We start from the raw sequence: 61599 nt of genomic DNA, 5'->3' as shown, positions 1-61599 counted from the left end.
GATTAGAGGATGTTTAATTGTATATTGTGGTGAAAGCAGAAATGATTAAGTTGTAGTTTGGAGGAACATATGGGGAAAACTATTTGGTTTATTATTATTTAAACATAATTGATTTGTAAGAAGCTGGATTGTATGAAAATGGAATTAATTGGAATATCTGTGTTCATATTTTTGGAACTTATATAAAGAAACATAGGGAAAATTATTTGGTTTACGATTAATATACAAAGAAAAAAGATAGTTATATAACTAACTGATTTATACTAAAATGTTGGATTGTATTATCAAAGGAAATGTATGTTATAAAATAAGTGGCTGCAGTATTCCTATAAGAATTGAACAATTGTAACACTATATAATTAATTAATTTGAGGATCGATATAAAAACAGATGACAATGGGAAGGGGTGCAACATAGAATAGAAGGGAAAAATTGAATTTGGTTAAGATTAGAGATGAGAATGAAGGGGGTAATATTGGTTTAAAAAAATAGATGAGAATAAATATGATGGCAAAAAGGAAGTATAGAAATTGTAAATTTAGTTAAAATGACTAAACACAGTTTAAATTTGTGAATCGGCCAAATACTCTGTTCAGAGATAATACATTGTATGTTTGTATATGTGTTTGTGTAAAAAATAAAAAAAAACCCTTTTTGTTTTTTAAAAAAGATGAAGTCGGAGACACTGACACAGACTTGTAGCTTTTATATAAATATAAATATATTTAACCTACAAATTTACAGCAGTCTTTGTCATCATCCAGAAAAGTAAAAACAGTCAGGAACATCAATGAAGTAAGTCTTAACACCGTGATGGCGAACGTATAGCATGGGTGCCACAGGTGGCACGTGTAGCCATATCAGTGGGCACGCGAGTTCAGCTCCGGCGCAAAACAGGCTGTTTCCTATCTCCGGAGGGCCTCGGGGAGGGGCGTTGGGGGGGGAGGGCCCGTTTTTTGCTGCCCCAGCCTCCAGAGCCTCTCTAGGAAGTTTGCAAATGGGCCTGGCCTCCGGAGAACACAAAGAAGGAAAAAAGGGGAAACTCCCCCTTTATACGTACAGCAACCAATCATAGCGTAGATTGCATCCTGCATGAATCAGCACTCTCTAACTAATCCGTTATAATTGGGTTGTCGTTTATTGTAGACTTTACTGTTCCAGCTACCAAATTCAATATCCTAAGATGCTTATTTGCCCTACTTGGAAGCTGTGGAGGTTTTTCATTAAAAGAAGACGACTAACATGTAATTCATTGAAGTGCTCATTGTTAGGAATGATCATGGAATATGTTGTCTTTTTTTCCCTCCCTGTGTCAGAATTTGGGATCATTTGAGGATGTAGCTGTGTTTTTCTCCGTGGAGGAGTGGGCCCTGCTGGATTTTAAGCAAAAAGCCCTGTACCAAGAGGTCATGCTGGAAAAGAAGAGGAACATGGCCTCCTTAAGTGTTAAGATACCGTAGTTTAGTTTAGTTTAGTTTAGTTTATTTGGTTTGTATACTGCCCTACTCCCAAAGGACTCAGGGCGGTGAACAGCCAAACAATAAAATACATAAATACAAAAAATTTAAAAAACCAGTTAAAATCAAATCATTTTGGCCCAGACAAATTAAAACATCCCAATAATTTAAGAACAGATTAAAATTTACATATTAAAAGAGGGAGGAGATTAGGCCAAGCCTGCTTGATGGAATAAAAGAGTCTTCACAGCGCGGCGGAAGTTGCGCAGATCCGGGATCCTCCGAATCTCTGGGGGGAGCTCATTCCAGACGGTAGGTGCCCCCACAGAGAAGGCTCTCCCCCTAGGGGTCGCCAGCCGACATTGTTTGGCTGACGGCACCTGGAGGAGTCCCTCTCTATGAAAGCGTACTGGCCGGTGGGAGGCTATTGGTGGTAGTAGGCGGTCCCGTAGATAAGCAGGTCCTAAGCCATGGAGCACTTTAAAGGTGGTCACCAAAACCTTGAAGCGCACCTGGAAGACCACCGGGAGCCAGTGCATCTCACGCAGGAGAGGTGTCACATGGGAGCGCCATGACGCTCCCATTACCACCCGCACGGCCGCACTCTGCGCCAATTGGAGCCTCCGGGTGCTCCTCAAGGGGAGCCCCATGTAGAGAGCATTACAATAGTCCAGGCGGGAGGTGACGAGGGCATGAGTGACCGTGCGTAACGAGTCCCGATCCAGAAAGGGACGCAACTGGTGAATCAGGCGAACCTGATAAAAAATCCTCCCGGTCACGGCCGTCAAGTGCTCTTCTAAAGACAGCCGTGAATCCAGGAGGACACCCAAGTTGCGAGCCCTCTCCGTGGGGGCCAGTGATTCGCCCCCAATAGTCAGAGATGGCGTCAACTGACTATCGGGACGTCGGAAACCACAGCCACTCGGTCTTGGATGGGTTGAGCCTGAGCCTGTTCCTCCCCATCCAGATCCACACAGCCTCCAGGCACCGGGACATCACTTCAAGAGCATCGTTGGGGTGATCCAGGGTGGAGATGTACAGCTGGGTGTCGTCAGCGTACTGATGGTACTCCACCCCGAAACCACGGATGATCTCACCCAGCGGCTTCACATAAATGTTGAACAGGAGAGGCGAGAGGACCGACCCTTGCGGCACCCCACATATGAGTGGCCTCGGGGTCGACCTCTGTCCCCCTGTCAACACAGACTGCGACCGGTCAGAGAGAAAGGAGGAGAACCACCGCAACACAGTGCCTCCCACCCCTAACTCTTCCAACCGGTGCAGCATGATGCCATGGTCGATGGTATCAAAAGCCGCTGAGAGATCTAACAGGACCAGGACAGAGGAGCACCCCCTGTCCCGAGCCCTACAGAGATCATCAACCAACGCGACCAATCCCGTTTCCGTGCTGTACCCAGGCCTGAAGCCCGACTGGAACGGATCCAGATACATCGTTTCATCCAGGTGCTGGGGGAGCTGTTTCGCGACCACACTCTCAACAACCTTCGCCACAAAACGAAGGTTGGAGACCGGACGATAATTTACCAACATTGCCGGGTCCAGGGATGGCTTCTTGAGGAGAGGCCTCACCACCGCCTCTTTCAAGGCGGCAGGAAAGACACCCTCACCCAACGAAGCATTTATAATCCCCTGGAACCAGCCTAGTGTCACCTCCCAAGAAGCCAGCACTAACCAGGAGGGACACGGGTCCAATAAACAAGTGGTCGCGTTCAGTCTACCCAGAATCCTGTCCATGTCCTCAGGGGTCACAGGATCAAACTCATCCCAGATAACATTCTCAAGACCTGCCCCAGTCCCTCCCCCTGAGACTACCCAGTCGGAGTCCAGATCTTCCCGAATCTGAGTGATTTTGTCATACAGATATTGAACAAAATCCTCGGCTCTACCCTCCAAGGGGTCCTCCCGCGCTTCCTGGTGGAGCAGGGAGCAGGTCACCCTAAACAGGGTGGCCGGGCGATTATCTGATGACGCAATAAGAGCAGCAAAATAGCTACATTTCGCTGCTTTTATCGCCACTAGGTAATTCCTAATATGAGATCTTACCAGTGTCCGGTCAGATTCAGAACGGCTGGCCCTCCAACTACTCTCTAGGCGTCTTTTCCAGTGCTTCAACTCCCTCAGCTCCTCAGTAAACCAAGGAGCTAAATGAGATCGGCGCCAGGTCAGAGGCCGCAAAGGCACGACCCGGTCCAGAGCTCCAGCGGCCGCCCTATCCCAGGCGGCCACTAGGTCTCCAGTCGGGGCGTGTGCCAGAGCCTCAGGGAATGGCCCAAGCTCCATCTGGAACCTGTCAGGTTCCATCAGGCGCCTGGGGCGGAACCATCTTACCGGCTCCGCCTCCCTGCGGCGGGGTGTAGCGGTTCGAAGGTTGAGACGAAGGGGAGAGTGATCAGACCATGACAAGGGCTCGGTGACTATATCCCCTATCTCGAGATCACTCAACCACTGTCCAGAGACAAAAACCAGATCCAGCGTGTTTCCCCCCCGTGTGGGTAGGGCCATGAATTAACTGGGTCAGGTCCATAGCTGTCATGGAAGCCATGAACTCCCGAGCCACCTCAGACGCCTCGCCCACGGACGGTAGGTTGAAATCCGCCATGACCATAAGCCTGGGGGTATCAACCGCCACCGCGGCGATGACGTTGAGTAGCTCGGGCAGGGCTGCTGCCACGTGGCAGGGTGCCAGGTACGTGATCAGCAAACCCATCTGAACCCCATGGCCCCATTTCACAAGGAGGGATTCACAGCCGGTCGTCTGAGGGACAGTGGCCTCCCTCGGTTTCAGACCTTCCTTAATGATAACCGCTACCCCCCCCGCCCCTCCCCTGTGACCTCGGCTGATGGAAGGCGAGGAAACCTGGAGGTTACATTTCAATGAGGGGAACCCCCCCCTCATGGCCCAACCAGGTCTCCGTAACACCTGCCAGGTCCGCACCCCCCTCCTGAATAAGATCACAAATGAGGGGGGCTTTATTTACTACGGACCTGGTATTGCACAGCATCAGCCGAAGGCCCGGGCCCTGAGGGTCTGTGCAACCTGGAAAACGGGTGGAGCTTTGGGGGCCGGAGCACGCATCGCTCGTAAACAGCGAGTGCGCGCTCCCCTAACACGATATGGCCCCCTGCTCCCGCCATATCTACCCCTCCCACCCACAGTATTTATATTCAAAACACTAGTGTACAATAGTTTTTTTTTTTTAATTAATGCACATGAAGTCCTGCAGCATTGGAGAATTTTTTTTGTTTTGGGTGCTGTATTCTTCTCTAAATTGCTGATTTTCAAATATGCAAGCTATTTATCTGAGGTTTTCATCCTTTTCTATGAAGCTTGGCTTTTCTTCACAAATGGACAGTATGGAGAGTGTGGGCTTCACGATCCACGCTCTCCCGTTTGTTAAGAATCTGATCCAATCTTGCACGTGCTGGGCATGAAGGGAAGAAATAAACAAGCGGAGCAGGTTAAGAACAAAGATTTATTTATTTATTAGGAAATTTATATTAGGGCTGTTGGAAGAAAAATTCCTCTGGTTCAGTTCCCAGCTGGGAGAAAGGCGCTGGAAATAAAATGGAGGCTGATGGGAAAAAAGATTCTGTTTATTGATAGGCAGAACCAACCTGTGATTCTGGGGCAGCTGACCAAATGGGCGAATGAGTGGATGGATCTTCATAGGTTTCTGTGACTTTGAAGTTTGAACTGATTGTACAATGAAGAGGGGCTTGTGTCTTTTGCTAAATGGTGGTGGGTTAATGCTATTATGTCCTAAAATGTCCTGTCCTGTCCTGCTTAATCCTGTCACCCGGTAGCTGAAGATGTTTTGTTTATGAATAGATTGGCCTGGATTCCTTAATGGGCCCAAAGTCTCCATCTGTAATCATTTCTGCTGCATTTTACTATGCAGGAAATTGGGGCTGGCGCATGTTTCTCCTTTGGTGAAATATAATAATCTGCCTCTTTTAATCCCCAAAATATTTCATTCTTCCAGGAGGGGGAGGGATGCCTGATTACTTCTTACAGGGCCCAAGGTCTGTCTGGATCTTGAGCCTATCTTCTGGAGAGTTGGCCATTCCCACCACCTTGGTGCTGTGATATTGTTCTCCCCTGGAAAGTTACAATTTTTACCAGCCCTCTGTCAAACTGCCCTACCTTACAGGGTTGTTTTGTGGGGGAGGAAGAAGAATCAGGGACTAATCTTCAGCTCATGGGGAGGGTGGGAGGGGAAAGTCGTGGAATTAATGGATCAATCCGTCAAAGGATGGGTAGCATGTGGCTGCTGCTGCCTCCTCCCCCTAGTAAATACCCACCAGAGATTCTGCTGACCCCTTACTGGAAGGACATCTCTACCCCACCCCATTTTGGATTTTACCCAGAGAGTCTTCTTCTGATCGGGCAGTGTTTTTTTTTTTAAGAGGTTTTAAATTTACCGTATGTTTCAGACTATAAGACGCAATGGAGTATAAGACGCACCAAGATTTCGAAGAGGTAAACAAGTAAAAAAAATGTTTTTGCCCCCATTTTTCACAAAAACAGGGCCTGCAGAGGGTTTGGGAGGTCTGCAGAGTGCGCCTCGAGGGCAAAAACGCGACGAATGGGGGGGTTTGGGAGGCCAAAAATGGGAAGTAAGGGAGGTGCTGGTTCTGAAGGTCTTTCCACAGGTGATGCATTGATGCTTCTTGCTCTCTTCGTGGACCTTCTTATGTGAATTAAGATGGTTTTTCTGCCTGAAGGTCCTTCCACAATCCAGACATTTGTGTGGATCCTCTGCTTTGTGAATTTTTTTATGTGATGCAAGGGAGCGGCTTGTATCGAAGCTTTCTGCACACTCCGTACATTTGTATGATTTCCCTCCTTGTATGCTTTCATGTAAAGCAGGAGGAAGGGTCCCTCTGGAGCGTTGCCTGCTTTCATCTTCTTTCTCTCCAGCAGGGCTTTCGCAACACTCACATAATCCAGATTCATCTCGGAGTGTTTTCCCACACCTTGAACACTCTCCTTTTTCTTGGCAATCATCTCCGTCCAATAAGACATTGGGATCTGGACAAGGGAAACCAGAGCAATTCTCCAGCTCCCCCGTTAACTGGCTTTCCTCAGAACTTTGCTTTCCATATATTTTTTCTGCAACTTCTTTTTTGTCTTTTGGCAAAGGTGCTGCTGCCTCTTGGCCAGAATCCTCCATCTCCCATCCGTCACCTGCTTGCAACACACACAAAAAAGTTAACACAAACATAAGTGCAAAAGGGATCAAGCGCCGTTACTGTGTTTGAACAATATCAAATTTCCTCCCAAATCCCATTTGTTCCAAAGATGGTGCTATGCTTGGTATTAAAGTAAATTATGACTGGTCATCACGCTTTTGACCGTTCCTCAAACTTACGACCATCCTCACATTTATGCCCATTGCAGCATTCTTAATGACTGTGTCACTTGTTTCACAACTTCAGTTCTTCACCACAGTGACAAGATAGGGTACAAAAACGTAAAATGTGAGGACAGTCGTAAGTGCGAGGACCGGTCAAAAATCACTTTTCCAGCCCTCTGAGTAGTTCCTATGCACATATAGGGACACCATTGTGGGTGTGGCTTATTTTGTGGGCGTGGCTTGGAGGTCATGTGACTGGGTGGGCCATGGCTATGTGTATAGGGACTACTCCGAGGGCTGAAAAAATTGATTTCTGACCAGTCCTCACACTTTTGACCGGTCCTCACACTTACGACCAGTCATTTATGCCCGTTGCAGCATTCTGTCACTCATTTCACAACTGCGGTGCTTCATGTGCGCTTCTCCTCGCCTGGCCTCTCGTGATCATGGGGATGCTGCAATAGTCGTAAGTGTGAAAAGCTGTCATAAGTCACTTTTTTCAGTGCCATTGTAACTTTGAATGGTCACTAAATGAACTGTTGTAAATCAAGGATTACCTGTTCAAAAGTACAAAAAGCTTCTTTGCTTGCAAAAAGCTGCCTTAAATACCAATCATTAGATTAGAAATATCTACAAGCTGGAGTTACAAATCAGGCAGGGTGCCAGAGCACCTTGAGGAATTAAAATAGTTAAACTACAATGGTAACTATCAGCAACCAACTCTTGCTCATAAAGTGAAACCTTTTAGCAGAGACAACATTTAAGCTCTCCAGAAAGAGCACACCCAGGAGAAGCAATCCTTAGATCCATTTGCACCACTTAAATATACAGCTGGTCTCACCTCATAAAATATCCTAAGGAAATAATCCAGATTTAAGGAAAGATCACATGCCCCCCAGAAAAGCAGTAAAAAAATCAGTGTCAATCTTGCATCCTCCCTCTTGGAAGTACACCCCAAAAGGACAGTGCCAAGAACCACTAAAGCAGTGAAAGAAGACCCCCTTTACAGACAAAAAAAGATAAGCCTAACTACAAAGAAAGCAATTAAAATGTAGCAAAAGAGCAAATACAGTAGTTGTTTATTAAACCAATTACCAGAACAAATAGATGCAGGAACTAGCCAGATTTCTGAAGCTGCTTTTTTTCAGGAACAGAGATTAACATTTTCCCTTCCAAACAAAGCTGAATAGGGAAAATTATCTCATCAATAAGCACAGGATTAAACATCACCAAAAACCAGTTTTAGATCAAAAGTCAGAAAGGGTATGTAAACTCACGTTTGAATGTCAACCTTTCTAGCTAGTAATAACTAGCAGTCAGCACGGGTTTGTTAAAAACAGATCATGCCAAACCAATCTTATTCCATTCTTGAACATAGTGACTAAATTAGTAGACCAGCGAAATACTGTGGACATAATATACTTAAGACTTCAGCCAGGCATTGGACAAAGTAGACCACAACCAACTTCTTGGCAAGTAAGAAAAAAGTGGGATAGATAGCATCATCACCAGACGGATTTGCAACTGGCTGACAAACCATACTTAACGAGTAGTCCTTAATGGGTCTAAGTATATGAAGGGAAGTAAGCGGTGAGATACCACAAGGTTCCATTTTAGGCAAGTACTAATAGGTAGTTAGGCCAGTAATAGAAGGGGAACTTACCAAATATGCAGATGATACTAAGCTGGCAGGAAGAACTAACACTCTATAGGCTCAAGATCCAGATGGATGCAGACAGACTTGAACACTGGGCCCTATCTAACTGTAGGAAGTTAGCACCCACCCCTTTCCTGGAAGAATGAAATATTTTAGGAAATATTAAAAAGGCAGAATATTAGATTTCCCTGGATGAGAAATGGAGAAACATGTTTTAAAAGACAAGCAGCTTCCTGCCTCCACCCCCCCCCCACAACTTTGTAAATGGGCCAAAATCTGCAACACAATAGGGCCCATCTAGCACAGAAACTAAAACTATAGGGCCCATCTAGCAGCAGAAACTCACCACAAGGCACCTGGTAAGATTACATCAACCAGCAAGGCTAGCTAAGACCCCCACCCCCTGGGAGTCTGACAACCAATCAGGATACTCTTTCTGGGCCCCAGGAAGTTCAAAACCAGGGCATAAACCCGGGGACTCGCTGACTCTCAGCCCCTTTTCTGTTCAGGAACTCAAACCATGTGATCCTGTCCACCATTAAACCATCCTTCCAAGCAGTCTCCATGTTTCCAGTGTCTTTTTCTGTTGCCGTAATTCGAGGATCGGACTCAATAAAGAATTCAGAGTTGTAGTATTCAAACAAAGTATTATTTATTCACAGAAGGCATTCTATATTTACAGAGTGATTGCAGATAGAAGCAAGGAGGAGGAGTGTGCATCTCCTTTTATACCAGGGAGGCGGGATTAGGGAGGAGGAGTGGTTAGTGAGAAATACATTATGAAAAGAAGAATAAATTAACCCTTGGTACTCCATGAGCATATATCTCTTTCATTCGAGAATAAGGCATTTATCCGTGACAAATCCCCCTCTAAATGCCGATTCGACATACAGCAATAATTACATTCAGAGTCAGAACAATATAGAACATATAATTTTGAAGTTAGATATTTATGTTGTTTTGATTGTAAAGGTTTAGTCGATATGTCAGCTATTTGTTCTGTAGTGTCACAATGAATAGCTTTGATGAATCCATTTTGAGACAATTGTCTTACATGTTTGTATTTGATATCTATATGCCTGGATCTTTGACCAATAGCATCTGCTCTAGATATCTCTATTGCAGCTTTGTTATCTTCATGTATAGTGAATGGTTGCAAAGGACTCTTCCAAACATCAGTTAATAAATCATTGAACCAGATGAGATTATTAGAAGCTTTTGACAAGCAAATATATTCTGCTTCAGTGGTTGATGTGGCTACTAAATCCTGTTTTCCAGTATACCAGTAGACTGGGCAGTTGTTAAGAAAGAATACATAGCCGGAAGTGCTCTTCCTGGTCTTAGTGTCGCCTGCCCAGTCAGCATCGGCGTAACAGGTGAGAATAGGCTCTTTGACATCGTTGGGCTCTAATAATAAGCAATAATCTAAGCTGTGTTTCAAGTATCTTAACACTCTTTTAATTGCTTCCCAATGATAAATTAAGGGTTTACTGACATATCTAGAAAGTAAATTAAGGGCAATATCAGGTCTGGTCCAATTGGCAATATATAAGAGGGAACCGATAACTGATCTGTAAAGTGTATTGTCATTAAACTCAGGAGATAATTCATTCATATTCTTTAGAAAATCAACCTGCATTGGAGTATCACGAGGCTTTGCATCATTCATATTGCATCTGTTCAAGAGTTCTATAAATTTATCTTTCTGAGACAATCTAAATCCTTTTTTAGTTTTACTTATCTGTACTCCAAGATATTTATTTACTTTCCCCAATGACTTTAACGAAAAATGTTCTCCTAATTTTGATACAAATATATCTCTCTTATCTTTATGTTTGCCAATATACAAAATATCATCCACATAGATTAACACAAATTCTAATGATTCACCTTCTCTCCTAACAAAAAAACAATTGTCTGCAGTTGTAGCATTGAAATTCATAGTTTTGAGTACATTGACCAAGCATTCATACCAGCGCTTGCCGGATTGCTTCAATCCATACAAACTTTTGTTTAGTAACCATGTTTCATTTCTATTTGTGTTTTGACAATGGGGAGCTCTTACATATATTTCTTTATCGAGTTTTGCATGTAGATATGCAGTTTGTATATCGTATTGAAAGACTTCAAGATTAAGGGCTGAGGCTGTTACTAAAGCTGTCTTAACACTTTCAGTTCTTACAGTGGGAGAATATGTGTCTGTATAATCCTCAGGGTATCTTTGGGCAAAGCCCTGTGCAACTAGTCTTGCTTTATATAATGTGTTACCCCCTTCTAAGTTCTTAATTTTAAATATCCACCTAGTGCCTATAATTGTCTTATCTTTTGGGACTGGTGTTGGAGTGAATACTTTGAGTTCTCGTAAACTGTCCATTTCTTTGGCCATGGCCAATTCCCATTTCTCTTTTTCTTCTGTGGGTAGTTTTAATACATCTTCATATGTATTAGGTGTTGATGTATCATTATTTATATGCATTATGTAATCCTTATATCTTTCTGGTACTTTATTCCTATTGCATCTAATTGTTCTTTCTGGTCTACTGTTGTTATCATGTAAATATCTTGCTTCCTTTTGTGTTAATGAATCTGTTTTGATTTTGGGGCAATTTCCCATCCATATTTTGGTGTCGCTCGTTTGTGTACTGCAGTTTTGTCTTTCCCCTTTTGTTTTATCTTGTGTTTTAATATCTGATCTTGTTATTGGGAGTACCTCATTAAGATGTATCTTAGACCAATTGGCCTGTTCATGAAATACGGCTGTCCTAGAAATTATGAATTTGTTATTATTGTCAATAAATCTATATCCTTTTGTACCTGTTTCATAACCCATGAATCTGAGCCTCCTAGATACATTATCTCCTTTACGTCTCAATTGTTTCGGTATATGTACATCTGCTGTGACTCCAAATACATGCATGTGGGCTATCTTGGGTTTTTTACTGTACATTAATTCGTATGGAGTTTTATTTATGACACTAGACCAAATTCTGTTAAGTGTACAATTGGAATATAATAATGCTTCTGACCAGAAATGTTTGCCTAAACCAGCATCCTCTAATGTACATCTAATCATGGTTTGTAGTGTCGAGTTTTTTTGTTCTGCCACTCCATTTGAAAAGCAGAGAAAGGACTAGAAGTGAAATGTAACATCCCTTTTGCTTTTAACCATTGGGAGAATTCCTTTGACATAAACTCAGATCCTCTGTCTGTCATGATCTGTCTTATTTTTGTGTTGTGTTGTGTTTCTACACGTTTATAAAATTCTTTGAATTTTTGAAATGTTTCATCTTTGTGTCTTAAGGTATAGACAAAGCCATAACGGCTGTAGTCGTCTACAATGGTAAGAAAATATCGTTTTTTGTATGTAATTGATGGAGTTAGTGGGCCAACTAGGTCCATATGTACTAGGTCAAAAATATGATTTGATGATCTTGTTGCCTTTTTTGGTCTGGGCTTGATTCTGAGTTTTGAGGACTTACATACTGAACATTCCAAGTAATTTTTACAGTCTTTTATTTTAACACCTTCAGCATGTTCAATCATTTTTTGTATTACAGGAAAACTGGCATGTCCTAATTTTCTGTGTAATATATGTGCACATTCATCATGAATTGGTTTTCCAATTATTGGTCTTTTGTTAGTGTGTGTATTGCTGACAGATATAGTTCTATCATTATGTTCTGGTTCATGTTCCTCATTGTCACTATCTGTATCATTTTCATTTTCTCTGTTAGTGTCATTTTCAATGTTTGAATCAATGTTGTGTAGCCATCTTTCCTCTGTGATCAAATAAGGTAAATCTCCTTTGGTGATTATATTACCTATGTTTATTTTGTTTTTCTCTAGAGTTACTTTTCCTTTTGAGAATATTATATTTATGTTAGAGTCCCTATGCCTTATTCTCGAATGAAAGAGAGATATGCTCATGGAGTACCAAGGGTTAATTTATTCTTCTTTTCATAATGTATTTCTCACTAACCACTCCTCCTCCCTGGTATAACAGGAGATGCACACTCCTCCTCCTCGCTTCTATCCGCAATCACTCTGTGAATATAGAATGCCTTCTGTGAATAAATAATACTTTGTTTGAATACTACAACTCTGAATTCTTTATTGAGTCCGATCCTCGAATTACGGCAACAAATTTGTAATGTGTAACTTTGCTGCTCCGCATCCCTTTCCCTTCCCTCCTCCCATCCTGGGCTTCCTCCCCTCCCCCTCTCCCCCTTTCTCTCCCTGGGGCAAAGAAGCAATGGACTCGCCCTCCAGCTGACCATCCCACGGGGGAGCGGGGGAGGGGTGGGGGGGGCAAGCAGGGGCACCCCGAGTGGGCGGCGCTCTCAGGCCTTTAGAGAAGGGGAGGAGCTGGACGGAGAGGGGAGGAGCTACAAGGGCTTCCTGTCTGGTTCTGTGCAGACTCCTGGCTGGGGTCGTTCCGGGGAGGGGGATCCAGGTGCGAGTCCGGCGGCGATCCTGGGCGCCTCTCTTGGGGAGCGGAGTCCGGGCGAGGAAGAGAGCCGCCTCTTCCCTATGGAGCGCCAGGTGAGAAGCTCCTCCCTCCCTCCCTTCCTTCCTTCTTCCCACCTGGGGAAATGCTCGGACAGGAGACCCTTCAGTGCAGCTTCTTGGGGCGCTGCTAAGATCCTCCTGCAGTCCCCACTTTCTCCTGGGGGAGATGATGATTATTATTACTATTATTATTCCTGGTCGTTTCCCCTCCTTTTCCTTTTCTCCGGGGCCGCTTCAGATCCGGGAGGCTGGGAGTTCGAGGGCTGCGGAAGCGGCGGGGAGAAAAGGGGGCGATCCCTCCCAGGAGCCCTTGTGTCGAGAGGAGCCGCCTCCGGAGGGAGCATCGGGGAAAGGCTCCTCCTGAGGCCCTTTAATCTCTTCGCCCTCTTTTCTTTCATCCCTTCAGTTCCTTTCCATTCTTCAATTTAACTGGGTTTTTAGAGTCTTGGGTGCATTTATCGGCCTTCTCCTGTGGGCCGCTGTTTCTCAGCCTTGGCAACTTTGTGGCCTGTGGATTTCTGCTCCCAGAATTCTCCATGTGTGTTGAAGTCCACCTATTTTACAGCTCCCAAGATTGGGAAAGGTCGCTGTAGGCCAGGGGTGGGGAAGTAGGGCCCTTTTAGGACTGGTGGACTTCAACTCCCAGAATCCCCGAGCCAGCTGTGTCAGGAATTCTGGGAGTTGAAGTCCACCAGCAATAAAAGGGCCCTAATTTTCCTCTTTTACAGTGGGGTATTCCAAAGGGCAAGTCCCAGCTTTGAAAAGAGTTTCTATCATCTGATAAGGACGGTGGACATTATATAAACATAGAATAACCTACTTGGAGTTGGGAGGGACCTTGGAGGTCTTCTAGTCCAACCCCCTGTTTGAGGAGGAGGAGTCTATACCATTTCAGACAATTGGCTGTCCAGTCTCTTCTTAAAAGCCTCCAGTGATCTTAGTCAGGATTCTGGGGATCAAGATTCGTACCTTGAAATGGCTGAAATAAAGACCTGTGTCCCATATCTGGGAAAGGTGAGAGAGAAACCACAACTGTCTTGCTAAAAATCCTTAACGCTGCAGGATTTGGGCATGGCTTCTTTGGTACCTTCCTTACTGTATCTCCTGTCAATCAAACAACTGTATTTCCTGCTGATGTCACTGAAATACGAAAGCATGAAAGAAATCATTCCAGATCTATCCCAGCCATTGTCCAAATCTGAGTCCTTGATTTAGGACCACAATCGAGCCCAGAATTTCTGTTGCTTGGCGCGATAGTGGCTAAGTGAGTTTTCCCCCTTTTTATGACCTTTCTTGCTACAGTTGTTAAGTGAACCCACTGCCGTTGTTCAGTTAGTAACACGGTGGTTAAGGGAACCTGGCTTCTCTATTGACTTTGCTTGTGGGAAGATTGCAGTGGGATCACGTGACCCTGGGACTCTGTAGCCCTAACAAATAGGAGCCAGTTGCCCAGTGTCCAAATTTTGATCAGGTGACCATGGGGATGCTGCAAAGGTCCTGTGAAAAGCTGCCAGGAGTCACGTTTTTCAGTGTCCTGGTAACTTTGAAGAGTCACTAAATGAATGGCTGTAATTCGAGGACTACCTGTATACGTGAGAGACAATTTGGACTCTGTCTCTTTGTTGGTGCCAGGCCAGATCTAGTACTCCTGACTAACAACTCAGCACAACTCCCTGGAAATGGGAGCGGATCTGCTTGAGGCCTCCAGAGTCCAGCTCTGTGGTCCTTTAATACATACATTCATGGCTGAGATAATCTGCCTCTGAATCCAATCCCTGGTCCTTCCACCCCTTTCAGTTTTCTTCTCACCCAGGGTGAGCTTCTATGTAATGTTGGTGTGGCTGCAAGGGACTCACATAAAGGGGTTCCCTAGTTAGCCTAGAAATACAGGCTGCTCAGGAATATCATTAGGATGTTTGATGGCAAATTATTCCCTTGTTGTTGTTTTTTTCACTCCTAGACACTCTTGTGGCCTCGTCTTCAATTATTTATTTATTATTCAAATTTCTATACCGCCCTTCTCCTTTCGGACTCAGGGCGGTGAACAGCCAAGATAAAAACATCTATACAAACATCACAGTTAAAAATAAAGTTAAAATAATTTATAAATTTGGCCCATAATTTAAAATTTGTCAATTAAAATCAATATTAAAATTTTAAAACTAACCCTAAAATCAAGACAGACCGGCTAACTGAAAAAAATAAGTTTTTAGGGCCCGACGAAAAATCTGGAGGTCGGAGATCACTCGTAACTCTGGGGGTAGATTGTTCCATAGGGTAGGTGCCACCACAGAGAAGGCTCTCCTCCTGGGGGTGGTCAGCCGGCATTGTCTGGCTGACGGCACCCTGAGGAGGCCCTCTCTGTGGGAGCGAACCGGCCGGTGGGAGGCTATTGGTGGCAGAAGGTGGTCCTGTAAGTACCCTGGCCCTAAGCCATGGAGTGCTTTAAAGGTGGTCACCAACACCTTGAAGCGCACCCGGAAGTCCACCGGAAGCCAATGCAGCTCGCGCAGGAGAGGAGTCACATGGGAGCGCCCCGTTGTTCCCATAATCCCCGCGCAGCCGCATTCTGCACCAGTTGGAGCCTCCGGGTGTACCCCAAGGGGAGCCCCATGTAGAGAGCGTTACAATAGTCCAGACGAGAAGTGACGAGTGCTTGAGTGACCGTGCGTAGGGAGTCCCGGTCCAGAAAGGGGCGCAACTGGCGTATCAGGCGAACTTGACAAAAAGCCCCCCTGGCCACGGCTGTCATATGCCCTTCTAAAGACAGCCGCGCATCCAGGAGGACACCCAAGTTGCGGGCCCTCTCCGTGGGGGCCAATGATTCGCCCCCAATAACCAGCGATGGCGTCAGCTGGCTATACCGGGACGCCGGCAGCCAAAGCCACTCGGTCTTGGAAGGGTTCAGTCGAAGCCTGTTTCTCCCCATCCAGATCCGCACGGCCTCCAGGCACTGGGACATCACTTCCAAGGCATCATTGGGATGGTCTGGGGTGGAAATGTACAGCTGAGTATCATCAGCGTACTGATAGAACTCCACCCCAAAACCACGGATGATCTCACCCAGCGGCTTCACATAAATGTTGAACAGGAGGGGCGAGAGGACCGACCCTTGCGGCACCCCACAAACAAGGCACCTTGGGGTCGACCGCTGCCCCCCTGTCAACACGGATTGCGACCGGTCGGAGAGATAGGAGGAGAACCACCGCAAAACGGTGCCCCCCACTCCCAGTCCCTCCAGCCGGCGCAACATGATACCATGGTCGATGGTATCAAAAGCTGCTGAGAGGTCTAATAGGACCAGGATAGAGGAATAACCCCTATCCTGGGCCCTCCAGAGATCATCCACCAATGCGACCAATGCCGTTTCCGTGCTGTACCCAGGTCCGAAGCCGGACTGGAGCGGATCCAGATAGACAGCTTCATCCAGGTACTGGGGAAGCTGTCGCGCCACCACACTCTCAACAACCTTCGCAATAAAGCGAAGGTTGGAGACTGGAGGATAGTTAGCCAAAACAGCCGGATCCAGGGATGGCTTCTTGAGGAGAGGCCTCACCACCGCCTCTTTCAAGGCGGCCGGCAGGACACCCTCGCTCAAAGAAGCGTTAATAATCCCCTGGAGGCAGCCTCGTGTAACCTCCCGGGAAGCCAGCACCAACCAGGAGGGACACGGGTCCAATAAACATGTGGTTGCGTTCAGCCGCCCCAAGATCCTGTCCACGTCCTCGGGAGCCACAGGATCGAACTCCTCCCAGATAACACTCTCAAGGCCTGCCTCAGTCATCTCGTCTGAACTAACCCAGTCGGCGGCCAAGTCTTCCCGAATCTGAGTTATTTTATCATCCAGATACTGTACAAAATACTCAGCTCGGCCCTGCAAGGGGTCCTCCCGCACTCCCAGATGGAGGAGGGAGCGGGTCACCCTAAACAGGGTGGCTGGGCGATTATCTGATGACGCGATAAGAGCGGCAAAATAGCTAGATTTCGCCGCTTTTATCGCCACTAGGTAGGTCTTAATATGAGACCTTACCAGTGTCAAGTCAGACTCGGAACGACTGGCCCTCCAACCGCTCTCTAGGCGTCTTTTCCGGCGCTTCATCTCCCTCAGCTCCTCGGAAAACCAAGGAGCTAAGTGAGTTCGGTGCCGGGTCAGAGGCCGCAAAGGCACGACCCGGTCCAAAGCCCCGGCAGCCGCCCTATCCCAGGCGGCCACCAGGTCATCAGCTGAGTCATGAGCTAGAGTCTCAGGAAATGGCCCAAGCTCCATCTGGAACCTATCAGGGTCCATCAGGCGCCTGGGGCGGAACCACCTGGTCAGTTCCGCCTCCCTGCGACAGGGTACGGCGGTCAGAAAGTCAAGTCGAAGGAGCGAGTGGTCAGACTGTCAGATGTAAATGCCTTATTCCCTAATGTGTAAATAATGTATATATGGGATATCAGGGGTTAACTTATTCTTTGGTTCTTAATGTATTCATAATTCACCACTCCCACTCTTGGCTCCACCCTTTGTATATATAAGGAGCCACCTCCACCATTTTCTTCGCTTCTATCTGTGAATATTCAGTGAATATAGAATGCCTATTATAATTAAAGAGAAATATATTTAAACCTCTAACTCTCATTATTATTATTGAGTCTGATCCTAAAAATATTGCAACAAACTGGTAGCAGAGGATGGTTAATTGACTCAATAAATACCTAAAAATGTCTAAGAAAGATAGGCCCAACACCAGGGCCTACAGCAAAGAAATAGAAACTGAACAAGAAATAATCAACGAATCCACAAACGCGATTTCGAGAGAATCCGAAGAATACACCACTGAAGAAGAAGAATTAATAAATGAAAATGATGGCCAGGAGAAAATCGAAATAGAAAATAACGAACTCAGGTCAGAGATACTGAAGTTATTAAAAAGCCAGAAGAATGATGAAAGCCTCATCGCGAACCTCCAAGAAATGCTGAAGAACAGCGGAGCAGCGAGAGAGAAAAACATCGCTAAAGAGAAACCCAAAGACCAAAAAACTGTGAGTGATATGACTACAGAGAAAGTCGTTATGAAAAAGAAAAGATGTGATCCCGCGCGAAATTTTGAATGGCAGCCATCTTGGTTTCAACAAGCCTCCAAAGTGAGCGAAGCAGAGCCAATCAAAATGCTCAGTTCAAAATTTCTGGCGCGAAAAACGTTATCAGACAACGAAAGTGAAAAGGAGGATTCAAACTCTTCGGAAGAGCCAGAATCAGAAAATGAAGACGACTTAACGAAATCCCAAGTAAAGTCAGCAATGAAGACGCTTTTTGCTGCATTTGAACCAAAATTAAAAATTTCCAAAGCGCCAACGAAGAAGCAAGCGAACAAGCCGATACTTCAAGACCTGCACGCTCCCATCCTGACTTCGAGGACGACGACGCCCGAGCCCAGAGAGCCATGTCGATTCCGCCCTACACCGCAGACCGAAGCAAGTGCCAACGCACCCAAAAGAAAGAGAAGAACAGTCGCCGCCATCAGAACTCCTAAGACCGAGCCAGAGACCGACTCGTCTGAAGAGGAGCGGAGCGAACGAGCTACAATGGAGAGAACCTTCCACGACGACGTCAAAGAAGAAATGAACAACGCGCATGTGCGAAACTACGTAGACGGTCCGGAAAGACTTGAACTGGCCAGAGAACTGCGCAGACTCGTTGCGAGCATCCCCATGCCGTTTTGCAATTTCCTACACTTGCGAGACCACGGACTACCTCAGGTTGTAAGTAATGGACAAAATAATGTGGGTAACTTACCCAGTGACTTCCCAAAACTTAGGGTTGATGGCATTAATTTACAAGAATGGTATCAACAGCTCCAGGTTGTCTTTATGAAAGAAAATTTACTATTTTTTATCACTAGTCCCCCAAGAAGACCTTGGACTTTAAAAATAGATTGTTTACACCATAAGGCATTTTTCTTAATAATATCTAGCGTGTCTCCTGCAATGTATCATAGCATCAAACCAAATCTAACTGTTTCAGAAATAATTCAATGCATGTTTAATTTGTTTCACAGCGATAGTGTAGCTACCACCACAAGAATGTCTAAGGACTTCTTTTCTTCCAGAGTAAAACCAGGGGTTTCCATAAGTGAGCATTTAATATCTTTAAACAAAATAAGAGCTGAGCTGCATTTGAGGGGGGAAGTGATTTCAGATCAAACAATGAAAAGTGTTATTATCAACTCACTTGATTCATCATGGGATAGTTTTATGTCACACTTAGACACCATCAATCTAGGATATTTGTCAATAGAAAGTCTGTCTAACAAATTGATAGCAGAAGACAATTCAAGAAAAAATCGTTATAGCAATCACACAGAACACAAATCTTTTAGGAAGGTAGCTTTCCAAGAAAAATATAATGAAACTTTTAAATGCCACAATTGTGGATCCAGAGAACACAATAGAAGAGATTGTCCCAAAATTTCAAAGGAAAGACATAGGTCAGAATATAGGAACAAATACAATTATAGACAGTCTTCCACAGATAGACATAAATATAGAAGCCCACCAAATTACAGAGAAAGTAGAGGGGGCAGAGAAAATTCAAAAGAGAGAAAATCTGGTTCACTGAATGGACTAAATAAACAAGACAGCACTAAAACGCAACAAAATGAGAACAATAATTGGCTTATTGATTCTGGAGCAACTAATCACACCACTAATAACAAAAATATATTGTCTTCATTTACAGAAGATAAGTTTGTAATAAAGGTAGCTAATCAAGAAAAAGTTCAAGTATTAGGCAGAGGGAATGTGACCTTGCCTGGTCTAGGAAAAATAGAGGGGGTATTGTTAATACCAGAAATACCTCATAACATACTAAGTGCCATAAAACTAAGCAGAGATTCTGACATCAATATAGTTTTCTCAAAGGGAAAAGCAACTTTAGAGAAGAATAAAACAAATGTAGGCACTGTGATGATTAAAGGAGGCCTACCCTATCTGATAACAAAAGAAAGATGGTTACATAACATTGATTCAAATATGGAAGATTGTATTGAGGCAGATGATGAAAATATTAGTAACAGTGACAATGATGAATGTAAAATATCTCATGATCACACAGATACACACAATGAGAAGAAACCAAAAATAGGTAAACCAATTCATGACGAGTGTGCTCATATCTTACATAGGAAGTTAGGACATGCAAGTTTTCCTGTAGTACAAAAAATGACTGAACACGCAGAAGGTGTCAAAATAAAAAATTGTGAAAATTATTTGGAATGCTCAGTATGTAAATCTACTAAATTAAAAACTAGTCCCAGGCCAAAAAAATCCACCAGATCAACTAACAAAATTTTTGACTTAGTACACATGGACTTAGTTGGCCCATTAACTCCATCAATCACTTATAGAAAACGTTACTTCCTAACAATAGTAGACGATTACAGTCGCTATGGTTTTGTTTACACATTGAAACACAAGGATGAAACCTTTCAAAAATTTAAGGAATTTTACAAACGCATAGAAACACAACATAATATCAGAATAAAACAAATTATGACAGATAGGGGATGTGAATTCATGTCTAAAGAATTCTCCCAATGGTTAAAGGATAGAGGAATGCTACATTACACGTCTAGTCCATTTTCTGCGTTCCAGAACGGGATTGCAGAGAGAAAGAATTCCACATTACAAGCCATGATTAGATGCACATTAGAGGATGCTGGTTTAGGCAAACAATTTTGGTCAGAAGCCCTACACTATTCAAATTACACTCAAAATAGAACCTGGTCCAGTATTGTGAATAAGACACCATATGAGGTGATGTATAATAGGAAACCAAAATTAGCACACATGCACATATTTGGGGTCACTGCAGACGTACACATACCCAAACAGTTGAGAAGAAAGGGAGAAAACGTATCCAGAAGACTAAGATTTATGGGATATGAAACTGGCACCAAAGGGTACAGATTCATTGATAATAATAATAAATTTATAGTTTCCAGAACAGCTGTGTTCCATGAACAGGCCAACTGGTCTAAATTACATCTTAATGAAATATTTCCGAATAAATGCAAAGATACCAAATCTCGTGAGGAAGGGACAATAGAAAATCAAAATGTCATCAAAAATAAAAACAAAACCAAAACATGGACAAATAGTCAACACAAAATAAAGACAGACACATTAACAAAAAAGGAAGCAAGATATTTGCATGACTACCATAGCAAACCAGAAAGAGCTATTAGGAACAACAGAAATCAAATACCAAATAAATACAGAGATTACATAATGCATATGGATGGTGAACAAATAACACCTAATACATATGAGGAAGTATTAAAACTACCTCGTGAAGAAAAGGAAAAATGGGAACTAGCTATGAAAAAAGAGATGGAAAGTTTGCAAGGATTAAATGTATTCACACCTGCGATTGCACCTAAAGATAAAACAATTATTGGTACCAGGTGGATTTATAAAATTAAGAACCTAGAAGGAGGCAATACCTTATACAAAGCTAGATTGGTTGCACAAGGTTATGCACAAAAATATCCGGAGGACTATACTGACACATACTCCCCCACAGTAAGAACAGAGAGTGTTAAAACAGCTCTAGTAGTAGCATCCGCACTCAATCTTGATGTATTTCAATATGACATACAGACTGCGTACCTACACGCAAAACTAGATAAGGAAATATATGTAAGAGCACCTCACAGTCAATACACCAATAAAAATGAAATTTGGCTATTGAACAAGAGTTTATACGGATTAAAGCAATCTGGCAAAAGATGGTACGATTGCTTGGTAAAAGTACTTAAGACCATGGATTTCAACGCTACCACTGCTGATAACTGTTTCTTTGTCAAAAAGAGTGATGATCACATTGAATTTGTATTGATTTATGTAGATGATATTTTATATATAGGAAAACACAAAGAGAGAAGAGAAATCTTTGTAAACAAGTTAAATGAACATTTCTCGTTGAAATCTCTAGGTAAAGTAAACAAATACCTTGGTGTACAAATTAACAAAACTAGAAGGGGATTCAAACTTACTCAGAAAGATAAGATTATTGAACTTCTAAACAAATGCAATTTAAACAATGCCAAACCCTGTGACACTCCTATGCAAACTGATTTCCTTAGAAATACTGATGAATCTTCCCCTGAATTCAGGGATAATACATTTTATAGATCAGTCATAGGTTCACTTCTTTATATATCTAATTGGACCAGGCCAGATATTGCATTACCACTCAATTTATTATCAAGGCACGTTAGCAAACCAACAATGTATCACTGGGAAGCTGTCAAAAGAATTTTAAGATATCTGAAAAGTACATTAGACTTTTGCCTAGTATTAGAACCTAGTGATAATAAAGAACCAAGACTTACATGTTACGCAGATGCGGATTGGGCTGGAGATATATCATGCAGAAAAAGTACTTCTGGTTATATTTTTCTGTTAAATGACTGTCCAGTTTACTGGTACACTGGTAAACAAGAACTGGTAGCCACTTCAACCACAGAAGCGGAATATGTTTGTTTATCCAAAGCTGCAAATAACCTTGTATGGTTTAATGATTTAATTTCAGATGTTTGGAAAAAACCTGCTTTGCCTTTTGTTATGCATGAAGACAATAAAGCGGCCATTGAAATATCTAGATCCGATGCCATTGGACAAAGATCCAGGCATATAGATATAAAATTTAAGCATGTGAGACAATTGTCTCAAGATGGATTTATCAAAGCAGTGCATTGTGATACCTCTGAACAATTAGCTGACATATTGACGAAGCCTTTACCTTCTAAACAGCACAAATACTTAACTTCCAAATTGTATGTCTTATATTGTCCTGAATCTGAATGTAATTGGTGTTGTATAGCGAACCGGCATTTAGAGGGGGATTTGTCAGATGTAAATGCCTTATTCCCTAATGTGTAAATAATGTATATATGGGATATCAGGGGTTAACTTATTCTTTGGTTCTTAATGTATTCATAATTCACTACTCCCACTCTTGGCTCCACCCTTTGTATATATAAGGAGCCACCTCCACCATTTTCTTCGCTTCTATCTGTGAATATTCAGTGAATATAGAATGCCTATTATAATTAAAGAGAAATATATTTAAACCTCTAACTCTCATTATTATTATTGAGTCTGATCCTAAAAATATTGCAACACAGACCATGACAAGGGTTCAATATCTACATCCCCTATATCAAGGCCACTCAACCACTGACCAGAGATAAAAACTAAGTCCAGAGTGTGTCCCCCCATATGAGTAGGGCCGTGAATTACTTGGGTCAGGTCCATGGCCGTCATGGAAGCCATGAACTCCCGAGCTACCTCAGATGTTTCACCGCTGGATGGCAGGTTGAAATCCCCCATGACCACAAGTCTGGGGGTATCAGCCGCCACCTCGGCTATAACATTGAGCAGTTCGGGCAGGGTCGTTGCCACGTGGCAGGGAGCCAGGTACGTGATCAACAGACCCATCTGCACCCCACGACCCCACTTCACAAAAAGGGACTCACATCCGGCTATCTGAGGTACAGTGGTCTCCCTCGGATCAAGACCTTCTTTTAGAATGACCGCCACCCCCCCCCCGCCCCTGCCCTGAGCTCTTGGCTGATGAAATGCACGGAAGCCTGATGGGCACATCTCCACGAGGGGAACTCCCCCCTCATGGCCCAACCAGGTCTCCGTGATACCTGCCAGGTCCGCTCCCCCCTCCTGAATAAGATCACAAATGAGGGGGGCTTTATTTACTACGGACCTGGCATTACATAACATCAGCCGGAGACTCGGGCCCTGAGACTCTAAGCAGCCTGGGGAATGGGAAGAGCTAAGGGGACCGGGGCACGCAATCGCTCGGAGATAGCGAGCACGTGCCCCCACCACATGATATGGCCCCCTTCTCCCGCCATACCTGCCCCTCCCACTCAGCGTGTTAATAGAGAAGCCCTCACTAGAGGGCATTCTAACAGTCCCCTTTCCCCCAGCGTCCGCACCCCCTACGGCACCATTAATAGCAGCCGGACTGGTCTCCAACCCCCGTGGGTTTTCCCCAAAACCCACATAACCTCCCCCACACTCAGAACCCCTTAAAAGTCTATTTTAAAAAGTCTTTAAAAAACCCCTCAATCCCCTTTTTTGCGACATGCCACCTCTCGGGGTCCCAAGATCCGTCATTAAGGTGGGCCCTCGATAACATAGAGGGCCAGGCCTGCGAGAGGGGGGAATCTCGCAGCGCAAGAAGCTTTGCCCTAGAATACATTTTAACACTAGAGTGATAATACAAATTTGGCCTAGACATGGCCTAGGGGTTTATAATGATGGTTTCAAATGTCCAGGAAGCAAGACTAAGTTAATCGGAAGAGTCACCATTACCCTCTCACAGTAATGGGTAGGAGTCCTCACGTTCAGTCCAGCTGAGGGAAACTATCCAACCACCCTCTTAGGGTGGTTGGCCATCCTAATCAAGGCAAGATGGAAAAAGTCAGAAAAAGTCCAAAAACCACCCTCTCACGGTGGTTTGGGCTTCCTGGCCCTGGAAAGATGAGTCCCATCCGCGGCGAACGTAGTCTGGAGTTGGCTCCATCCATCCTCCCGTAACTGCCTTGTCCTCCATACAGCCAGGAGACAGGACGAAAGACAGAGCCAGGTCCCAAGCTCTGGGGAAGAAAGTCGACATTGGCCGATAGGCCGATAACAGGGCCAGAAAAAGGGAGTGGGGGAGGCCATCCATAGCGACCCAATACTTGAGCCATCCACCAGCCTCTCCAACCCCAGGTCTTTCCACACAAACCCTTAACGTCAGCCATGTATCCTTCAACCCCTGAGCACAATGGGGTTCAACTCCCCCATTTCAATGTCGAGGCTTGATGTTCCTCTCCTCTCCTCCAATGCCAACAACTCTCCAGCTCTCAGCACCACCGCCCTCGACCTGGTTGCCACGCAGCAGCCGCCATTACCACAGCGTCATCCTCGGCGCTGGCCACACCCGAGCTCCCAGCGTTCCCCAGCGCCCCCAAAAGAAACCCCCAGGGGCATCCAGGGTCAGGGGGGAGCTCGCTGGGCATCACCGCCGCCACCAACGCTCTGACCGCCGCCGCCTCGGCCAAACAGGGAGAAAAAAACGGCGGAGCCGATGCAGCCGGGCTGTCGGCGTTCAGCCTTGGCGTTCTTCCACCCGCGCCGTCTTCCGGTCACTTCTCCCCAGCCACGAGGTTCCGGAGGGCGAAAAAGCCCTCATCAGGCTGGGGAGAGACTCCTCCAACTGGAAAAGGGGTTGCTGATGTTCATGGCAGCCCCAGAAGACCCCTGCCAGTCCACGAGCCACCCATCCTTAGACGCGATCTAGACGGGCGTCGCCATCTTGGGGCATGCACAGTTTTTATTATTTCATATTGTTTCATCCCCCGGAACCTCAGGTCTTTATAGTGGAGGATTAACAACAGTTGAGCTTCCAAGGCAGGTAGGAGGATTCTTCCCTCCCCTCCCCAGATGTGCCAATCTCGCAATAACAGAATAACACTATGGGAAGGGATCTTAGAGATCTTCTAGTCTATCCCCCTGTTTCAAGCAGGAGACCCGATACCATTTCAGACAAGTGGGTGTCCAGTCTGTCCTTAAAAACTTCCAGCCCACAACTTCTGAAGGCAAACCGTTCCATTAGTCAATTGTTTTCACTGCCAGGAAGTTTCTCCTTAATTCCAGGTTGCCTTTCTCCTTGATTAGTTTCCATCCATTGTTTCTTGTCTTGCTTTCTGGTGCTTTGGAAAATAAGTTGAGCACTTCTTGTTTGCGGCAGCCCCACAAATACTGGAACACGGCTATCATGTCTCCCCTAGTCCTTCTTTTCTCCAGACTAGCCATATCCAGTTCCTGCAACTGTTTTTCATATGTTTTAGTCTCAAGGCCTTTAATCCTTAGTTGCTCTTTGCACTTTTTCCAAAGTCTCCACATCTTTTTAGTAATGTTGTGACCAAAACTGAACTCGGTATTCCAGATGTGGTCTTTACTAAGGATTTTTAAAAAGTGTTGACCATGAGAGCCTAAAGAAAAAGTAAAGTTCAAGCTTGACTTTTGCACAGAAATTAAATGGTGAACCCACTTGATTTGGAAGGATTCATCGGCTCACCACACTGGGTACAATTAACCCAAAGTTGGATTCAGTCAAGATATCCAAGGTCAAGCCCATCAATGGACAACAAACGAATATGTGGTTGCTGCTCCTCTGGCATCAGACAAACCAATAAAACATTAACTAGATGTATCTCTAGCCAGAGGCACTTTATGTTTTCGGAAAGGTTCTCCAGGGAAGATGTTTGGTCATGAAATTGCCCAGCAGCTGTCCAGATAAAGTCAGAGACACTGACACAGACTTGTAGATTTTATATAAATATAAATATGTTTAACCTACAAATTTACTGCAGTCTTTGTCATCATCCAGAAAAGGAAGAACGTAAGATAGTCAGGAACATCATGATGTAAATCTAAGGAGAAGGAAAAAAGGAGGGAAAAAAGGGAAACACCCCTTTATACTTACAGTAACCAATCATAGCGTAGATTGCATCATGCATGAGTCAGCACTCTCTAATCAGTTACAATTGTGTTCCGGCCTATTTGTATACTTTACTGTTTCAGATTCTAAATTCAATATCCTAACATGTTTGTTTGCCCTACATGAAAACTAGAGGTTTTTCATTAAGAAGTAGACGCAAATGTAATTCATTGTTAGGAAGGTTCATGGAATAAGTTGTTGTTTCTCTCCTCTCCTTGTGTCAGGATTTGATATCGCTTGAGGATGTAGCTGTGTTTTTCTCCGTGGAGGAGTGGGCCCTGCTGGATTCTGAGCAAAAAGCCCTGTACCAAGAGGTCATGCTGGAAAACAAGAGGAACATGGCCTCCTTAGGTAAGAGATTCTGTTGAGATATTTACATTTAGTAGCCAAAGGTCAAATCTTATATCAACTTAATAACAAGCATAGCATCATGTTTTGGACAAATGAGAGTTTGGACGAATATTTATAGTGTTCTGGTGCTTGATCCCTTTCACACCTAAGTTAGTCTTAACTTTTCTTTTTTTTTTCCATTCCAAGCAGGTGACGGATGGGAGATGGAGGATTCTGGCCAAGAGGCAGCAGCATCTTTGCCAAAAGACAAAAAAGAAGACGTAGAAAAGATGTATGGAAAGCAAAGTTCTGAGGAAAAGCAGTTAATGGGGGAGCTGGAGAATTGCTCTGGTTTCCCTTGTCCAGATCCCAATGTTTTATTGGATGGAGATGATTGCCAAGAAAAAGGAGAGTGTTCAAGGTGTGGGAAAACCCTTCGAGATGAATTGGGATTATGTGACTGTTGCAAAATCCCCGCAGGAGAGAAACAGGATGAAAGCAGGCAACACTCCAGAGGGACCCTTCCTCCTCCTTTACATGAAAGCATACAAGAAGGAGGGGAAATGTACAAATGTACGGAGTGTGCAGAAAGCTTCGATACAAGCCGCTCCCTTGCATCACATAAAAAAATTCACAAAGCAGAGAATCCACACAAATGTCTGGATTGTGGAAGGACCTTCAGGCAGAAAAATCATCTTAATTCACATAAGAGGGTCCACAAAGAGAGGAAGCAGCATCAATGCATCACCTGTGGAAAGACCTTCAGAACCAGCACCTCCCTTGCTTCCCATCAAAGCAGCCACAGAGAGGAGAAGTTGCATCAATGTAGGGAGGGTAGAACGAGGCTTACTTGGAGCAAGGAACCGAATTCCCCCCCAAAAAGCCCCACTGGTAATAAATCATGTAAATGCCTGGAATGTGGGAAGTACTTCCGCTCTGCAAATGACCTCACTTACCATAATAGGACCCATACAGGGGAAAAGCCGTATCATTGTACAGTGTGTGGGAAGAGTTTCACCCATAAAGACAATTTCAATTCACTTAATAGAATCCACACTGGAGAGAAGCCGTATAAATGCAAAGAGTGTGGAAAATGCTTCAGAACCACCGATTCCCTTACTTGCCATAATAGGATTCACACAGGGGAGAAGCACTATGAATGTTTAGAGTGTGGAAAAAGCTTCAATAGACGTGATACACTAACTCAACATAATAGGATGCATAAAGGGGAGAAACCTTATAAATGCCTGCACTGTGGAAAGAGCTTCAGTCAAAAAGTTCATCTTAAGTCACACGAGAGGACCCACACAGGAGAAAAACCATTTCAATGTATGGAGTGTGGAAAGCGCTTCCATTGCTCTTCACACCTTACGGTCCATCATAGAATCCACACGGGGGAGAAGCCCTTTCAGTGCCTGCAGTGTGGAAAGCGCTTTGTCAGTTCTAATGGCCTTCATGCCCATGAACGGACCCACACAGGGGAGAAACCATACAAATGCCTGGAGTGTGGAAAGAGCTTCGGTGACTCCAGCAGCTTAACCTCCCATAGAAGTGTCCACAGTGGAGAGAAACCGTATCAATGCTCCGAGTGTGGGAAGTGCTTCAATCAAACAAGTAACCTTAATACCCATAAAAGGACCCACACAGGTGAAAAGCCATATAAGTGCATCGAATGTGGCAAATGCTTCACTAAATTGTCGTCCCTCACTCGCCACAAAACGCTCCACACTGGGGAGAAACCATATCAATGCTGCACGTGTGGAAAGAGCTTCAATACAAAAAATGGCTATGTTGTACATAGCAGAACCCACACTGGGGAGAAACCATATCAGTGCCTGGAGTGTGGAAAACGCTTCAGTGTTTCTGGAGAACTGACAATCCATAAAAGGATTCACACAGGGGAAAAACCATATAAGTGCACGGAGTGTGGCATGAGTTTCAGAATAAGCAGTAGCCTTCGTAGCCACAAGAGGACCCACACTGGGGAGAAACCGTATACATGTCATGAGTGCGGAAAAAGCTTTAGTCAAAGACATTCACTTAAGAACCATAGAAGGCTTCACTCAGGGGAGAAACCCTATAAATGCCTGGAGTGTGGAAAATGTTATAATGAGAGTGGCAGTCTTACCTCCCACATGAGGATCCACACAGGAGAGAAACCGTTTAAATGCATTGAGTGTGGAAAGAGTTTCAAAGACGGAAAGACTCTTACGCGTCATAAAAGAATCCACACAGGGGAGAAGCCATTTAAATGCATTGAGTGTGGAAAAGCTTTTAAAGACGGGAGTTATCTTACGCGTCATAAAAGAATCCACACAGGAGAGAAGCCGTTTAAATGCATTGAGTGTGGAAAAGCTTTTAAAGACGGGAGTTATCTTACGCGTCATAAAAGAATCCACACAGGGGAGAAGCCATTTAAATGCATTGAGTGTGGAAAGAGTTTCAAAGATGCAAGTAATCTTAGGTGTCATAAAAGAATCCACGCCGGGGAGAAGCCATATCAGTATGTGGAGTGTGGAAAGAAATTCAGAACCTGTAGTGACTTTAATCGACATAAGAAGATGCACAGCAGGAAAAGATGATGCTAATTGGTTTGTGTTGATTCTCAAAATTTGCTTCATGCCCAAGAGAATCTGTAAAAATGCATAGTGTATGGAAAAGGGGTTCCAAAGCAGTAGACTTTTTTGATCCATTAAAAATAAGAATTTCTTTTTATAATTAGGAATTAACTTTTGGATACTGAGTTTTTCCCAAAATAAAACTTGCTTATATTTTTTTGGGCTCCAAAATAAGCCCTAGGTCTTTTTTGGGGGGGGGACATGATTTCAGATTAATCAGCCCAGCTGTTCACTTTGCACCCCCTGATGCACGCAGAAGAGGTGGCAAGGGGGACCAACGTTATCTGGCAGCTGCTGCATCCTGCCTGTCCCTTGGTCATTGCACTCTGTGGCTCGTCTTCGCACGGCGGCACCAGCAGCAGACAGAGGCATGGGGATCCTAATATGCCGCTGGGCTGCAGGCAAACTAAGAGACCTGATGACAGACCTCCTGTGGCCACTCACCCACTCCAGCTCCATATTTTCGACTGGAAGCATTGCGGCGAGACAGTTGGGGAATTAGCGGGCTCCAATGAGCTCCGCAAAAACCCAGACTGACGAACTGCTGCCAAGGGGTCTTCCAACCGGAACCGTCCTGTAGGGATGGGGAAGAAGGAAAGGTACCTCAGAAGACCAAGAGGAACAGGCAAGTTCCTCGAAGGTCAGAGGAAACTCTCTAATTCAGCAGCGGAGGCAGCAGCCATTGAGGCTGTCAAGAAGCTGGGGCAACCAGGCAAAGTATTGAGCAGGAGTGGTGACTGGAGTTTTTGAAGCTGGGTGAGTGACAGCCAACCCACAGGCGAAATAACAACAAAAAAACCCTTTTAAACCTGACAAAACCCCAGCGTAAAAATAGCGGCTAATGGGCATGGGGGGAAGAAAAGAGGATGTATGAAGTGGAATTTAACGGGACAAAAGAAAATTGACTTTTGAATAAAATTATTTGGAAAGCTTTGGAATAGAAAGAACATAAAAAACTTAAAATGATTACACTGGGATTAACAGTGAAAAGATAAAAAAAAGAGAGAGTAAGGGTGGAAAACAACAGGAAATGCAGGGCAGAATAGAAGAGTCCAGGATTTTGAAATACAAAATGATTACACTGGGATAAACAGAGGGGAAATAAGAAAAGGAGAAAAGAGATGGGAAACAAAGGGAAATATAGGGCAAAATGGGAGAGTTCAAGATTTTAAAGCGCAAAAGGAAAAAAGGGGAAAGAAAAAGGCAAAAATAAAAATGAAAAGGGAGAAAAAGAGAAAGAAATGAAAGAGAAATATGCTATATATACTTAGAATTGAAATATGAATTGTAGTAAGAAATGGGAAATCGTATGATTGTAAAAATGAAATGAATAATAATTGGAATATTTTTATTTGCATTTTTGAAATTTGAATAACGATAAGTTTTTAGAAATATGAATAAATTTAAACTAATAATTGAAATACCTTTAATGGTATATGGTGGTGAAAGTAGAAATGACTACCGTATTTTTGGGTGTATAAGATGCACCTTTTTACCCCCCAAAAGGGGGTGAAAATCTGGATGCGTCTTATACGCTGAATGTAGCCCCGCCCACCCTCCGGCTGCCACCCTTCGGCCATTTTTGGGCAGTTCCAGGCGGCAGGGATCTGGGTCAGGGCACAGCCTGAGGAACAACCCTCTTCCGGACGGTCTGGGGGGGGGGATCCTCCTGGCAGCTTCGGGGAACAAGGCGGGTGCCACGATTTGCGGCTGGTTACCCCTCTGGCCGCCTAGCGGGCAGGTCAGGGCAGACTGGTCGCGATGACTTCACTCCACAGCAATGTGAGGAGCCTCCACCGCCGCTGCCTAAGTCCTTTGTGCGCCCAGGAGCCAAGCGAGCCAAATGGGAGCTCCTAAAGTCAAACGCCCCTCTTTTCCAGGCACCGCTGCCCGTATTCCCCAATCCAATTTTCAGAGCCGCGTTTCAGGCGGCGGGCAGCCAGTTCCCCTGCTATGTGCAGCGGATTGGATTCAGGGTGGGGATTGCAGTGCTGCTGCCTGAAAGTGCTTTTCTTCCCATTGCACATTGCAGAGGCACGCGGCAACGGGAATAGATGAGAATAAATATCATGGCAAAAAGGAAGTATAGAAATTGTAAATTTAGTTAAAATGAAAATACATTGTTTGTGTGTTTGTGTAAAAAATAATTTTTTTTTTTTTAAAAAAAGATGAAGTCGGAGACACTGACACAGACTTGTAGCTTTTATATTGTGAGTTTTCTGCGGGCCGCCCATGAGGTCAATATTGAGAAAAGACACGGACATGAGTTTTCTCGGGATGAGACGACCCAGATCTGACTCCGGGAGCCTCTTTTATTGTACACAAACAAAGGCAGGAGGGGTTTGTTAGCTTAAGCCAATAATATATTACAGCATGTCTCATGTAATGCATACGTAAGTACAAGTAATACATGGAAGCAATGCCCAAATTTGGGAAGATCTATAATTCTAGCTGCTAGTGAATTGTTACAGCCCTTATCTCGCATACGCGGTACAGCATGATTCTCTCATGCCTGCGCGTAGCTCCTGAGCATGTTACAACATTATATAAATATAAATATATTTAACCAACAAATTTACAGCAGTCTTTGTCATCATCCAGGAACATCAATGAGGTAAGTCTAACACCGTGATGGCCAACCTATGGCATGGGTGCCACAGGTGACACGCGTAGCCATATCAGTGGGCACGCGAGTTCAACTCTGGCGTGAAACAGACTGTTTCCTGTCTTGAGGGCCGGGGGTGGGGAAGGCCCGTTTTTTGCTGTCCCCAGCCTCCAGAGACTCTCTAGGAAGTTGGTAAATGGGCCGTTTTTGGCCTCCAGAGATGTGAGGAAGGCCGTTTTCATCCTCCCCAGACTTCTAGAGAGGCTCTGCAGGCTGGGGACAGCAAAAAAAGAGGCCTTCTGATCCCACCAGAAGTTGGCAAACAGGCCATTTCTGGCCTCTGGAGGACCTCCAGGTGGGTGGGGAAGGTCCTTTCCCGACTCCTAGAAAGGCTCTAGAGCCAAGTGAGAGAGAAAAAAGGACCTACCGGGCCATCATGTGCCAGGAGCGGGAGGGGGGGTGTTGCACGTGCATGCGCGGGGGGGCTGCATAGAATTATGGATGTGGGCACATAGGTGCACGAACCCCCGCCCGCCCCCCACTCCTGGCACGCGATGGCGAAAATGTTAGCCATCACTGGTCTAACACATCATGCAGAACACACAGAAGGAAAAAAGGAAGGGAAAAAAGGGCAAACTCCCCCTTTATACCTACATCAACCAATCGCAGGGTAGATTGCATCCTGCATGAGTCAGCACTTTTAACTAATCAGTTACAATTGTGTTATGGCTTATTGTAGACTTTACTGTTCCAGCTACTAACTATTCAATATCCTAAGATGCTTATTTCCCTACTTGGAAACTGTGGAGGTTTTTCATTAAGAAGTAGACTCAAATGTAATTCATTGAAGTGTTCATTGTTATGAATGTTCATGGAATATGTTGTGGTTTCTCTCCTCTCCCTGTGTTAGGATTTGGTATCGCTTGAGGACGTAGCTGTGTTTTTCTCCATGGAGGAGTGGGCCCTGCTGGATTCTGAGCAAAAAGCCCTGTACCGAGAGGTCATGCTGGAAAAGAAGAGGAACATGGCCTCCTTGGGTGTTAAGATACTGTAGTGCACAATACTTTTTTTAAAAAAAATTAATGCATGTGAAGTCGTTTGCTTTACTTTACTTTATTTTGGATTTATATACCGCCCTATTCCCGAAGGACTCAGGGCGGTGAACAGCCAAAAGATAAAACACAAATAATACAAAATTTAGAAAACAATATAAATGCACATTAAATAATTTGGCCCAAACAAATTAAAACACCCCTATTGTTTTAAAACAAATTTAAAATTAACAATTAAAAGGAAGTTAGGCCAGGCCAGCCTGTTGAAATAGAAAGGTCTTGAGGGCACGGCGGAAAGTGCGCAAAGCCGGGATCCGTATCTCCGGGAGGAGCTTGTTCCAAATGGCAGGTGCCCCCACAGAGAAGGCTCTTCCCCTGGGGGCCGCCAGTCAACACTGTTTGACCAACGGCACCCTGAGGAGCCTCTCTCTATGGGAGCGTACTGGCCGGTGAGAGGCTACTGGTGGCAGAAGGCGGTCTTGTAAGTACCCAGGCCCTAAGCCATGGAGCGCTCTAAAGGTGGTAACCAAAACCTTGAAGCGCACCTGGAAGACCACTGGGAGCCGGTGCAGCTCGCGCAGGAGAGGTGTTACATGGGAACACCATGTCGCTCCCATAACCACCCGCGCGGCCGCATTCTGGACCAGTTGGAGCCTCCGGGTGCTCCTCAAGGGGAGCCCCATGTAGAGAGCATTACAGTAGTCCAGGCGGGAAGTGACGAGGGCATGAGTGTCCATGCATAAGGAGTCCCGATCCAGAAAGGGACGCAACTGGCGGATCAGGCGGACCCGATAGAAAGTCCTCCCGGCCACAGCCATCAAATGCTCTTCTAAAGACAGCCGTGAATCCAGGAGGACACCCAAGTTGTGAGACCTCTCCGTGGGGGCCAACGACTCGCCCCCAAGTCAGTGACGGCACCAACTAACTATATCGGGACGCCAGAAACAACAGCCACTTGGTCTTGGATGGGTTGAGCCTGAGTCTGTTTCTCCCCATCCAGATCCGCACAGCCTCCAGGCACCGGGACATTACTTCAAGGGCATCATTGGGGTGGTCCAGGGTGGAGATGTACAGCTGAGTATCATCAGCATACTGATGGTACTTCACCCTGAAACCACGGATGATCTCACCCAGTGGCTTCACATAAATGTTGAACAGAAGGGGTGAGAGGACTGACCCCTGTGGCACCCCACATACAAGGCGCCTTGGGGTCGACCTCTGACCCCCTGCCAACACAGACTGCAACCGGTCGGAGAGAAAGGAGGAGAACCACTGCAACACAGTGCCCCCCACCCCCAACTCTTCCAACCGATGCAGCATGATACTATGATCGATGGTATCAAAAGCCACTGAGAGGTCTAATAGGACTAGGACAGAGGAACAACCTCTGTCCCGAGCCCTCCAGAGATCATCGACCAACGCGACCAATGCCGTTTCTGTGCTGTACCCAGGCCTGAAGCCCGACTAGAACGATCTAGATAAACCGTTTCATCCAGGTACTGTGGATGCCGGCATCCCGATATAGCCAGCTGGCGCCATCGCTGGCTATTGGGGACGAGTCATTGACCCCCACAGAGGGGGCTCGCAACTTGGGCGTCCTCCTGGACATACGGCTGTCTTTAGAAGTGCATATGACGGCCGTGGCCAGGGGGGCTTTTTATCAGGTTCGCCTGATACGCCAGTTGCGCCCCTTTCTGAGTCGGGATTCCTTGTGCACAGTCACTCATGCTCTCGTCACTTCTCGTCTGGACTACGCTAATGCTCTCTACATGGGGCTCCCCTTGAGGAGCACCCGGAGGCTCCAACTGGTCCAGAATGCTGCCGCGCGGGTGATCACAGGAGCGACATGGCACTCCCATATAACACCTCTCCTGCGCGAGCTGCACTGGCTCCCGGTGGTCTTCCGGGTGCACTTCAAGGTGTTGGTTCTCACCTTTAAAGCGCTCCATGGCTTAGGGCCAGGATATTTACGAGACCGCCTTCTGCTACCAATAAGATCCCACCGGCCAATACGCTCTCACAGACAGGGCCTCCTCAGGGTGCCGTCGGTCAAGCAATATCTCCCAGGGGGAGAGCCTTCTCTGTGGGAGCACCCGCCCTCTGGAACGAGCTACCTCCCAGAATACGGCTGATTCCGGATCTCCGCACTTTCCATAAGGCCCTGAAGACATTTTTATTTCAGCAAGCCGGCCTGGCCTGAATAGGTTTTATGGGTTAGTTTTTTAATTGTATTGTTAGGAGTTTTAAATTGGGGCAGCCGTTTAATTTAATTTATTTTTAATTATTTTAACTTTTATATTGTATGTTATTTTAATTCTCAGCTGTTCACCGCCCTGAGTCCCTTCAGGGAGAAGGGCGGTATATAAATTTAATTAATAATAATAATAATAATAATAATAATAATAATAATAATAATGGAAAAGATAATAAAAAAATGTCTGCCAACGTCTAAGTAACAAGTAAAGTAATAACTAGCAGTCAGCACGGGTTTGTTAAAAACAGATCATGCCAAACCAATCTTATTTCATTCTTGAACATAGTGACTAAATTAGTAGACCAGCAAAATACTGTGGACATAATACTTAGACTTCAGCAAGTCACTCGACAAAGTAGACCACAACCTACTTCTTGGTAAGCAAGAAAAAAGTGGGATAGATAGCATCACAAGACGGATTTGCAACTGGCTGACAAACTGTACTCAACGAGTAGTCCTTAATGGGTCTAAATCTACATGAAGGGAAGTAAGCAGTGGGGTACCACAAGGTTCCAACTTAGGCAAGTACTAATAGGTAGTTAGGCCAGTAATAGAAGGGGAACTTACCAAATATGCAGATGATACTAAGCTGGCAGGAATCGCTCACACCCTAGAACCATGACGGCGAACCTATGGCACGCGTGCCACAGATGGCACGCGGAGCCATATTAGTGGGCATGCCAGCTCAGCTCTGGGGTGCATGCGCATGCCGGCCAGCTGATTTTCAGGCCTTCTGGGCCCACCAGAAGTAGGGAAACAGGCTGTTTCCTGCCTCTGGAGGGCCTGGGGAGGGGGGAGGCCCGTTTTTCTTTCTTACCTGGCTCCAGATCCTCTCTATGCATCTGGGAAGGGCGAAAACAGCCTTTCCCACTCCCTTGGGGGCCCTACAGAGGCTGAAAGGGGCCATTTCCCGACTCCCGGTGGGACAGGAAGTGACATTTTTTCCTGTCCCCAGCCTCCAGAGACTTCTAGAGAGGCTCCTAGAGACTCCTAGAGAGGTTCTGGAGGCTGGGGACAGCAAAAATTGTCACTTCCTGTCCCACCGAAATTTGGGAAATGGCCCCTTTCAGCCTCCGTAAGGCCTCCAAGGGAGTGGGAAAGGCTGTTTTCGCCCTTTCCAGATGCATAGAGAGGATCTGGAACCAGATAAGAAAGAAAAACGGGCCTACCAGGCCATCATGTGCCAGGAGCAGGGGTGGGTGGGGATGCGTGCGCATGCGCGTGGGCACGTGCGCGTGCACCCCCCTCTCCTGGCACGTGATGGCAAAAAGGTTCGCCATCACTGCCCTAGAAGGTAGGCTCAAGATCCAGATGGATCCTGTCAGACTTGAACACTGGGCCCTATCTAACAAAATGAAAGTCAATGTAGGGAAAAGTAAAGTCCTACACTAAGGCAAGAAAAACCAAAAGTACACATATAGACTGGGTGAAACCAGGTTTAATAGCAATACCTGTGAGAAGGATCTTGGATAAGGTGACCAGACGTCCCGCTTTTGGCGGGACAGTCCGGATTTTTAACAATTTGTCCCGCGTCCCGCGGCGTTTTAAAAAAGTCCCGATTTTTCATTCTGCCTCCTGAGTCCTGGCTGCCTCCTGAGTCCAGCTGATGGCTGGAGGGAAAAAAACTGTTTAAACTCTTGCCGCGGGGCTTCAAAGGGCCGCCCTACAGCTGATCAGTGTTAAAACAAATGAGTAGACCAATGCCTGCAAAAATAGAAAAAACAGCCCCTTACAGCTTCCGCATAGGTTAATTAGCACAAGTTGATTAGCTCGGCTTCCCCACTCTCAGCTGATTTGCTCTCAGCTGTTTTGCGCAGGGCTCTGTTCTGTTGCTAGCTGCAAAGAGTTCCTGGAGCAGATTTTTTTCCCCCTAGCTATGCTGAAAAAGCGAAAGTGAAAGTAAAGCAGGACGCTGCAACGTGACAAAATGAGGCAGAGAGAGATTTCTTTTTCTTTTTCCTCACCAAAAAAGGTAGGTGCAAAACTGCAAACAATGGGAAATTTAGGGCAAAAGAGGAGAGTTCAAGATTTTAAAACACAAAAGAAAAAAAGCTCTATTTAACTAGCGAATTGTAATAATTGAGATACTATTAATTGTATATTGTGTTGAAAGCAGAAATGGTTAAGTTGTGGTTTGGGGGAATATATGGGGGAAATTATTTGGTTTATAATTATTCGTAAATATAATTAATTGATTTGTAAGAAATTGGATTGCATGGAAATAATTGGAATATTCATGTTCATATTGATTAATATACAAAAAAGATAGTTATATAACTAATTGATTTATATTAAAATGTTGAATTTGTATTAAACAACTGTATTACATAATTACATAATTAACCAATGTGAGGATGGATATAAAAATAGATGACATGGGAAGGGGTATAATATAGAATAGAAGGGAAAAATTGAATTTGATTAAGATTAGAGATGAGGATGAAGGGTAATATTGTTTTTTTAAAAAAAATAGATGAGGAATAAATATGGCAAAAAGGAAATATAGAAATTGTAAATTTAATTGAAATGACTAAACAGTTTAAATTTGTGAACCAGCCAAATATTCTGTTCAAAGAAAATACATTGTATGTTTGTATGTGTGTTTCTAATTATTGCTATTTATTCATATTTGTTCTCTTTTATTCTTTAAAGTTTAACTATTCAGTCTTTATCTTAATATCTTTATATTTGTTTGGGGTTGGCTTTCTTCCCTTTCATCCTTTTTATTGTACAGCAATTTTTCTCCTCAAACCTACCGCCTCTTTTTCTTTCCTTCTTACTTTCTCTTCCCCCCCTCTTCTTCTCCTTCCTACTTCCTCTTCCTTTCTCCTTCTCCTCCTCTCTTCCTCCCTCTCTTACCCTCACTCCTACTCTAATTTCCCTTCCCTTCCTTCATCCCTCTCTATTGCTGTATCCTTTTGTGCATATGGACTACATAGAGGGCTGAAAAAGTTATTTTTGACTGGTCCTCACACTTTTGACCAGTCCTTGAACTTACGACTGTCCTCACATTTTACATTTTTGCCCTATCTTGTCATCATGGTGAAGAGAAGCAGTTGTGAAATGAGTGACATGGTTGTTAAGAATGCTGCACAGGCATAAATGTGAGGATGGTCATAAGTGTGAGGACCACTTGGAGCAGAACCCAGAAGGATATTTCTTCCAACATAACAAAATGAAATTCAATGTAGAGAAAAGTAAAGTCCTACACTAAGGCAAGAAAAACCAAAAGTACACATATAGACTGGGTGAAACCAGGCTTAGTAGCAATACCTGTGAGAAGGATCTTGGAGTCTTAGTGGACAACCACTAAGTTGCCTTGGGAGGTTGTGGGAGCTTCATCACTGGAGGCTTTCAAGAAGAGACTGGACTGCCATCTGTCAGAAATGGTGCAGGGTCTCCTGCTTGGGGAGGTTGGACTAGATGACCTACAAGGTCCCTTCCAACTCCCTTAATTTGTAATGTGTAACTTTGCTGCTCCGCATCCCTTTCCCTTCCCTCCTCCCATCCTGGGCTCCCTCCCCTCCCCCTCTCCCCCGGTTCTCTCCCTGGGGCAAAGAAGCAATGGACTCGCCCTCCAGCTGACCATCCCACGGGGGAGAGGGGGAGGGGGTGGGGCAAGCAGGGGCACCCCGAGTGGGCGGCGCTCTCAGGCCTTTAGAGAAGGGGAGGAGCTTTAACGGAGAGGGGAGGAGCTATAAGCGCTTCCTGTCTGGTTCTGTGCAGACTCCTGGCTGGGGTCGTTCCGGGGAGGGGGATCCAGGTGCGAGTCCGGCGGCGATCCTGGGCGCCTCTCTTGGGGAGCGGAGTCCGGGCGAGGAAGAGAGCCGCCTCTTTCCTATGGAGCGCCAGGTGAGAAGCTCCTCCCTCCCTTCCTTCCTTCTTCCCACCTGGAGAAATGCTCGGACAGGAGACCCTTCAGTGCAGCTTCTTGGGGCGCTGCTAAGATCCTCCTGCAGTCCCCACTTTCTCCTGGGGGAGATGATGATTATTATTACTATTATTCCTGGTCGTTTCCCCTCCTTTTCCTTTTCTCTGGGGCCGTTTCAGATCCGGGAGGCTGGGAGTTCGAGGGCTGCGGAAGCGGCGGGGAGAAAAGGGGGCGATCCCTCCCAGGAGCCCTTGTGTCGAGAGGAGCCGCCTCCGGAGGGAGCATCGGGGAAAGGCTCCTCCTGAGGCCCTTTAATCTCTTCGCCCTCGTTGCTTTCATCCCTTCAGTTCCTTTCCATTCTTCAATTTAACTGTGTTTTTAGAGTTTTGGGTGCATTTATCGGCCTTCTCCTGTGGGCCGCTGTTTCTCAGCCTTGGCAACTTTGTGGCATGTGGATTTCTGCTCCCAGAATTCTCCATGTGTGTTGAAGTCCACCTATTTTACAGCTCCCAAGATTGGGAAAGGTTGCTGAGGCCAGGGGTGGGGAACTAGGGCCCTTTTAGGACTGGTGGACTTCAACTCCCAGAATCCCCGAGCCAGCTGTGTCAGGAATTCTGGGAGTTGAAGTCCACCAGCAATAAAAGGGCCCTAATTTTCCTCTTTTACAGTGGGGTATTCCAAAGGGCAAGTCCCAGCTTTGAAAAGAGTTTCTATCATCTGATAAGGACGGTGGACATTATATAAACATAGAATAACATACTTGGAGTTGGGAGGGACCTTGGAGGTCTTCTAGTCCAACCCCCTGCTTGAGGAGGAGGAGTCTATACCATTTCAGACAATTGGCTGTCCAGTCTCTTCTTAAAAGCCTCCAGTGACCTTAGTCAGGATTCTGGGGATCAAGATTCGTACCTTGAAATGGCTGAAATAAAGACCTGGGTCCCATATCTGGGAAAGGTGAGAGAGAAACCACAACTGTCTTGCTAAAAATCCTTTAGGCTACAGGATGTCGGCATGGCTTCTTTGGTACCTTCTGTTAGGATATGGTTTGAGCCTAACAAGTTGTCCAGGCAATATATGTGTTCTGTGACTTTAACATAAATACGTATTGTGTGACTTTAAAGTTTTACTGCTGATTCATTGTAATGCTGAGTCATGCTGTAATTGGATTATTACTGGTTGTGAACATATTTAAGGAAGGTACTGCAAAGTATTCAGTTGATGATAAGCTACCATAGTGTGAGGAGTGCTATCCATTGTGCTATCATCGGATAGATGGATCTGCTACCATCGTGGTTTGTGAACCAGAGGGAGTTTGTTATTCTAACCAACTACTGTTTGTGTGGTAAGAAGATTTTGTATTACTGGACTGATTTAACTGGCAAAGACTTGGATTGATTTAAAGACTATGAGATTGTTTTTTCACTATAAAGTAAACTCTTGATAAACCAGTTTGCACATCTCTTATTCATTGCTCTCGGCAACGTTTCTCTGTGCTCTACACTCTGCTGCTTGGTAACACAACAACAATATCCTTAACACCTTCCTTACTGTATCTCCTGTCAATCAAACAACTGTACTTCCTGCTGATGTCACTGAAATATGAAAGCATGAAAGAAATCATTCCAGATCTATCCCAGCCATTGTCCAAATCTGAATACAGGTAGTCCTTGACTTAGGACCACAATCGAGCCCAGAAATTCTGTTGCTTGGCGCGATAGTGGCTAAGTGAGTTTTCCCCCTTTTTATGACCTTTCTTGCTACAGTTGTTAAGTGAACCCACTGCTGTTGTTCAGTTAGTAACACGGTGGTTAAGGGAATCTGGCTTCTCTATTGACTTTGCTTGTGGGAAGATTGCAATGGGATCACATGACCCTGGGACTCTGTAGCCATTACAAATTTGAGCCAGTTGCCCAATGTCCAAATTTTGATCAGGTGACCATGGGGATGCTGCAAAGGTCGTGTGAAAAGCTGCCAGGAGTCACGTTTTTCAGTGTCCTGGTAACTTTGAAGAGTCACTAAATGAATGGCTGTAATTCGAGGACTACCTGTATATGTGAGAGACAATTTGGACTCTGTCTCTTTGTTGGTGCCAGGCCAGATCTAGTACTCCTGACTAACAACTCAGCACAACTCCCTGGAAATGGGAGCGGATCTGCTTGAGGCCTCCAGAGTCCAGCTCTCTGGTGCTTTAATACATACATTCATGGCTGAGATAATCTGCCTCTGAATCCAATCCCTGGTCCTTCCACCCCTTTCAGTTTTCTTCTCTCCCAGGGTCAACTTCTATGTAATGTTGGTGTGGCTGCAAGGGACTCACATAAAGGGGCTCCCTAGTTAGCCTCGAAATACAGGCTGCTCAGGAATATAATTAGGATGTTTGATGGCAAATTATTCCCTTGTTGTTGTTTTTTTCACTCCTAGACACTCTCGTGGCCTCGTCTTCATCTCCCGGAACCTCAGGTCTTTATAGTGGAGGCTTAACAACGGTTGAGCTTCTAAGGCAGGTAGGAGGATTCTTCCCTCCCCTCCCCAGATGTGCCAATCTCGCAATAACAGAATAACACAATTGGAAGGGGTCTTAGAGATCTTCTAGTCTATCCCCCTGTTTCAAGCAGGAGACCCGATACCATTTCAGACAAGTGGGTGTCCAGTCTGTCCTTAAAAACCTCCAGCCCACAACTTCTGAAGGCAAACCGTTCCATTAGTCAATTGTTCTCACTGCCAGGAAGTTTCTCCTTAATTCCAGGTTGCCTTTCTCCTTGATTAGTTTCCATCCATTGTTTCTTGTCCTGCTTTCTGGTGCTTCTGGAAAATAAGTTGAGCACTTCTTGTTTGCGGCAGCCCCACAAATACTGGAACACGGCTATCATGTCTCCCCTAGTCCTTCTTTTCTCCAGACTAGCCATATCCAGTTCCTGCAATCGTTTTTCATATCTTTTAGTCTCAAGGCCTTTAATTCTTAGTAGCTCTTTGCACTTTTTCCAAAGTCTCCACATCTTTTTGGTAATGTTGTGACCAAAACTGAACTCGGTATTCCAGATGTGGTCTTTACTAAGGATTTTTAAAAAGTGTTGACCATGAAAGCCTAAAGTAAAAAGTAAAGTTCAAGCTCGACTTTTGCACAGAAATTAAATGGTGAACCCACTTGATTTGGAAGGATTCATTGGCTCACCACACTGGGTACCATTAACCCAGTGTTGGATTCAGTCAAGATATCCAAGGTCAAGCCCATCAATGGACAACAAACGAATATGTGGTTGCTGCTCCTCTGGCATCAGACAAACCAATAAAACATTAACTAGATGTATCTCTAGCCAGAGGCACTTTATGTTTTCGGAAAGGTTCTCCAGGGAAGATGTTCGGTCATGAAATTGCCCAGCAGCTGTCCAGATAAAGTCAGAGACACTGACACAGACTTGTAGATTTTATATAAATATAAATATGTTCAACCTACAAATTTATCGCAGTCTTTGTCATCATCCAGAAAAGGAAGAACATAAGATAGTCAGGAACATCATGAGGTAAATCTAAAACATCATGCAGAACACACAGAAGGAAAAAAGGAGGGAAAAAAGGGAAATGCCCCTTTATACTTACAGTAACCAATCATAGCGTAGATTGCATCATGCATGAGTCAGCACTCTCTAATCAGTTACAATTGTGTTCCGGCCTATTTGTACATTTTACTGTTTCAGATTCTGAATTCAATATCCTAACATGTTTGTTTGCCCTACTTGAAAACTAGAGGTTTTTCATTAAGAAGTAGACGCAAATGTAATTCATTGTTAGGAAGGTTCATGGAATAAGTTGTTGTTTCTCTCCTCTCCCTGTGTTAGGATTTTGTATTGCTTGAGGATGTAGCTGGGTTTTTCTCCGTGGAGGAGTGGGCCCTGCTGGATTCTGAGCAAAAAGCCCTGTACCAAGAGGTCATGTTGGAAACCAAGAGGAACATGGCCTCCTTAGGTAAGAGATTCTGTTGAGATATTTACATTTAGTAGCCAAAGGTCAAATCTTATATCAACTTAATAACAAGCATAGCATCATGTTTTGGACAAATGAGAGTTTGGAAGAATATTTATACTGTTCTAATACAGCGATGGTGCTTGATCTCTTTCACACCTAAGTTAGTCTTAACTTTTCTTTTTTTTTTCTATTCCAAACAGGTGATGGATGGGAGATGGAGGATTCTGGCCAAGACGCAGCAGCATCTTTGCCAAAAGACAAAAAAGAAGACGTAGAAAAGATGTATGGAAAGCAAAGTTCTGAGGAAAGGAAGCAGTTAACGGGGGCGCTGGAGAATTGCTCTGGTTTCCCTTGTCCAGATCCCAATGTCTTATTGGACGGAGATGATTGCCAAGAAAAAGGAGAGTGTTCAAGGTGTGGGAAAACCCTTCGAGATGAATTGGGATTATGTGACTATTGCGAAATCCCTGCTGGAGAGAAACAGGATGAAAGCAGGCAACACTCCAGAAAGACCCTTCCTCCTCCTTTACATGAAAGCATACAAGAAGGAGGGAAAATGTACAAATGTACGGAGTGTGCAGAAAGCTTCGATACAAGCCGTTCCCTTGCATCACATAAAAAAATTCACAAAGCAGAGAATCCACACAAATGTCTGGATTGTGGAAGGACCTTCAGGCAGAAAAATCATCTTAATTCACATAAGAGGGTCCACGAAAAGAAGAAGCAGCATCAATGCATCACCTGTGGAAAGACCTTCAGAAACAGCACCTCCTTTGCTTCCCATCAAAGCATCCACAGAGAGGAGAAGTTGTATCGACGCAGGAAGAGTATAACGAGGTTTACTCAGAGCAAGGAACCAAATTCCCGGAAAAAAAGCCCCACTGGGAATAAAACATGTAAATGCCTGGAATGTGGGAAGAGCTTCCGTTCTGCAAGTCACCTCACTTACCATAATAGGATCCATACAGGGGAAAAGCCGTATCATTGCACAGTGTGTGGGAAGAGTTTCACCCAAAAAGGCAATTTCAATTCTCATATGAGGATCCACACTGTAGAGAAGCCGTATAAATGCACAGAGTGTGGAAAATGCTTCAGGAGAAATGATTCCCTTACTTGTCATAAGAGGATTCACACAGGGGAGAAACCCTATGAATGTTTGGAGTGTGGAAAAAGCTTCAATAGACATGATACACTAATTAAACATCATAGGATGCATAAAGGGGAGAAACCTTATAAATGCCTGCAGTGTGGAAAAAGCTTCAGTCAAAAAGTTCATCTTAAGTCACACGAGATGATCCACACGGGGGAAAAACCACTTCAATGCATGGAGTGTGGAAAGCGCTTCAATTGCTCTTCACACCTTAGGTCCCATCACCGAATCCACACAGGGGAGAAGCCCTTTCAGTGCCTGCAGTGTGGAAAGCGCTTTGCCTATTCTAGTGGCCTTCATGCCCATGAACGGACCCACACAGGGGAGAAACCGTACAAATGCCTGCAGTGTGGAAAGAGCTTCCATAAATCCAGCCACTTAACATCCCATAGAAGTGTCCACAGTGGAGAGAAACCACATCGATGCACCGAGTGTGGGAAGTGCTTCAATCAAAAAAGTAACCTTAATACCCATAAAAGGACCCACACGGGTGAAAAGCCTTATAAGTGCATCAAATGTGGCAAATGCTTCACTGAATTGACGTCCCTCACTTGCCACAAAAGGCTCCACACTGGGGAGAAACCATATGAATGCGGTACATGTGGAAGGAGCTTCAATGCAAAAAGAAGCTATATCCTACATAGCAGAACCCACACTGGGGAGAAACCATATCAGTGCCTGGAGTGTGGAAAAAGCTTCATTGATTCTGGAAAACTGACAATCCATAAAAGGATTCACACAGGGGAGAAACCATATAAGTGCACGGAGTGTGGCATGAGTTTCAGAATAAGCAGTAGCCTTGGTAGCCACAAGAGGACCCACACTGGGGAAAAACCATTCACATGTCATGAGTGTGGAAAAAGCTTTAGTCAAAGACATTCACTGAAGAACCATAGAAGGCTTCACTCAGGGGAGAAACCCTATAAATGCCTGGAGTGTGGAAAATGTTGTAATGAGAGTGGCAGTCTTACCTCCCACATGAGGATCCACACAGGGGAGAAGCCGTTTAAATGCATTGAGTGTGGAAAGAGTTTCAAAGACGGAAGGAATCTTACATGTCATAAAAGAATCCACACAGGGGAGAAGCCGTTTAAATGCATTGAGTGTGGAAAGGCTTTCAAAGATAGGAGTTATTTTACACTCCATAAGAGAATCCACACGGGGGAGAAGCCGTATGAGTGTGTGGAGTGTGGAAAGAAATTAATAAGCTCTGGTGAATTTAATCGACATAAGAAGATGCACAGCAGGAAAAGACGATGCTAATTGGTTTGTGTTGATTCTCAAATTTGCTTCATGCCCAGGAGAATCTGTAAAAATGCATAGTGTATGGAAAAGGGGTTCCAAAGAAGTAGACTTTTTTGATCCATTAAAAATAAGAATTTCCTTTTATAATTCGGAACTAAATTTTGGATACCAAGTTTTCCCCAAAATAAAACTTGCTTATATTTTTTGGGCTCCAAAATAAGCCCTAGGTCTTTTTTTGTGGGTGGGGGGACACGATTTTAGGTTAATCAGCCCAGCTGTTCACTTTGCACCCCCTGGCACACGCAGAAGAGGCAGCAAGCGGGCCCAACGTTATCTGGCAGCTGCTGCATCCTGCCTGTCCCTTGGTCAGTGCACTCTGTGGCTCGTCTTTGCACGGCGGCACCAGCAGCAGACAGAGGCATGGGGCAGAAGGCAGGTGATCCTAACATGCCACGTGGGCTGCAGGCAAACTAAGAGACCTGATGACAAACCTCCTGTAGCCACCCACCCACTCCAGCTCCAGATTTTCGACTGGAAGCATTGCGGCGAGACAGTCGGGGAATTAGGGCAAAATAGAAGAGTCCAGGATTTTTAAATACAAAATGATCACACTGGGATAAACGGGGGAAATAAGAAAAGGAGAAAAGAGATGGGAAACAATGGGAAATATAGGGCAAAATAGGAGAGTTCAAGATTTTAAAGCGCAAAAGAAAAAAAGGTGAAAGAAAAAGGCAAAAATAAAAATGAAAAGGGAGAAAAAGAGAAAGAAATGAAAGAGAAATATCCTAAATATACTTAGAATTGAAATATGAATTGTAGTAAGAAATGGGAAATCATATGATTATAAAAATGAAATGAATAATTGGAATATTTTTATTTGCATTTTTGAAATTTAGATAATGATAAGTTTTTAGAAACATGAATAAATTTAAACTGTAATAATTGAAATATTTTTAATGGTATATGGTGGTGAAAGCAGAAATGATTAAGTTGTGGTTTGGAGGAACATATGGGGAAAACTATTTGGTTTATTATTATTTAAACATAATTGATTTGTAAGAAGCTGGATTGTATGAAAATGAAAATAATTGGAATACCTGTGTTCATATTTTTGGAATTTATATAAAGAAACATATAGGGAAAATTATTTGGTTTACGATTAATATACAAAGAAAAAAGATAGTTATATAACTAACTGATTTATACTAAAATGTTGGATTGTATTATGAAAGGAAATGTATGTTATAAAATAAGTGGCTGCAGTATTCCTATAAGAATTGAACAATTGTAACACTATATAATTAATTAATTTGAGGATCGATATAAAAACAGATGACAATGGGAAGGGGTGCAACATAGAATAGAAGGGAAAAATTGAATTTGGTTAAGATTAGAGATGAGAATGAAGGGGGTAATATTGGTTTAAAAAAATAGATGAGAATAAATATGATGGCAAAAAGGAAGTATAGAAATTGTAAATTTAGTTAAAATGACTAAACACAGTTTAAATTTGTGAATCGGCCAAATACTCTGTTCAGAGATAATACATTGTATGTTTGTATGTGTGTTTGTGTAAAAAATAAAAAAACCTTTTTTTTAAAAAAAAAGATGAAGTCGGAGACACTGAGACAGACTTGTAGTTTTTATATAAATATAAATATATTTAACCTACAAATTTACAGCAGTCTTTGTCATCATCCAGAAAAGTAAAAACAGTCAGGAACATCAATGAAGTAAGTCTTAACACCGTGATGGTGAATGTATAGCATGGGTGCCACAGGTGGCACGTGTAGCCATATCAGTGGGCACACGAGTTCAGCTCCGGCACAAAACAGGCTGTTTCCTGTCTCCGGAGGGCCTTGGGGAGGGGCGGTGGGAGGGGGAGGGCCCGTTTTTTGCTGCCCCAGCCTCCAGAGCCTCTCTAGGAAGTTTGCAAATGGGCCTGGCCTCCGGAGAACACAAAGAAGGAAAAAAGGGAAAAAAGGGGAAACTCCCCCTTTATACTTACAGCAACCAATCATAGCGTAGATTGCATCCTGCATGAATCAGCACTCCCTAACTAATCCGTTACAATTGTGTTGTCGTTTATTGTAGACTTTACTGTTCCAGCTACCAAATTCAATATCCTAAGATGGTTATTTGCCCTACTTGGAAGCTGTGGAGATTTTTCATTAAAAGAAGACTAACATGTAATTCATTGAAGTGCTCATTGTTAGGAATGATCATGGAATATGTTGTCTTTTTTTCCCTCCCTGTGTCAGAATTTGGGATCATTTGAGGACGTAGCTGTGTTTTTCTCCATGGAGGAGTGGGCCCTTCTGGATTTTAAACAAAAAGCCCTGTACCAAGAGGTCATGCTGGAAAAGAAGAGGAACGTGGCCTCCTTAGGTGTTAAGATACCGTAGTGCACAATATTTTTTTTTGTCTTTTGGCAAAGGTGCTGCTGCCTCTTGGCCAGAATCCTCCATCTCCCATCCGTCACCTGCTTGCAACAGAAAAAGAAAAGTTAACACAAACTTAAATGCAAAAGGGATCAAGCGCCGTTACTGTGTTTGAACAATATCAAACTTCCTCCCAAATCCCATTTGTTCCAAACATGGTGCTATCCTTGGTATTAAAGTGAATTATGACTGGTCCTCACGCTTTTGACCGGTCCTCAAACTTACGACCATCCTCACATTTATGCCCATTGCAGCATTCTTAATGACTGTGTCACTCGTTTCACAACTGCGGTTCTTCACCACAATGACAAGATATGGTACAAAAACGTAAAATGTGAGGACAGTCGTAAGTGCGAGGACCGGTCAAAAATCACTTTTCCAGCCCTCTGAGTAGTTCCTATGCACATATAGGGACACCATTGTGGGCGTGGCTTATTTTGTGGGCGTGGCTTGGAGGTCATGTGACCGGGTGGCCATGGCTATGTGTATAGGGACTACTCCGAGGGCTGAAAAAATTGATTTCTGACCAGTCCTCACACTTTTGACCGGTCCTCACAATTACGACCAGTCATTTATGCCCATTGCAGCATTCTGTCACTCATTTCACAACTGCGGTGCTTCATGTGCGCTTCTCCTCGCCTGGCCTCTCGTGATCATGGGGATGCTGCAATAGTCGTAAGTATGAAAAGCTGTCATAAGTCACTTTTTTCAGTGCCATTGTAACTTTGAATGGTCACTAAATGAACTGTTGTAAATCAAGGATTACCTGTTCAAAAGTACAAAAAGCTTCTTTGCTTGCAAAAAGCTGCCTTAAATACCAATCATTAGATTAGAAATACCTGCAAGCTGGAGTTACAAATCAGGCAGGGTGCCAGAGCACCTTGAGGAATTAAAATAGTTAAACTACAATGGTAACTATCAGCAACCAACTCTTGCTCATAAAGTGAAACCTTTTAGCAGAGACAACATTTAAGCTCTCCAGAAAGAGCACACCCAGGAGAAGCAATTCTTAGATCCATTTGCACCACTTAAATATACAGCTGGTCTCACCTCATAAAATATCCTAAGGAAATAATCCAGATTTAAGGAAAGATCACATGCCCCCCAGAAAAGCAGTAAAAAAATCAGTGTCAATCTTGCATCCTGCCTCTTGGAAGTACACCCCAAAAGGACAGTGCCAAGAACCACTAAAGCAGTAAAAGAAGACCCCCTTTACAGACAAAAAAAGATAAGCCTAACTACAAAGAAAGCAATTAAAATGTAGCAAAAGAGCAAATACAGTAGTTGTTGTTTATTAAACCAATTACCAGAACAAATAGATGCAGGAACTAGCCAGATTTCTGAAGCTGCTTTTTTTCAGGAACAGAGATTAACATTTTCCCTTCCAAACAAAGCTGAATAGGGAAAATTATCTCATCAATAAGCACAGGATTAAACATCACCAAAAACCAGTTTTAGTCAGAAAGGGTATGTAAACTCACGTTTGAATGTCAACCTTTCTAGCTAGTAATAACTAGCAGTTAGCACGGGTTTGTTAAAAACAGATCATGCCAAACCAATCTTATTCCATTCTTGAACATAGTGACTAAATTAGTAGACCAGCGAAATACTGTGGACATAATATACTTAGACTTCAGCAAGGCATTGGACAAAGTAGACCACAACCAACTTCTTGGCAAGTAAGAAAAAAGTGGGATAGATAGCATCATCACCAGACGGATTTGCAACTGGCTGACAAACCATACTTAACGAGTAGTCCTTAATGGGTCTAAGTATATGAAGGGAAGTAAGCAGTGAGATACCACAAGGTTCCATTTTAGGCAAGTACTAATAGGTAGTTAGGCCAGTAATAGAAGGGGAACTTACCAAATATGCAGATGATACTAAGCTGGCAGGAATAACTAACACTCTATAGGCTCAAGATCCAGATGGATCCTGACAGACTTGAACACTGGGCCCTATCTAACTGTAGGAAGTTAGCACCCACCCCTTTCCTGGAAGAATGAAATATTTTAGGAAATATTAAAAAGGCAGAATATTAGATTTCCCTGGATGAGAAATGGAGAAACATGTTTTAAAAGACAAGCAGCTTCCTGCCTCCACACACACCCCCCACAACTTTGTAAATGGGCCAAAATCTGCAACACAATAGGGCCCATCTAGCACAGAAACTAAAACTATAGGGCCCATCTAGCAGCAGAAACTCACCACAAGGCACCTGGTAAGATTACATCAACCAGCAAGGCTAGCTAAGACCCCCACCCCCTGGGAGTCTGACAACCAATCAGGATACTCTTTCTGGGCCCCAGGAAGTTCAAAACCAGGTCATAAACCCGGGGACTCGCTGACTCTCAGCCCCTTTTCTGTTCAGGAACTCAAACCATGTGATCCTGTCCACCATTAAACCATCCTTCCAAGCAGTCACCATGTTTCCAGTGTCTTTTTCTGTTGCCGTAATTCGAGGATCGGACTCAATAAAGAATTCAGAGTTGTAGTATTCAAACAAAGTATTATTTATTCACAGAAGGCATTCTATATTCACAGAGTGATTGCAGATAGAAGCAAGGAGGAGTGTGCATCTCCTTTTATACCAGGGAGGCGGGATTAGGGAGGAGGAGTGGTTAGTGAGAAATACATTATGAAAAGAAGAATAAATTAACCCTTGGTACTCCATGAGCATATATCTCTTTCATTCGAGAATAAGGCATTTATCCGTGACAAATCCCCCTCTAAATGCCGATTCGACATACAGCAGTAATTACATTCAGAGTCAGAACAATATAGAACATATAATTTTGAAGTTAGATATTTATGTTGTTTTGATTGTAAAGGTTTAGTCGATATGTCAGCTATTTGTTCTGTAGTGTCACAATGAATAGCTTTGATGAATCCATTTTGAGACAATTGTCTTACATGTTTGTATTTGATATCTATATGCCTGGATCTTTGACCAATAGCATCTGCTCTAGATATCTCTATTGCAGCTTTGTTATCTTCATGTATAGTGAATGGTTGCAAAGGACTCTTCCAAACATCAGTTAATAAATCATTGAACCAGATGAGATTATTAGAAGCTTTTGACAAGCAAATATATTCTGCTTCAGTGGTTGATGTGGCTACTAAATCCTGTTTTCCAGTATACCAGTAGACTGGGCAGTTGTTAAGAAAGAATACATAGCCGGAAGTGCTCTTCCTGGTCTTAGTGTCGCCTGCCCAGTCAGCCTCGGCGTAACAGGTGAAAATAGGCTCTTTGACATCGTTGGGCTCTAATAATAAGCAATAATCTAAGCTGTGTTTCAAGTATCTTAACACTCTTCTAATTGCTTCCCAATGATAAATTAGGAGTTTACTGACATATCTAGAAAGTAAATTAAGGGGTAGAGCAATATCAGGTCTGGTCCAATTGGCAATATATAAGAGGGAACCGATAACTGATCTGTAAAGTGTATTGTCATTAAACTCAGGAGATAATTCATTCATATTCTTTAGAAAATCAACCTGCATTGGAGTATCACAAGGCTTTGCATCATTCATATTGCATCTGTTCAAGAGTTCTATAATTTTATCTTTCTGAGACAATCTAAATCCTTTTTTAGTTTTACTTATCTGTACTCCAAGATATTTATTTACTTTCCCCAATGACTTTAACGAAAAATGTTCTCCTAATTTTGATACAAATATATCTCTCTTATCTTTATGTTTGCCAATATACAAAATATCATCCACATAGATTAACACAAATTCTAATGATTCACCTTCTCTCCTAACAAAAAAACAATTGTCTGCAGTTGTAGCATTGAAATTCATAGTTTTGAGTACATTGACCAAGCATTCATACCAGCGCTTGCCGGATTGCTTCAATCCATACAAACTTTTGTTTAGTAACCATGTTTCATTTCTATTTGTGTTTTGACAATGGGGAGCTCTTACATATATTTCTTTATCGAGTTTTGCATGTAGATATGCAGTTTGTATATCGTATTGAAAGACTTCAAGATTAAGGGCTGAGGCTGTTACTAAAGCTGTCTTAACACTTTCAGTTCTTACAGTGGGAGAATATGTGTCTGTATAATCCTCAGGGTATCTTTGGGCAAAGCCCTGTGCAACTAGTCTTGCTTTATATAATGTGTTACCCCCTTCTAAGTTCTTAATTTTAAATATCCACCTAGTGCCTATAATTGTCTTATCTTTTGGGACTGGTGTTGGAGTGAATACTTTGAGTTCTCGTAAACTGTCCATTTCTTTGGCCATGGCCAATTCCCATTTCTCTTTTTCTTCTGTGGGTAGTTTTAATACATCTTCATATGTATTAGGTGTTGATGTATCATTATTTATATGCATTATGTAATCCTTATATCTTTCTGGTACTTTATTCCTATTGCATCTAATTGTTCTTTCTGGTCTACTGTTGTTATCATGTAAATATCTTGCTTCCTTTTGTGTTAATGAATCTGTTTTGATTTTGGGGCAATTTCCCATCCATATTTTGGTGTCGCTCGTTTGTGTACTGCAGTTTTGTCCTTCCCCTTTTGTTTTATCTTGTGTTTTAATATCTGATCTTGTTATTGGGAATACCTCATTAAGATGTATCTTAGACCAATTGGCCTGTTCATGAAATACGGCTGTCCTAGAAATTATGAATTTGTTATTATTGTCAATAAATCTATATCCTTTTGTACCTGTTTCATAACCCATGAATCTGAGCCTCCTAGATACATTATCTCCTTTACGTCTCAATTGTTTCGGTATATGTACATCTGCTGTGACTCCAAATACATGCATGTGGGCTATCTTGGGTTTTTTACTGTACATTAATTCGTATGGAGTTTTATTTATGACACTAGACCAAATTCTGTTAAGTGTACAATTGGAATATAATAATGCTTCTGACCAGAAATGTTTGCCTAAACCAGCATCCTCTAATGTACATCTAATCATGGTTTGTAGTGTCGAGTTTTTTTGTTCTACCACTCCATTTTGAAAAGCAGAGAAAGGACTAGAAGTGAAATGTAACATCCCTTTTGCTTTTAACCATTGGGAGAATTCCTTTGACATAAACTCAGATCCTCTGTCTGTCATGATCTGTCTTATTTTTGTGTTGTGTTGTGTTTCTACACGTTTATAAAATTCTTTGAATTTTTGAAATGTTTCATCTTTGTGTCTTAAGGTATAGACAAAGCCATAACGGCTGTAGTCGTCTACAATGGTAAGAAAATATCGTTTTTTGTATGTAATTGATGGAGTTAGTGGGCCAACTAGGTCCATATGTACTAGGTCAAAAATATGATTTGATGATCTTGTTGCCTTTTTTGGTCTGGGCTTGATTCTGAGTTTTGAGGACTTACATACTGAACATTCCAAGTAATTTTTACAGTCTTTTATTTTAACACCTTCAGCATGTTCAATCATTTTTTGTATTACAGGAAAACTGGCATGTCCTAATTTTCTGTGTAATATATGTGCACATTCATCATGAATTGGTTTTCCAATTATTGGTCTTTTGTTAGTGTGTGTATTGCTGACAGATATAGTTCTATCATTATGTTCTGGTTCATGTTCCTCATTGTCACTATCTGTATCATTTTCATTTTCTCTGTTAGTGTCATTTTCAATGTTTGAATCAATGTTGTGTAGCCATCTTTCCTCTGTGATCAAATAAGGTAAATCTCCTTTGGTGATTATATTACCTATGTTTATTTTGTTTTTCTCTAGAGTTACTTTTCCTTTTGAGAATATTATATTTATGTTAGAGTCCCTATGCCTTATTCTCGAATGAAAGAGAGATATGCTCATGGAGTACCAAGGGTTAATTTATTCTTCTTTTCATAATGTATTTCTCACTAACCACTCCTCCTCCCTAATCCCGCCTCCCTGGTATAACAGGAGATGCACACTCCTCCTCCTCGCTTCTATCCGCAATCACTCTGTGAATATAGAATGCCTTCTGTGAATAAATAATACTTTGTTTGAATACTACAACTCTGAATTCTTTATTGAGTCGAATCCTCGAATTACGGCAACAAATTTGTAATGTGTAACTTTGCTGCTCCGCATCCCTTTCCCTTCCCTCCTCCCATCCTGGGCTCCCTCCCCTCCCCCCCCTCCCCCTTTCTCTCCCTGGGGCAAAGAAGCAATGGACTCGCCCTCCAGCTGACCAGAGAAGGGGAGGAGCTTTAACGGAGAGGGGAGGAGCTACAAGGGCTTCCTGTCTGGTTCTGTGCAGACTCCTGGCTGGGGGTCGTTCCGGGGAAGGGGATCCAGGTGCGAGTCCGGCGGCGATCCTGGGCGCCTCTCTTGGGGAGCGGAGTCCGGGCGAGGAAGAGAGCCGCCTCTTTCCTATGGAGCGCCAGGTGAGAAGCTCCTCCCTCCCTTCCTTCCTTCTTCCCACCTGGGGAAATGCTCGGACAGGAGACCCTTCAGTGCAGCTTCTTGGGGCGCTGCTAAGATCCTCCTGCAGTCCCCACTTTCTCCTGGGGGAGATGATGATTATTATTACTATTATTATTATTTTTTCCTGGCCCTTCCTGGCCGTTTCCCCTCCTTTTCCTTTTCTCTGGGGCCGTTTCAGATCCGGGAGGCTGGGAGTTCGAGGGCTGCGGAAGCGGCGGGGAGAAAAGGGGGCGATCCCTCCCAGGAGCCCTTGTGTCGAGAGGAGCCGCCTCCGGAGGGAGCATCGGGGAAAGGCTCCTCCTGAGGCCCTTTAATCTCTTCGCCCTCGTTGCTTTCATCCCTTCGATTCCTTTCCATGCTTCAATTTAACTGTGTTTTTAGAGTCTTGGGTGCGTTTATCGGCCTTCTCCTGTGGGCCGCTGTTTCTCAGCCTTGGCAACTTTGTGGCATGTGGATTTCTGCTCCCAGAATTCTCCATGTGTGTTGAAGTCCACCTATTTTACAGCTCCCAAGATTGGGAAAGGTCGCTGTAGGCCAGGGGTGGGGAACTAGGGCCCTTTTAGGACTGGTGGACTTCAACTCCCAGAATCCCCGAGCCAGCTGTGTCAGGAATTCTGGGAGTTGAAGTCCACCAGCAATAAAAGGGCCCTAATTTTCCTCTTTTACAGTGGGGTATTCCAAAGGGCAAGTCCCAGCTTTGAAAAGAGTTTCTATCATCTGATAAGGAAGGTGGACATTATATAAACATAGAATAACATACATAGAGTTGGGAGGGACCTTGGAGGTCTTCTAGTCCAACCCCCTGTTTGAGGAGGAGGAGTCTATACCATTTCAGACAATTGGCTGTCCAGTCTCTTCTTAAAAGCCTCCAGTGACCTTAGTCAGGATTCTGGGGATCAAGATTCGTACCTTGAAATGGCTGAAATAAAGACCTGGGTCCCATATCTGGGGAAGGTGAGAGAGAAACCACAACTGTCTTGCTAAAAATCCTTAAGGCTACAGGATGTCGGCATGGCTTCTTTGGCACTTTCCTTACTGTATCTCCTGTCAATCAAACAACTGTATTTCCTGCTGATGTCACTGAAATATAAAAGCATGAAAGAAATGGGGATGCTGCAAAGATCCTGTGAAAAGCTGCCAGGAGTCACGTTTTTCAGTGTCCTGGTAACTTTGAAGGGTCACTAAATGAATGGCTGTAATTCGAGGACTACCTGTATACGTGAGAGACAATTTGGACTCTGTCTCTTTGTTGGTGCCAGGCCAGATCTAGTACTCCTGACTAACAACTCAGCACAACTCCCTGGAAGTGGGAGCGGATCTGCTTGAGGCCTCCAGAGTCCAGCTCTGTGGTCCTTTAATACATACATTCATGGCTGAGATAATCTGCCTCTGAATCCAATCCCTGGTCCTTCCACCCCTTTCAGTTTTCTTCTCTCCCAGGGTGAGCTTCTAGGTAATGTTGGTGTGGCTGCAAGGGACTCACATAAAGGGGCTCCCTACTTAGCCTACAAATAGGCTAAAATCAGCCTTCTGCACTGGCTGCTCAGGAATATCATTAGGATGTTTGATGGCAAATTATTCCCTTGTTGTTGTTTTTTTCACTCCTAGACACTCTCGTGGCCTCGTCTTCATCCCCCAGAACCTCAGGTCTTTATAGTGGAGAATTAACAACAGTTGAGCTTCCAAGGCAGGTAGGAGGATTCTTCCCTCCCCTCCCCAGATGTGCCAATCTCGCAATAACAGAATAACACAATTGGAAGGGATCTTAGAGATCTTCTAGTCTATCCCCCTGTTTCAAGCAGGAGACCCTATACCATTTCAGACAAGTGGGTGTCCAGTCTGTCCTTAAAAACCTCCAGCCCACATTAGTTAATTGTTCTCACTGCCAGGAAGTTTCTCCTTAATTCCAGGTTGCCTTTCTCCTTGATTAGTTTCCATCCATTGTTTCTTGTCCTGCTTTCTGGTGCTTTGGAAAATAAGTTGAGCACTTCTTGTTTGCGGCAGCCCCACAAATACTGGAACACGGCTATCATATCTCCCCTAGTCCTTCTTTTCTCCAGACTAGCCATATACAGTTCCTGCAATCGTTTTTCATATATTTTAGTCTCAAGACCTTTAATTCTTAGTAGCTCTTTGCACTTTTTCCAAAGTCTCCACATCTTTTTGGTAATGTTGTGACCAAAACTGAACTCGGTATTCCAGATGTGGTCTTTACTAAGGATTTTTAAAAAGTGTTGACCATGAGAGCCTAAAGAAAAAGTAAAGTTCAAGCTTGACTTTTGCACAGAAATTAAATGGTGAACCCACTTGATTTGGAAGGATTTATTGGCTCACCACACTGGGTACAATTAACCCAATGTTGGATTCAGTCAACATATCCAAGGTCAAGCCCATCAATGGAAAACAAATGAATATGTGGTTGCTGCTCCTCCGGCATCGGACAAACCAGTAAAACATTAACTAGATGTATCTCTAGCCAGAGGCACTTTATGTTTTCGGAAAGGTTCTCCAGGGAAGATGTTCGGTCATGAAATTGCCCAGCAGCTGTCCAGATAAAGTCAGAGACACTGACACAGACTTGTAGATTTTATAGAAATATAAATATGTTTAACCTACAAATTTACCGCAGTCTTTGTCATCATCCAGAAAAGGAAGAACATAAGATAGTCAGGAACATCATGAGGTAAATCTAAAACATCATACAGAACACACAGAAGGAAAAAAGGAGGGAAAAAAGGGAAACGCCCCCTTATACTTACAGCAACCAATCATAGCGTAGATTGCATCATGCATGAGTCAGCACTCTCTAACTAATCAGTTACAATTGTGTTCCGGCCTATTTGTACACTTTACTGTTTCAGATTCTAAATTCAATATCCTAACGTTGTGGTTTCTCTCCTCTCCCTGTGTCAGGATTTGGTATCGGTTGAGGATGTAGCTGTGTTTTTCTCCGTGGAGGAGTGGGCCCTGCTGGACTCTGAGCAAAAAGCCCTGTACCAAGAGGTCATGCTGGAAACCAAGAGGAACATGGCCTCCTTAGGTAAGAGATTCTGTTGAGATATTTACATTTAGGAGCCAAAGGTCAAATCTTATATCAACTTAATAACAAGCAGAGCATCATGTTTTGGACAAATGACAGTTTGGAAGAATATTTATACTGTTCTAATACAGCAATGGTGCTTCACGCCTAAGTTTGTCCTAACTTTTCTCTTTTTCTGTTGCAAGCAGGTGACAAATGGGAGATGAAGGATTCTGGCCAAGAGGCAGAAGCACCTTTGCCAAAAGACAAAAAAGAAGATGTAGAAAAGATGCATGGAAAGCAAAGTTCTGAGGAAAAGCAGTTAACGGGGGAGCTGGAGAATTGTTCTGGTTTCCCTCGTCCAGATCCCAATGTCTTATTGGACACATATGATTGCCAAGAAAAAGGAGAGTGTTCAAGGTGTGGGAAAACCCTTCGAGATGAATCTGGATTATGTGACTGTTGTGAAATCCCTGCTGGAGAGAAACAAGATGAAAGCAGGGAACACTCCAGAGGGACCCTTCCTCCTCCTTTACATGAAAGCATACAAGAAGGAGGGGAAATGTACAAATGTACGGAGTGTGCAGAAAGCTTCGATACAAGCCGCTCCCTTGCATCACATAAAAAAATTCACAAAGCAGAGGATCCACACAAATGTCTGGATTGTGGAAGGACCTTCAGGCAGAAAAATCATCTTAATTCACATAAGAGGGTCCACGAAGAGAAGCAGCAGCATCAATGCATCACCTGTGGAAAGACCTTCAGAGACAGCACCTCCCTTACTTCCCATCAAAGCATCCACAGAGAAGAGAAGTTGCATAAATGCAGGAAGGGTAGAACGAGGCTTACTTGGAGCAAGAAACCAAATTCCCGGAAAAAAAGCCGCACTGGAAATAAAACATGTAAATGCCTGGAATGTGGGAAGAGCTTCTGCTCTGCAAGTCACCTCACTTACCATAATAGGATCCATACAGGGGAAAAGCCGTATCATTGCACAGTGTGTGGGAAGAGTTTCACCCAAAAAGGCAATTTCAATTCTCATAAGAGGATCCACACTGGAGAGAAGCCGTATAAATGCACAGAGTGTGGAAAATGCTTCAGGACCACCGATTCCCTTACTTGCCATAATAGGATTCACACAGAGGAGAAACCCTATGAATGTTTAGAGTGTGGAAAAAGCTTCAATAGACGTGATACGCTAACTAAACATAATAGGATGCATAAAGGAGAGAAACCTTATCAATGCCTGCTGTGTGGAAAGAGCTTCAGTCAAAAAGTTCATCTTAAGTCACACGAGAGGACCCACACGGGGGAAAAACCACTTCAATGCATGGAGTGTGGAAAGCGCTTCAGTTGCTCTTCACATCTTATGGTCCATCACCGAATCCACACGGGAGAGAAGCCCTTTCAGTGCCTGCAGTGTGGAAAGCGCTTTATCAATTCTAGTGGCCTTCATGCCCATGAACGGACCCACACAGGGGAGAAACCGTACAAATGCCTGCAGTGTGGAAAGAGCTTCCGTAAATCCAGCCACTTAACATCCCATAGAAGTGTCCACAGTGGAGAGAAACCACATCGATGCACCGAGTGTGGGAAGTGCTTCAATCAAAAAAGTAACCTTAATACCCATAAAAGGACCCACACGGGTGAAAAGCCTTATAAGTGCATCGAATGTGGCAAATGCTTCACTGAATTGACATCCCTCACTTGCCACAAAAGGCTCCACACTGGGGAGAAACCATATGAATGCCATACATGTGGAAAGAGCTTCAATGCAAAAGGAAGCTATATCCTACATAGCAGAACCCACACTGGGGAGAAACCATATCAGTGCCAGGAGTGTGGAAAAAGCTTCATTGAGTCTGGAAAACTGACAATCCATAAAAGGATTCACACAGGGGAAAAACCATATAAGTGCACGGAGTGTGGCATGAGTTTCAGAATAAGCAGTAGCCTTCGTAGCCACAAGAGGATCCACACTGGGGAGAAACCATATACATGTCATGAGTGCGGAAAAAGCTTTAGTCAAAGACATTCACTCAAGATCCATAGAAGGCTTCACTCAGGGGAGAAACCCTATAAATGCCTGGAGTGTGGAAAATGTTGTAATGAGAGTGGCACTCTTACCTCCCACATGAGGATCCACACAGGGGAGAAGCCGTTTAAATGCATTGAGTGTGGAAAGAGTTTCAAAGACGGAAGGAATCTTACATGTCATAAAAGAATCCACACAGGGGAGAAGCCCTTTAAATGCATTGAGTGTGGAAAGGCTTTCAAAGATAGGAGTTATTTTACACTCCATAAGAGAATCCACACGGGGGAGAAGCCGTATGAGTGTGTGGAGTGTGGAAGGAAATTAATAAGCTCTGGTGAATTTAATCGACATAAGAAGGTGCACAGCAGGAAAAGACGATGCTAATTGGTTTGTGTTGATTCTCAAAATTTGCTTCATGCCCAGGAGAATCTGTAAAAATGCATAGTGTATGGAAAAGGGGTTCCAAAGCAGTAGACTTTTTTGATCCATTAAAAATAAGAATTTCCTTTTATAATTCGGAACTAACTTTTGGATACCAAGTTTTCCCACAAATAAAACTTGCTTATATTTTTTGGGCTCCAAAATAAACCCTAGGTCCTTTTTTTGTGGGGGGGGGACATGATTTCAGGTTAATCAGCTCAGCTGTTCACTTTGCACCCCCTGGCATACGCAGAAGAGGCGGCAAGCGGGCCCAACGTTATCTGGCAGCTGCTGCATCCTGCCTGTCCCTTGGTCAGTGCACTCTGTGGCTCGTCTTTGCCCGGCGGCACCAGCAGCAGACAGAGGCATGGGGCAGAAGGCAGGTGATCCTAACATGCCACGTGGGCTGCAGGCAAACTAAGAGACCTGATGACAAACCTCCTGTAGCCACCCACCCACTCCAGCTCCAGATTTTCGACTGGAAGCATTGCGGCGAGACAGTCGGGGAATTAGGGCAAAATAGAAGAGTCCAGGATTTTGAAATACAAAATGATCACACTGGGATAAACAGAGGGGAAATAAGAAAAGGAGAAAAGAGATGGGAAACAATGGGAAATATAGGGCAAAATAGGAGAGTTGAAGATTTTAAAGCGCAAAAGAAAAAAAGGTGAAAGAAAAAGGCAAAAATAAAAATGAAAAGGGAGAAAAAGAAAGAAATGAAAGAGAAATATCCTAAATATACTTAGAATTGAAATATGAATTGTAGTAAGAAATGGGAAATCATACGATTATAAAAATGAAATGAATAATAATTGGAATATTTTTATTTGCATTTTTGAAATTTAGATAATGATAAGTTTTTAGAAACATGAATAAATTTAAACTGTAATAATTGAAATATTTTTAATGGTATATGGTGGTGAAAGTAGAAATGACTAAGTTGTGGCTTTGAGCAATATATGGGGAAAGCTATATGATTAGAGGATGTTTAATTGTATATTGTGGTGAAAGCAGAAATGATTAAGTTGTAGTTTGGAGGAACATATGGGGAAAACTATTTGGTTTATTATTATTTAAACATAATTGATTTGTAAGAAGCTGGATTGTATGAAAATGGAATTAATTGGAATATCTGTGTTCATATTTTTGGAACTTATATAAAGAAACATATAGGGAAAATTATTTGGTTTACGATTAATATACAAAGAAAAAAGATAGTTATATAACTAACTGATTTATACTAAAATGTTGGATTGTATTATCAAAGGAAATGTATGTTATAAAATAAGTGGCTGCAGTATTCCTATAAGAATTGAACAATTGTAACACTATATAATTAATTAATTTGAGGATCGATATAAAAACAGATGACAATGGGAAGGGGTGCAACATAGAATAGAAGGGAAAAATTGAATTTGGTTAAGATTAGAGATGAGAATGAAGGGGGTAATATTGGTTTAAAAAAATAGATGAGAATAAATATGATGGCAAAAAGGAAGTATAGAAATTGTAAATTTAGTTAAAATGACTAAACACAGTTTAAATTTGTGAATCGGCCAAATACTCTGTTCAGAGATAATACATTGTATGTTTGTATATGTGTTTGTGTAAAAAATAAAAAAAAACCCTTTTTGTTTTTAAAAAAAGATG

The 61599-nt window shown here is 43.6% G+C and overlaps 3 protein-coding genes and 2 long non-coding RNA genes across 16 annotated transcripts; 3 read left to right on the top strand and 2 right to left on the bottom strand.

Moving 5' to 3' along the window:
• Positions 1–4937: 4937 nt before the first annotated feature.
• LOC148116007 (uncharacterized) lies at positions 4938–13424 on the bottom strand. The gene is made up of 2 exons (XR_015731830.1): positions 13077–13424; positions 4938–6666 (listed from the first exon to the last, which is right to left on the bottom strand). It is a non-coding gene; the product is annotated as an uncharacterized LOC148116007 (long non-coding RNA).
• On the top strand, positions 12892–33495 carry LOC148116006 (uncharacterized). 5 transcript variants are annotated; one of them, XM_087884628.1, is made up of 4 exons: positions 12899–13034; positions 26781–26907; positions 27094–29477; positions 33020–33495. In XM_087884628.1, exons 1-3 carry the CDS (start codon positions 13023–13025, stop codon positions 29466–29468), a joined length of 2514 nt encoding a protein of 837 aa, XP_087740754.1. In that variant the 5' UTR covers positions 12899–13022; the 3' UTR covers positions 29469–29477; positions 33020–33495. The 5 variants fall into 5 exon arrangements, with proteins under 5 accessions (XP_087740755.1, XP_087740753.1, XP_087740754.1 ...); XM_087884629.1 differs by lacking the exon at positions 33020–33495 and having other exon boundaries at positions 12892–13034; positions 27097–29675; XM_087884627.1 differs by lacking the exon at positions 33020–33495 and having other exon boundaries at positions 12892–13034; positions 27094–29675.
• LOC148116003 (uncharacterized) lies at positions 12902–60642 on the top strand. Of its 5 annotated transcripts, none has more exons than XM_087884675.1 (4): positions 12902–13034; positions 56084–56166; positions 57389–57515; positions 57701–60642. In XM_087884675.1, the coding sequence occupies exons 3-4, from the start codon at positions 57482–57484 to the stop codon at positions 59911–59913; spliced, it is 2247 nt and encodes a 748-aa protein (XP_087740801.1). In that variant the 5' UTR covers positions 12902–13034; positions 56084–56166; positions 57389–57481; the 3' UTR covers positions 59914–60642. The 5 variants fall into 5 exon arrangements, with proteins under 5 accessions (XP_087740801.1, XP_087740799.1, XP_087740798.1 ...); XM_087884676.1 differs by lacking the exon at positions 12902–13034 and adding an exon at positions 54284–54435 and having other exon boundaries at positions 57704–60642; XM_087884674.1 differs by lacking the exon at positions 12902–13034 and adding an exon at positions 54284–54435.
• LOC148116005 (uncharacterized) lies at positions 36839–38979 on the bottom strand. Its single transcript, XR_015731828.1, has 2 exons — positions 38689–38979; positions 36839–37119 (listed from the first exon to the last, which is right to left on the bottom strand). It is a non-coding gene; the product is annotated as an uncharacterized LOC148116005 (long non-coding RNA).
• Positions 39075–46394, top strand: LOC148116004 (uncharacterized). 4 transcript variants are annotated; one of them, XM_087884632.1, is made up of 5 exons: positions 39093–39267; positions 39955–40628; positions 41708–41790; positions 43123–43249; positions 43450–46394. In XM_087884632.1, exons 2-5 carry the CDS (start codon positions 40559–40561, stop codon positions 45660–45662), a joined length of 2493 nt encoding a protein of 830 aa, XP_087740758.1. In that variant the 5' UTR covers positions 39093–39267; positions 39955–40558; the 3' UTR covers positions 45663–46394. The 4 variants fall into 4 exon arrangements, with proteins under 4 accessions (XP_087740760.1, XP_087740759.1, XP_087740758.1 ...); XM_087884634.1 differs by lacking the exon at positions 39955–40628 and having other exon boundaries at positions 39075–39267; XM_087884633.1 differs by lacking the exons at positions 39955–40628; positions 41708–41790 and having other exon boundaries at positions 39092–39267.
• Positions 60643–61599: the final 957 nt, after the last annotated feature.

The sequence above is a fragment of the Pantherophis guttatus genome, chromosome 2 (assembly GCF_059756535.1).
Source record: "Pantherophis guttatus breed Tessera chromosome 2, ASM5975653v1, whole genome shotgun sequence".
Lineage (NCBI taxonomy): Eukaryota > Metazoa > Chordata > Lepidosauria > Squamata > Colubridae > Pantherophis > Pantherophis guttatus.
The sequence above is the reverse complement of the archived record's forward strand: the minus strand, read 5'-3'. Positions and strand labels throughout refer to the sequence as shown.

Coding starts and splice junctions, on each gene's coding strand:
- LOC148116006 (XM_087884628.1), top strand. Junction 26,908..27,093: donor GAGGAACATGGCCTCCTTAG/GTAAGAGATTCT, acceptor TTCCATTCCAAG/CAGGTGACGGATGGGAGATG.
- LOC148116004 (XM_087884632.1), top strand. CDS start 40,559: ATGGATCTGCTACCATCGTGGTTTGTGAACCAGAGGGAGTTTGTTATT. Junction 41,791..43,122: donor CGGTTGAGCTTCTAAGGCAG/GTAGGAGGATTC, acceptor TCCCTGTGTTAG/GATTTTGTATTGCTTGAGGA. Junction 43,250..43,449: donor GAGGAACATGGCCTCCTTAG/GTAAGAGATTCT, acceptor TATTCCAAACAG/GTGATGGATGGGAGATGGAG.
- LOC148116003 (XM_087884672.1), top strand. Junction 57,516..57,700: donor GAGGAACATGGCCTCCTTAG/GTAAGAGATTCT, acceptor TTCTGTTGCAAG/CAGGTGACAAATGGGAGATG.